At 46.5% G+C, this 72,089-nt stretch overlaps 1 protein-coding gene across 1 annotated transcript; it reads right to left on the bottom strand.

Moving 5' to 3' along the window:
• Positions 1 to 44,173: 44,173 nt before the first annotated feature.
• Positions 44,174 to 48,947, bottom strand: LOC109743083 (formin-like protein 4). The gene is made up of 4 exons (XM_020302164.4): positions 47,389 to 48,947; positions 47,114 to 47,298; positions 45,516 to 45,757; positions 44,174 to 45,136 (listed from the first exon to the last, which is right to left on the bottom strand). The coding sequence occupies exons 1-4, from the start codon at positions 48,678 to 48,680 to the stop codon at positions 44,351 to 44,353; spliced, it is 2,505 nt and encodes an 834-aa protein (XP_020157753.2). The 5' UTR covers positions 48,681 to 48,947; the 3' UTR covers positions 44,174 to 44,350.
• Positions 48,948 to 72,089: the final 23,142 nt, after the last annotated feature.

Here is a 72,089-nt window from a genome sequence, read left to right as displayed (position 1 = left end):
TAGAAATTGTTCCTAATCCTATGGAAACTCAGGTGTTATGGCAACCCCCTCCTTCGGAGTATATTAAGATCAATGTCGATGCAAGCTTTGCGGAGAGCATTAGCGCTGCAAGTGTAGTTGTGGTGGTCAAGGACTCTTCGGGGAAGGTCCTCGTCTCTTCCTAGGATTACATTGGGCTTTGTAAAAGCGTGGAGGAGGCGGAACTACGAGCATGCATTGCGGTCTATATATAGGTATTACCTTTCATAATCCTATAATTTTGGAGACTGGCTGTGCGTTTGTGGTTGCGTCCCTTGCAAATGAAATAGGAGACATGTCTTCAATGGGTGATTTGAAAAAGGAAGCGATGAGTTTATCAAAGCTTATAAATAGTTTTAAATACTCCAAGATTAATCGTTCGGCTAATGTTGTAGCCCATACGATTGCAAAGTTTAGTTTCGATAATAGATCAGATGGTATCCTTAACGATGTTCCGCCCTGCATGGTGAATTTTGTAATGAATGATTGTAATAACAATCTTGATTAATCAATATATGTGGTGGTTTCCAAAAAAAAACCAGATATCAAAGGACCACATCGGGTGGTTTTCAAAAAAAAGTATTGTTGCTAGCCACTTCGGTATACAATATTGTCCACTCTAACATTGAGACATGATGCATACTTCGATGATACAGCCAACCCCATGGGAGGACTTCCTCTTGTTCCCTTACACATAAATTCAATGTTTCCTCAAAACAACACCATACCTACCTATTATGAAATTTTCATAGCCATCCCAAGCACATCGCCATGCACTATCATCATTTATTCACATTACATAACTAGAGATGTGATCTTTATTGTCAATAGCTTTACATGACCATTATAGCTAGCTTCATAACACAAAATGACCATAGTTCATCATATTCAGGAGTTATGCTCGAGCTTGAATTACCTGGTACACTACCAGAGGCATTTATAAAGAGTTTATTTTTGTTCATATGATGAGCTATGTTTACATTGAGTTGAAGTTGAGAAAAGTGTATCGATCATCATGGTAAGTTGTTGCTTCTACAATGTGAGAAAAAAATGTGCCAATGAGAGAAAAGTATATTGATTTTACATGATGAACTTTTTTTAGATGCACGATGAACAGTTATTTTAATACTCGTTGAACACTTTCTTAATGCTCCGTGAACATTTTCTTAAACCCGTGAACACTCTTTTTAATTACATGAACATTTCAAATAATTATCCATGCATGAATATTTTTGAAATACACATTGAACATTTTTGTAATACATGATAAACATTTATAATTACACTATGAATGATTTTTAAATACATCATGAATTTTTTTAAATACATGAAAAATATTTTTTAATATGCGTTGAATATTTTCTTAATACTTGACAAACGTTTTAAATAGCCCTGTTAATTTTAGGAACACTTTTTTAATACAAGTCAATTATATTTTTAACTGCACTTTGATTTTCTAAATACATCATGATCATTTTTCTAAATACACAATGAATAGTTTTATTAATATGTGATGACCATTTTTAGGTAATATATGAGAGTTTTTAAAAAATATATTAAATTATTTTTTTCTCCACCGCAAAAAATTAAATGAAAATGTTGGTAGATTCTTGTGCAACTCAACTTTATCTATCCATATATGCTAGCATAGTGGTTGGTTCTCCTTGATCAAGAAAGCATATGACTATGTTCTTTGTCGTAGATATTGTTATATGATGTTGCCATTATTTAAATATAGAAAACTGTAGCTATTAATAATTATTTATGAACTAACCAACTCACAGTTCCGTCTAAGTTCCATTTTGGATGGAAGTCTTTTTAATTTAGAGGAGCCATAGCTATCAAGGAAAGCCACTGAGAGAGATTCAAGCTTGGAGATGCCCAACACCCCCAATTTGTTTGAAAGAAGGCTCAAAAGGCTAAGCTTTGGGAAACCTAAGGTATCCCCATTCTTCATTAACATTTCAGCATGACTTCGTTAAACCTTTTTATTCATCCTTGTATTATGTGTAGTTTGTTGGAGTGTCAATTTTGTTTTACCTTTTTGGAATAAATATAATTGTTGCATCTAAGAGTCACCTATGAGAAAGGGAGAGTTTTGCATGGCTTGATCATTTGCTCTATGTACTTCACCTATCTCCATCATAGTAAAAGTGACAAAATAAAACACTTAAAACTTCATGTGTTTCACTTATACTTACTGGAAAGTTGAAATCATGGTTGGCGCTTGAGTCTAATAATATTTACTGGGCATGTTTTATTCACTTGGTACTGAATAATTAGACTTGCGTGCTTGAGAAGAACAAGACTTGATAAAAACATCATTTGGAGTTTGAATAAATAGGATCGAATACTTGGCAATTGTCTTGAGACATACTGAAAGCCACTAAATTTGCATTAGTATAAAGCTCCTATTATTTAGAGATATGATAGTGCATTGATGCTCAATTGAACCATTGCCATTCTTTCATGTAAAGACAAAATATTGGAACTCTAGTAATTGACTAGATTGGCACAATCTTGTTTTGTTTGCAACCATTGATAGGCTAGCATCTTTGATGTAGCTAGGGCGGGGTGATGGTTAATTCCTACCAACCATTTTCCTCGGGATACTTGGCTTGTTATTCTTTGCAATATAATGCCATGATATTTTTGTTTAGTTTTTGAGCTCTTTATGATTAATGTAAGTTTTAGTGTTTTATGCTTCCACCAGAAAAGTATTACTGCTAGCCACTTTGGTATACAATATTTGTCCATTCTAACATTAAGACATGGTGGATACTTCGATGATACATCCAACCCCATGAGATGACTTCCTCTTGTTCCCTTACACATAAACTCAATGTTTCCTCAAAGCAACACCATACCTACCTATTATGAAATTTTCATAGCCATCCCAAGCATATCGCCATGCACTATCATCATTTATTCACATTACATAACTAGAGATATGATCTTTATTGTCATTAGCTTTACATGACCATTATAGCTAGCTTCGTAACACAAAATGACCATAGTTCATCATATTCAGGAGTTACGCTCGATCTTAAATTACCTGGTACACTGCCAGAGGCATTTATATAGAGTTTATTCATGTTCATATGATGAGCTGTGTTTACATCGAGTTGAAGTTGAGAAAAGTGCATCGATCATCATTGTAAGGTGTTGCTTCTACAATGTGAGAAAAAATGTGCCAATGAGAGAAAAGTCTGTTGATTTTACATGATGAAATTTTTTTAGATGCACGATGAACAATTATTTTAATACTCGTTGAACACTTTCTTAATACTCTGTGAACATTTTCTTAAACCCGTGAACACTCTTTTTAATTACATGAACATTTCAAATAATTATTTTTACATGAATATTTTTGAAATACACGTTGAATATTTTGTAATACGTGATAAACATTTATAATTACACTATGAATATTTTTAAATACATCATGATTTTTTAAAGTACATTACAAACATTTTTTTAATATGCGTTGAACATTTTCTTAATACTCGACGAAAGTTAAAAAACATGAAAACTTTTTTAATTTTAGGAACAGTTTTTATAATACAAGTCAATTATATTTTTAATTGCCCTGTGGTTTTCTAAATACATCATGAACATTTTTTAAAATACACAATGAACAATTTTTTTAATATGCGATGACCATTTTAAGTTAATATGCGATATTTTTAGAAGTATATTAAATGAATTTTTTCTCCCCCACAAAAAAATTAAATGAAAATTTTCTAATGCACTACGAGCATTTTGAAGTAGTTTCTTCAGTAGCCAGGCCCAACAGTGTGTCCTGTAGGCGAGGCAGGCGTCTAGCTCGCTATAAGCGAGACACACACGCACCCTGGACACACCTCCCATGCCTGCATGCACTTCGATCAACCTCCTGCGCGCGCTGCCTGCACCGCACCACGCGCCAAGCATGCCGAGAGCACGTGTACGTACTACGGTACCAGGCAGTACAAGCCGACCGATGGCGTCATGCTCACACACACTCTCCCCGTTTCTCCCATCATATCACTCGCGTGCACTCCTAGCTCGGTCGGTCTGCGTACGAAGTACGGCGACAGCACCACCGCTTAACCGAACCGACCGACGGGTCCTCATCCTCATCCTTGCTACCCACATACGCGTGCCAACGCACACGCCGATCCATCGATTATCCATCGAGGTCAGGTCACCATGAGAGTGGCCGTGCCCCTCGCCTCGCTCCTCGCCGTGCTCCTCCTGGTCGCCGCGGCGTGCGCGGGGAGGGAGGAGGAGGAGGACCCGGAGGTGACGGCGTGCAAGCAGCAGTGCGCGGGGCAGCGGCAGTTCGGCGCGGAGGAGCGGCGGTACTGCGTGGCGGCATGCGACGAGTACGGCCGGATGAAGAGGCGCCGGGAGGAGGATGAGGGTCGCCGCAGCACGGAGAAGGAGCGCGACCGGTGCCTGCACGAGTGCCGCGCCGGCCCGCGCAAACCGGGCTGCGAGCAGAGGTGCATCGACGAGTACGAGCGGGCCACCCACCAAGGCACCAAGACGGACGACGCCTGACAAGGAGGACGTCGACGTTGTTGTTGCTTACTGCGGAATATTACCGAGTCGAGCGAGTTGAAGCAATCAAGCTTGCTTCGGGTAGAAAAAAGATGTGCAAGTTCAAGTTCAGGTCAACAAATAAACCTTTGGCTTTGTGAAATGTACTATTTGGTTTGATGCCTAAACAATAATATAGAGATGAGGCCTTCGTGATTCTCCTTGCCTCATCACTTTATATCCGTTAATTTTATGTTAACCATAATTTTTTTATATTAACTATAATGATTGACATGTTAACTATACTTTTCTCGTGTTCAAGTAGATCTACTTTAAAAAAAGTTAGCAAGAGTACGCCTTTCAACAACTTTTAGTTCCGGGGTTAAAAGTTATCATGGTGTTTTCACGTAAGTTATCACGTCTGTGGTGCTTATATTACCATGCTATTTACACAGAAATTATCAGGTATGCAAAGGTTACCGTGATATTTGTATGAAAGTTATCGGGTATGTTGTTCATATATATCGTACTAATTTCACATAAGTTGACGGGGTGTATTTTTCAACAATCCTTTTCCCCTTAGTCAATGTTATCACGGTGTTTGTACATAAGTTAACAAATATGTGCTTCGTATATTACCGTGCTATTTCCACATAAGTTACCGTTTGTATGTTTTTCGACAACTTCTTTCCTCTTGGTCAAAGTTGTCGCCGTATTTGTACGTAAATTATCGGGTATGTGCTTCATATATTACCATGCTATTTTCACATAAGTTACCGGGTTATGTTTTTAACAACTTTTTCCCTCTTAGTCATAGTTAGCACGGTATTTGTACTTAACTTATTGGATATGTGGTTTGCATATTACCGGCTATTTTGACATAAGTTACAGGGGCATTGTTTTTCAACAACATTTTCCCCTCTTAGTCATAGTTACTGCGGTGTTTACACGTAAATTATCGGGTATGTTGTTCGTTTATTACTGTGCTATTTTCACATAAATTACCAGGATTGTTTTTCAACAAAAAATCCACTTGGTCAATGTTGTCGCGGTGTTTGTAAATAAGTTATCGGGTATGCAGTTCATATATTACCGTGCTATTTTCACATAAGTTATCGGGATATATTTTTCAACAACTTTTTCCCTCTTGGTTATAGTTACCGCGGTGTTTGTACGTAAGTTATCTGGTATGCGGTTTGTATATATTACCATGCTATTTTCACATAAGTTACCGGGGATTGTTTTTCAACAAAAAAATCCCCTTGATTAGAGTTGTCGCTGTGTTTGTACATAAGTTATCGGGTATACGGTTCGTATATTACTGTGCTATTTTCTCATAATTTACAGGGGTATGGGGTTTGTATATTACCATGCTATTTTTACATAAGTTATCAGGAGTATTTTTTTCACCAACTTTTTTCCGGTCTAAAAGTTACTATGGTGTTTGTATGTAAGTTATCGGTTATGTGGCACTTACAGTGTCATGTTATTTACACATAAATTCCCCGGGTATATTTGAACAAAAAAGAATCTACATCAAATGTTAACATGCCGTTTTGGATGTAAGTTATCAAGTCTGCCTTGCTTAAAAAACCATGCTATTTACACAAAAATTATCGGGTATGTTTAAACAACTTTTTTTCTAGATAAAAAATTTACCGTAGTGTTTTGAACGTAAGTTATCATGCCTACAATACATATTATCATGCTATTTGTGCAAAAATTACCATTGGGTATAATTGCAATAACATGTTTTCGAGTCAATTTTTGTGTGTGAAAATAACATAATTGTTGGACCTGCCACCTGAATGAACCTGCCAACTCATCGTCATCGTCATCAAAATCCAAAGAGTTTACACCTGGTTTGCACTGTGCACACATTAAGTGATGGCTTCTGACTTGTTGGATGTTCCCATGGAGCCCGCACGCCACTCAGAGGATTATCCAGCTAAAACTACCACACGCTTCAATTCCCGAAGAAATACAAAACAAGAAGTAAAAAATGTAGAGAAGCATGAGACCCGTAGGCAGCACCTGTAACAGCACACCAGCACGAGGCGAGCCCCCAGGATCCCGTCAAACATGGCGCTGGGCGACGAGGCCGGCTGGGCGCCACCGCCCCCGTCCTAGGCGGCCGCCTCGCCCCTCACGGCGTACTCCTCCAGAACGTTGGCGCCTCGTGGAGCAGGAGCTCGTGGGGCAGCGCGGGAGGCTGGAATCCGGCGGCACTGTTGCGGATCCCGTGCGGAAGGCGGACGGAGGCGCACGTCGACAGCAGCCGCTGCCATGCAGGGCCGGCGGAAACGGACGCACCTGCGATGAGAGGTGAGGAAAGGGAGGAACAGTCAACGCTGAGAAAAAGTAGAGGACGAGCGTTGCGATTCAATCAGGGTCGAAGGGCCAGGGAGTCGTTCGGTAGTTTTGCAAATAAATAGAGGATGAGCGCGTCGCGCGGGCGCGGAGCGGGTGCGGGAGAGAGATAACTGGGGGCTGCCAGACGGGATCGTGTCCGCTACATTCAAAACAGACGTTGATAAGATCGTGTGGCAGTTTTGCAATCTGCCACACGGTTGCCACATACATATTTTGATTTTTTTTATATTAACTATAATGATTGACATGTTAACTATACTTTTTATATTAAGTAACTATAAAGATTGACGAGAACCAATCTGTGAGGACACTAGTATCCTCGTCCATCGTCTTGGTGCTTATATTTTTCTGAATTTATTTCAGTATTCCTGACGATGCGCGTTCAGTGAGAGAATACGTTCCCGTTGAATCGAAGGCCTATTTTTATAGATTTATTTCAAGATTTCCGACAATGCGTGTTTAGTGGAAGGAGATGTTTCTTCGATTATGAGGCACATGTGATGAGTTCGTCAATCTCGACATGAGACAAAGGTGCTCATAGTGATATATGCGTGTATTCTTAGGATAAATGTATGCGCATATATATATATATATATATATATATATATATATATATATATATATATATATATATATATATATATATAAGCGCATGCATTTCTACATTATTTTAAAACAATCATAAAAATTGACGTCTGAGATTTGAAAGGACAATTATTTATGAGTAGTGCTAAGCGTCCGGTAGGTGGTAAAGCGATTAGATCGACCGCCTTGACAGCCGCTGGGCGCCAGGAGGAGGAGGAGGGTCGACGCAGCGCGGAGAAGGAGCGCGACCGGTGCCTGCACGAGTGCCGTGCCGGCCCGCGCAAGCCGGGCTGCGAGCAAAGGTGCGTCGACGAGTACGAGCGGAACACCCACCAAGGCACCAAGCCGGACGACGCCTGACGAGGAGGAAGTCGACGTTGTTGTTGCTTCCTGTGGAGTATTACTGAGTCGAGCGAGTTGAAGCTTGTTTCGGGGTCGAAAAAAGTTGTGCAAGCTCAAGTCATCAATAAATAAACAAAGGAGCAGTCGACTGAATTTCAAATTTGGGTCAATCGATTTTGAATAGTTCGTTGGAGTGAGCCGCAGGGAATGAAGGAGAAAGAAAGGGCTCGCCGGTGGGTGCGGTGGTGGGGCTTCGCCACAGAAGAAAAAAAAACTATACGCGGACGGGGCTAGAGGGATGGCGGGGGGCGGCGACAAGACCAGCGGTGGGGGGCGGTGAGAGGGGGCTCAGGGAAGGGCGGGGCGAAGAGGCAGATAATTACAAACACCTAGATGGGAGTATAACATTATCCCACATCAGCGGATAAATAAAGCCCCATCATTGTATTATTTGTTTTGTTTTGTTTTTGTTTTTTTGCTGTTTTTTTGTTTGTCGCCCACGACACCCAGCCTAGAACGAGGGGAGCTTCTCCGAGTGGGCCGGCCTAGGGTGAAGCTGATAACGAGCAGCCGCGTGCAAAAGTCCCCCAAAAAAGAATGTCCCATGAGTGCCAGGGTTTGAAGCGCGGACCTTCTGTTGGTGCACTCGTCTTGCAAGCCACGGAAACAAACTAGTTGTAGTGAGAAAAAAGTAGAGCGTAGTTTAAAGAACTAACGGTATTAACTAGACAATTACAAACAAATTTTCAAGTTTCATTTTTTTTTCAAAATTACGAACATTTTTTGTTAAACACGAGCAGCTTTAAAAAATTATAAACTTTTTTAAACTGTGAAGAAATTTAAAAAATTCCAGAACATTTTTTGAATTCATAACAACAAAACTTTAAAATGTGAACATCTTTTGAAATTCAGAGCAATATTTGAAAACACAAACATTCCTAAAAATTCCAGAATATTATTTTAAAATTTTGAACATTTTTTGAATTGGTGAATACAATTTTTGAAAACACAAACATTTTAAAAATTCCAATATTGTTTTAAAATGTGAACTTCTTTTGAATTGGTGGACAAAATTTTGAATAAACGAACATTTTTTAAAATTCCAAAATATTGTTAGAATTGGTGAACAAACTAGCCTTATATACAAAAGGATATGACTCAAAAGGTTGTGTCACATTTGTATGCAACTATGAGATTTCGAAGAAAGGTGGTGAACTAGTTCAATGCTTGGGAACTAAAAATCATATAAATGGTGGCTTTAAAAAAAATATGAAAACTCGGGTCCGTCCGACTCGGTTGCATATCTTTAAGAAAACAAAATGGGTTGAAGATGGGCTTGCAACTGGAACATTTGAAAAATGGGTTAGGCTAAAAAACAGAAAAAAAAACAATGTTGATCAGCTAAAAAGGGCAAAAATAAAAGGTGGACTAGTAACTGAGGGTTGGGTCTCACATTTTGCATATTTAAGATGGAATTGTACTTGGCATAAAAAGTAGTCACTCACCCTAGTTGGTTGATGTGAACTTGTAATTGCAACAAAAAACTTGAAGCCCAATTGCAAGTAAGTGGTGGACTTGTAGTTGGGACGAAGAAAAAAGGGGAGACCTTACTCGGAAAAATGAGGGTGGGCTTGTACTAAGCTAACAAAAAAAGGTCAAAAATGTCATGATTGCAAGTAGAGGGTGGGTTTGCAACTAGGAGCAGAGAACAAGAAAGGGGTGGTGCTAGTTGTAAGTCAAGGGTGGAGTTGCAAACTGAGGCGGCAACAAAAAATTGAGCCCATTTGCAAGCTGATGGTGGACTTGCAACTTGGGTGAAAACAAACTACGAACCCAGACTTAGAACTTGGAAAACTACACAAAACTACTATACCAGTTGCGAGTCGAGGTGGACTTGTAACTGGGATGAAAAACAAACTACAGGCTCAATTGCGAGTCAAGGGTGTACTTGCAACTCGGATGAGAAAGCCTAGTTGCAAGTCGAGGGTGGACTCACAACTAGTACATTCTACACAAAACTACGATACCAGATGCGAGTTGAGGGTGGGTTTGCATCTAGGACAAATACGAAACCACATGCTCAGTTACGAGTCAAGGGTGGGCTTGCAACTGGGATGATGCAAACTATGATCCTAGTTGCAAGTCATGGGCAGACTTGCAACTAGGACAACTACACACAATTATGATATCGTTTGGGAGTCAAGGTGGACTTGCAACTGGAACAATAATAAACTACGAGCTGAGTTGTGAGTCGAACATGAATCTGGAACTGGGATGAAAAACAAAACACAAGCTCAGTTACGAGTCGAGGTTGGACTTGCAACTATGAGAACTATGAAACTACGAGCCCAGTTGAGAGTCTAGGAACGACATGCAATTAGGATGAAACAAACTACAAGCCCAGTTGCAAGTCAAGGTGGACTTACAACTAAGATGAAAGACAAAACACAGGTCGACTTGCGAGTTAAAGGTGAAGTTGCTACTGGGATTAAACATACTACGGTCCTAATTGCGATTCAAGGGCGGACTTGCAACTCAGACAACTAGACAAAACTATGATATCATTTGTGAGTCGAGGATGGAGTTGCAACTGGGACACATGCCCAGTTGCTAGTCGAGGTTGGACTTGCAACTAGGACAACTACGAGCCTATTTGTTAGTCAAGGATGGGCATGCCATGCAACTGGGATAACTACAAAACTACAAGCCTAGTTGTGAGTCAAGGGTCGACTTGCAACTGGGATGAAATAAACTAGGAGCCTAAGTGTAACATCCCCAGCATCACACTACAGTAATATCCCCCTAATGAAGGTCATGTCATCATGATAATCATGCCAAAATGCCACTTATCCAAAATCTGCTTCAAATTCAAATTCAAATTGCATGTCAAATATTTGCTTCTTCTTCCATGCAAATAAAATAGTTCATCCTATGGCAAATAATCCCTAGATATTTGTCATGTTGAAGCCAACATTTTTGGAATTCCCAAATTGCCCCTGGGAATTTATTATCTGGTCCAGCAGTATTTAAGATGTCCTTTTCATTTTCTAAAAATGCTTGGACAACTCCTGAAGGCCCCAAACTCTTTGTGGCAGTGCACAATAATTCTTTGGAATTGTTTTAGCCAGTGGCATAATTTTGCAAAGTCATTAGTGGCTAAAAGAAAAGGCAAAATGCTGCTGGAACAGAAAAACAAATAAAAAAGGAAAACAACTCCCCCTCCTGGGCCAGACGGCCCAGTTGGCCGACCCACGTGGCCTAACTGGCCAGCCGGCCCAACCGCGGCCTACTTAGGCCTCCCCACCACCAAACCCTAGCCCAGATCCCCCTCACTCTCTCCCTCGTCTCTCCCCTCATCCCGATCCAGATCGGGGCAGCGCCCCTACGCTCGCCGCCGTTCGCCCCGCCCTCGACGCCGTCGGCACCCACCATCGCCGCCTCGTCCCACCACCTCCTCACCGGCGCCAGCTCCCCGCCAGACCGCCTCGTCACCTCTCCTACCCCGCGTCTAGCTCCAGCCACCGTCGCCGCTGATGCAGCGCCCGAGCGCCCTGACGCCGAAGTCGTTCGCCATCGCTGGAGCCACGCACGTCGTCCCCATCCTCCTCCTCGACACCCGCTGCCCTTGACCCTACGGCCACGCCGGTGAGGCCCCGTCCTCTCCTCCTCCCGCGCTCGCTCGACCCCCGTGCCGCGCAACGCGCGCCCCGCCGTCCGCCCACGCACGCGCCGTCCTCTCTCGCCCGTTGTCGTGGTTCTAAGTCTGACAGTAGAATGGGGGTAGGTATGTAGAGGCAAGATCCTAGCCATGGAGAAGTTGTACGCACGGGTTTTACGAGTTCAGACCCTTCTCTGAGGAAGTAACAGCACTACGTCTCGGTGCCCGGAGGCGGTCGACTGGATTATATGCGTGTGTGTTACAGGGGGTGCGAACCCTTGTGCTTGTGGAGGGGGGTGGCTTATATAGAGTGCGCCAGGACCCCAGCCAGCCCACGTTACAAGGGATTTACGGTACATCAAGATGGGGGCGTTACTGGTAACGCTAGTAATAAAGAGACATAATGACCATTAAAGCTATGACGTAATGACCGACCGTTGCAGTACGGAGTGACTTTAGATCTTCTGGCGGTCGAGTGACAGTCTTCATGGTCGAGGGACTTCAAGTCTTCCGAGTGGAACGCTTCATGGTCGAGTGGATGATGATTCTTCTTCGAATGCTTCTGGTTTTAGGGTGATGTCCTTGGGGAGGGTATCTTGGACAGGCCTATGACCCTATCGTAGGTACATAGCTTCATCATTAGCCCCCGAATGGATCAGGGTTTGAGTGGGGAAGGAGTTGAAAACACTGCCGACCCACTTTTCGCGCTTCAGGTGCGTTTTGTATGGACTGGCGAATCAATCATGGTGGCGCCAACTTCTTTTTCAGTCGCCTTGGTCCATTCTTGAGTTTCGTCGAGTGAACTTTCAGCTAAAAGAACTTCGAGTGCTGATACAGAGAAGATCTTCCGTCTGAGAAGTTGTTCTGGTGTCCGCGGATCTCGCGGGATTCGAATTTTGGGAAGCGCGCGGGGAGGAGGAGGCCGCAGTAATTGGGCTGGATATGGCAGGGACGCCTCGATTTCTGCGCCACCTTTTTTTCCACGTATTGCGCGCGCGACTGTTGCGGGATTTGATAAGATTGCCCGGGCCTACAGGTCAGTCACTCGGAAGAGACTCCATATAAGGCGCTGGGTCAGGGTTTTTTGAACAGTGCGTCTTCATTCTTTTCTTTTCCTCTCAGTTTTCTCCGCTGCATCCGCTCCTGAGCCAGCGCCGCCGCCGCCCCTTTCGAGCTCTGCTCGCCGCGATAGGGAAGGAGAAGACGGTGGCACTGGAGCGTGCGAAGAAGGCGACGGCGAAGGCGAAGGCGAAGGGGAAGAAGTCCAGCCGGGGCGGATCTTCCTCGAGGTCCGACCTACCGCCGGGATGGATCCAGGGGGACTAGATTCGCTCGGCGATCCGTCAGGACGACATCGACGACTTGGTCGAGGGGGGACTGATCCCCCATGAATCGGCGCGACTCCCGGGGAACGAGACCGAGCCGCAACCGCAGGAGGGTGAGTGCGTTCTCCTCGCTACTCACATCGACCGCGGGTTCTCCTTGCCTCCCCACCCTTTCTTTCGAGGTTTCTTGAACGTCTTTGGGGCGCAACTCTACCATTTTACCCCAAACACCATCGTGTATCTTGCTGCTTTCGTGTCTCTGTGCGAAAATTTCTTGGGTTGTCGACCCCACTGGGGCCTCTTCAAGCACATTTTCACGTGCCGCTCCCAGTCGGTCAAAAAGGCCAATCCAAGTGACGAGAAGACAAAAGTGATCCAGATGTGTGGGGGTCTCGGGATTCAGATGAGGGGTAAAAGTTCCTTCCCAGCCATGATCCTTCCCGAGTCGGTCCGAGGGTGGCAGTCGACCTGGTTCTACTGCAAAGATCAGCCGACTCCAGGTCAGTCGACTGGACTTCCCCCTTTCTCCATGGCCCGAGTGGGGAAGCCCTCCACCTTGAAGGTGATCCCGGAGGAGAAGGCACAAGCGAAGGTGCTGGTCGATCGAGTAGTTCAACTTGTCTGTGATGGGGTAACCGGTATGGATCTGCTGGAGGTCTTCCTCAGGCGACGCATTCAACCGCTTCAAGCTCGTGACCATCCGATGTGGATGTATTCGGGCACTGATGACACCACTCCGATCCATCTAGAAGAAGTCGACGAAGCTACGTTGGAGGGGTGGCTGAGGAGTATCACTGGCAACAAAGATAACCCCAGGGGAGCCAGGAGAATTCCTCCCCTCGACCAATCTTACGAAGCAGACAAGGTCCAACTCTGAATTGCCGAGTGCTATCTTGATTTATCATGCAACTATTTATAGTCAACCGACTGATTTTGTCTTGCTTGTTGTCTTCTAGGCCCTGACTGAGATGTACTCGATGCCCAACGGGGAGCAGGAGCAGGACCCAGAGGGAGAGGCGAGCGGAGGCGAAAGCGGCGAGTGGCATTCCGATGGTGAAGGGGACGAGGAGAGCGACGATCCGAGTGATGAAGAGGAGGTCGACTCACCTCCCCGCAGGGAAAGGTGATCCAAGCTCACTCACGATCCCGCAAGCGCCCGCGACAAGGTAACTGTTCCGACTGGGCAGTCGTTAAAGTGTCCTCGGACATCTTCTCCAGCGCCGACTGAAAAGGCTCTGAAACAATCCAAGGTCGTACCGCAGAAGATTCGAAAGGCGCTGCCCAGAATCAAAATTGACATCCCTGTCGCCTCTGCGTAAGTGACTTGTCTTTAGTTTTGCTCGAAATTCTGTGTTGTTTGTTTTTCCTTGGTTTGACCAATCGAATCTTGAAACTAGCAGTGCCGCTACCTCTGGGACCTCTACTTACAAAAACGAAGATGAGAACATGGAAGATGCGGTCACCTCCCGCCCAGGTATAATCTTTGCGATCTCATCTTTGCTTTGTCGTTTGAACTGCGATATAACCAATCAAAGATGATCTTTTGGTGACTGATCTTTTACAGCTCCTCTCAACGTCATAGACCTCCCCGACGATGACGAGGACGAGCCACAGAGGCCCTTGGTGAGGAGAAACAGGAAAACGTTCGCTGGCAAGACGCCTCAGTCGACGCCGGTGGTGGAACCGGTAATTCAAGACACTGGCGATTCCAATCGGACTTCTGTCTCCTTCGCCATAGCGTCGTCGAGTGCTCAGCCTTCAGCGTCAGCCGCACAGACTCCCGTCGACACACCATCCATTTTTGCTACGCATCATGTCCCAGAAGACTAGGTGGGTGCTGCAAAAGAGGCTATACGCCAGGCAGGCATTATGATGGAGAAGATGAAGATGGTGCGGGAAGCCAGCCAAGCTGCTTATGATGCCAGCTCCGCTCTCCAGAGCAACGTCCATGTTAGCAGATCATCGACTGACTCTTCTGGCTTGTTCTGTTAGGATATGGTACCTGAAAACTTTCTTTCAAAGAATCTTTGCCTCTGTCTGCGCCTCGCATCTGTACACCCACTAGGTGTTTTGATTTGTCACTGAACAGACTCGCACTTTGAGCTGATAATGTTGTTCTCAATTGATTCTTTTGACCAGTGGGGGCACGCTGAGTGCACCCACTGGGTGTAGTCCCCGAGACCATAATTGACTGCGGGCAGTCGACTGTGGTCTGAGCATCGAAATTTCTTCACTCGGCCTGGACGGACCATGACGAGTGGAACCTGAACCAGTGGGGGCACGCTGAGTGCACCACTGGGTGTAGTCCCCGAGACCGTGGTCGACTGTGGGCGGTCGACTATGGTCTGAGAGCAACCTTTTTTTTACACTCAACTTGGACGGACCACGTCGAGTGGAAACTGAAACGGTGGGGGCACGCTGAGTGCACCCACTCGGTGTAGTCCCCGAGACTACTGTTGGATGTTTGATTCGGCAGTAGTCTTAGAGCTTGTTGAATTTCGATCCTTTCACCCGCTGACTGACTATCCTTTGATTGCAGAAATCTTGTGACCTTGGAGCTCGTTTCGCCGACCTAGAGCAGAAGCAGATTCAGCTGAATCTCGATCTCGAGCTGGCCAAGAAGGACTTGCAGAAGGCCCAGGATGAAGCTGCTGGTAAAAGGAATTCGTCCGACTGTTTTGTTTCTGATCCAAGTGGCATTCATTTCTTTTTCTGAGCTTGTCGTCATTTCTTTCAGAAAAAATGAACCAAGCTCTGGCAAAGAAGGATCTGGACCTTGCAGCTGCGCAGAAAACAGCTGACGAGAAAACTGCACTCGCCGACCAGAAGCTGGCTTCAGTCGGCAAACTGGAGGAAGAGAATACCAAGCTGAAGACTGCTTTGAATGAAGCCAACAGGGAGGTGACTCGTCTGAAGAAGGACAAGGCATCCTTGAATGACAAGTTTCAAGAAACCGCCCGCACGAGGAACGACTTGGAAAATTATCTGGGAGATCTTGCCAAGAAGCTGTTCGTCATACTTGAAGGTATTTTCTTTCTTCCGACTGACTTGTTGCTGTCGACTCGATGTACAATCATTGACTTGTCTTTGAATTGTGCATGCATAATTTTGTTAGAACTTTGAAGAAGAGACTGGGCGTGTTGAGACAAGCTTGGACCCCATCAACTCTCCGATGAAGGATGAATCTGGTGTCGTCGACTATCTTGCTCGCTTGAAGGTTGTGGTGTCAAAGATCGACACAACACTCTGGCCAAGGGTGACTCTTCCGAATGACCTTGAGTCTTTGATGGCTCGACTTAACGAGATCCCTAGCTGTGTGCAAGATTGGAAGAAGTCTTCTGCGCGGTGTGGCGCTGACGTGGCTCTGTCCCTGGTACGCGTCCACTGCAAGGAGGCGCGAGAAGACAAGCTAGCAGCAATCAAGGTTGCCAACACCAAAAGGCACGACTTCCAATCCTTCATGGAGACCTTCATCGCTGCTACCACTCGGATTGCTGACGAAATTGACCTGGACGAGTTCGTTGATCCTGCTAGCCCACCTCCTGCAGAATGAACAAACTTTATGCCTCACTTTAAATTTGCCTCGGAATGCCGAGTGATTTTGTAATCGTTAAACTCCTTCGGGTTTGAAGCCCGAGTACTTTGATCCGAGGTCCGGAACTTTAGGATTTATCCGAACTTGTTTTATCTCTGAATATGCTCGTGTTTGCCGTCGAGTGAATCTTGTTCTTCATTTGGGATAATCTTTATGCTTGAAATGCAGCTTTGAGGAGAAGGCAGTCGACCTGCACCTCGTCGCCCTTACGGATGGGGATGGAGCGCACGTTGTACTTGTGGTGCAGCTCCGAAGGAGAAGGTTGTAGTCGACCTGCACCTCGTCGTCCTTGGGGATAGGGATGGGCTTCAATCTTCGGCGAGTACTGGACTGTAGCTAAGCCCCCGAGTGGTAGGGTTGCTCACCACTCGGTAGGATTTTTCAAACTTAGGCGAGTACTGGACTGCAGCTAAGCCCCCGAGTTGGAGGGTTACTCACCACTCAGTAGGATTTTCCAAACTTAGGCGAGTACTGGACTGCAACTAAGCCCCCGAGTGGGAGGGTTGCTCACCACTCGGTAGGATTTTTCAAACTTAGGCGAGTACTGGACTGCAGCTAAGCCCCCGAGTGGTAGGGTTGCTCACCACTCGATAGGATTTTTCAAACTTAGGCGAGTACTGGACTGCAGCTAAGCCCCCGAGTGGGAGGATTGCTCACCACTCGGTAGGATTTTTCAAACTTAGGCGAGTACTGGACTGCAGCTAAGCCCCCGAGTGGGAGGTTTGCTCACCACTCGGTAGGATTTTTCAAACTTAGGTGAGTACTGGACTGCAGCTAAGCCCCCGACTGGTAGGGTTGCTCACCACTCGGTAGGATTTTTCAAACTTAGGCGAGTACTGGACTGCAGCTAAGCCCCCGAGTGGGAGGGTTGCTGACCACTTGGTAGGATTTTTCAAACTTAGGCGAGTACTGGACTGCAGCTAAGCCCCCGAGTGGGAGGGTTGCTCACCACTCGGTAGGATTTTTCAAACTTAGGTGAGTACTGGATTGCAGCTAAGCCCCCGAGTGCTAGGGTTGCTCACCACTCGGTAGGATTTTTCAAACTTAGGTGAGTACTGGACTGCAGCTAAGCCCCGGAGTGGGAGGGTTGCTCACCACTCGGTAGGATTTTTCAAACTTAGGCGAGTACTGGACTGCAGCTAAGCCCCCGAGTGGGAGGGTTGCTCACCACTCGGTAGGATTTTTCAAACTTAGGCGAGTACTGGACTGCAGCTAAGCCCCCGAGTGGGAGGGTTGCTCACCACTCGGTAGGATTTTTCAAACTTAGGCGAAACGGATTCGCGGCTAAACCCCCGAGTGAGAGGCTTGCTCATCACTCGGTAGGATTTTTCAAACTTAGGCGAAACGGATTCGCAGCTAAGTCCCCGAGTGAGAGGCTTGCTCATCACTCGGTAAGATTTTTCAAACTTAGGCGAAACGGATTCGCGGCTAAGTCACCCACTGGGGGATTTGAGACGCAAACATAAGCAACAACAATCGTTTAAAAGACTGTAAAGCTCTTGTCTTTGATAAACAAACTACAAAGGTATTTCTTATTACATCTCATCAGAATGAGTACTTAAGTATAAAAGGGGCGGAGCAGCTCCGCATTCCAAGCCTGTGGCTCGTCTTTCTGATGCTCGACATTGTAAAGATGGTATGCCCCATTGTGGAGAACTCTGGTGACGATGAAGGGACCTTCCCAAGTAGGGGCGAGCTTGTGTGGTTTCTGCTGATCCACTTGAAGAACCAAATATCCCTCTTGAAAGGCTCGACCGCTCACATTTCTGGCGTGGAATTGGCGCAAGTCTTGTTGATAAATGGTCGACCGGATTAAGGCCATCTCTCTTTCGTCTTCTAGGAGATCAACTGCGTCCTGCCGGGCCTGTTCTGCTTCATCTTCAGAGAAAAGCTCGACTCGGGGGGCATTGTGAAGCAAGTCACTCGGTAGAACAGCTTCAGCTCCATAGACCAAGAAGAATGGAGTTCGGCCAGTCGACCGATTGGGAGTTGTCCTCAATCCCCAAAGAACTGATGGAAGTTCATCGACCTAGGCGCCTGCTGCGTGCTTGAGATCACGCATCAATCGGGGTTTCAGTCCGTTGAGAATCAAACCATTTGCTCTTTCCGCTTGTCCATTCGACAGGGGGTGGGCGACTAAATCATAGTCGACTCGTGTGCCTTGGGAAGCACAGAAGGCTCTGAACTCATCAGAATCGAAGTTCGACCCATTATCAGTGATGATGCTGTGCGGAACTCCATATCTGAATGTCAATTCTTTGATGAAGCTGACGGCAGTACTGGCTTCAAGATTCTTGATAGGCTTGGCTTCAATCCATTTGGTAAACTTGTCGACTGCTACAAGCACATGAGTGAAGCCGCTCCTACCAGTCCTCAGGGGTCCAACCATATCCAATCCCCAAACAGCAAAGGGCCAGATGAGTGGAATGGTCTTCAGGGCTGACGCAGGCTTGTGGGACATATTGGAGTAAAACTGGCAGCCTTCACATTTGTCGACTATATCTTTCGCCATTTCGTTTGCTCGTGGCCAATAAAATCCAGCTTGGTATGCTTTGGCCACAATGGTCCGAGAGGACGCATGGTGGCCACAGGTCCCCGAGTGGATGTCGTTGAGGATCACTCGACCTTCTTCCGGTGTTATGCATTTCTGGCTGACTCCGGTTACGCTTTATCTGAATAGCTGTCCTCTTATCACAGTAAAGGCTTTGGATCGACGGACGATCTGTCTAGCCTCTTCTTCATCCTCTGGGAGTTCCTTCCTAAGGATATACGCAATGTATGGCACTGTCCAGTCGGGAGTGATGACCAAAACCTCCATGATCAGGTCGACCACGGCTGGGACTTCGACTTCAGTCGGATCTGTGGCACTCTTAGGCTGCGGGGGCTCTTCAGTGAAAGGATCTTCTTGAACTAAAGGTGTATGAATGTGTTCCAAAAACACATTGCTGGGAATGGCTTCCCTCTTGGAACCTATCTTTGCCAAATCATCGGCTGCTTGATTTTTCAGTCGGGGTATATGATGGAGCTCTAACCCCTCAAACTTCTTTTCCAATTTCCTCACCGCATTGCAATAACCAGTCATAGCTGGGCTTCTGACGTCCCACTCCTTCATCACTTGATTGAATACCAAATCTGAGTCGCCGTAGACCATGAGGCGATGGACGCCGAGTGAGATGGCCATACGTAACCCATACAAGAGTGCTTCATATTCTGCTTTGTTATTGGAGGAATCAAAGTGAATCTGGAGAACATATCTGAGCTTGTCTCCTCGGGGGGACACCAGTACCACCCCAGCACCGGAACCATTCAGCATCTTGGAGCCATCAAAGAACATGGTCCAGTGCTCCGAGTGGACTTGAGTCGGCAGTTGCTGTTCGATCCACTCGGCGAGGAAATCTGCTATTGCTTGGGACTTGATAACTTTCTTTGCCTCAAACTTGATATCCAGGGGAAGGAGTTCAATCGCCCATTTTGCCACTCGACCAGTTGCATCTCTATTGTTCAGAATCTCTGATAATGGAGCGTCACTGATGACTGTAATGGAGTGGTCAGAGAAGTAGTGAGCAACCTTCTTCGTGGTCATATAAATCCCATAAACAAGTTTCTGATAATGGGGATATCTTTGCTTTGATGGAGTCAGAACGTCAGAAACATAATATACTGGGCGCTGAACCTTATAAGCTTTTCCTTCTTCTTCCCGCTCGACCGTAAGTACCGTACTGACAACTTGTCCAGTGGCTGCAATGTAAAGCAGTAAAGGCTCTTTGCTGATTGGGGCAGCAAGCACCGGCTGGGTGGAGAGCAGGGCTTTGAGCTCTACAAACGCTGCATCAGCTTCAGGAGTCCACTCGAACTTATCAGACTTTTTCATCAGTCGGTAAAGAGGCAATGCCTTTTCACCGAGGCGAGAAATGAATCGACTTAAGGCGGCCAAACAACCAGTAAGCTTCTGGACATCGTGCACACGCACAGGGCATTTCATCCAGAGTATGGCACCAACTTTCTCTGGGTTAGCGTCGATCCCTCGTTCGTAAACGAGGAAACCGAGTAATTTTCCACCCGGAACTCCGAATGTGCACTTTGATGGATTAAGCTTGATATCATATCTTCTGAGGTTGGCAAAAGTTTCAGCAAGGTCAGCCAACAGGTCGGAACCTTTACGTTACTTGACCACAATGTCATCCATGTATGCTTCCATATTCCGATTGATTTGAGTGAGTAAACACTTCTGAATCATCCTCATGAATGTGGCTCCAGTGTTCTTCAGGCTGAATGGCATGGTGACATAACAGAAGCACCCGAATGGAGTGATGAAAGCTGTTTTTATCTCATCATGTCCATACAGTCGGATCTGATGATACCCGGAATAGGTGTCCAAAAAGGACAAGCGCTCACACCCCACAGTCGAGTCGACTATTTGGTCGATGCGGGGGAGAGGAAAGTGATCTTTCGGGCAGGCCCGATTGATATGCTTGAAGTCAATGCACATGCGAAGTGAGTCGTCCTTCTTGGGGACCATGACAACATTGGCTAGCCACTCGGAGTGGTAAATCTCTCGGATAAACTCAGCTGCTAGGAGCCGAGCCACTTCTTCACCAATTGCTTTTCTCTTCTGTACGGCGGACCGTCGAAGATGATCTTTGACTGGTTTCACTTTTGGGTCGACTCGCAAACGGTGCTCAGCCAGCCCCTTGGGAACACCCGGCATGTCAGAAGGTTTCCATGCAAAGATGTCCCAGTTCTCACGGAGGAACTGGATGAGCGCTTCTTCCTATTTGAAGTCGAGTGTTGTCGAAATGTGAGTCGGAGCAGCATTTGGATCGGATGGGTGAATATGAATCGGCTTCGTTTCACCAGACGACTGAAATGCAGAATCTGTGGCAGGTTTCTTAAATCGTAACAAATCACTCGGATCTGCATTTTTTTGATACTCCTGCAATTCCACTACTGCCATTTGTGCATCGGCGATCTTTGAGCCCTTCTGGAAGCACTCTTCTGCCTTTTTCCGATTGCCAGTGATAGTGATTACTCCTTTAGGACCAGGCATCTTTAATTTGAGATACACGTAACATGGTCGAGCCATAAAACGTGCATAAGCCGGCCTGCCCAGAATAGCGTGGTAAGCACTCTAGAAATCCACGACTTCCAACGTCAACTTTTCTTTGCGGTAATTCTTGGAATCACCGAAAACCACATCGAGGGCGATCTGGCCGAGTGACTCAGCCTTCTTGCCAGGAATAACCCCATGGAAACTCATATTGCTTTCACTGAGTCTGGACATCGGAATGCCCATTCCCTTTAAGGTCTCCGCATACAGTATATTCAAGCCACTACCACCATCCATCAGAACCTTAGTCAACCGAGTGCCTTCGACAACTGGGTCGACCACCAACGCTTGCGTCCCAGGGGTGTCTATGTGCGTTGGGTGATCAGACTGGTCGAATGTAATGGCAGTCTGAGACCACTTCAAATAACTGGGTGTTGCCGGAGCGACCATGTTCACTTCTCTGTTGATGAGTTTCAAACGACTTTTGCTCTCAACATCAGCAAAAATCATCAGAGTGGAATTGACGTGGGGATAGCCATCATCATCTTCCTCTTTATCCTCAACTTTGTCTGACTCTCTTTCCTTCTCTTTGGGCTGTTTCTCTCGGAACTGCTGGATTAGGAGCCGACACTGTCGAGTGGTATGTTTCGGGTAAATGAGATTACCCTCTTCATCTTTTTTTGTGTGAATGTGGCATGGTAAATCCAACACATCATTTCCATCTTGATTTTTTACTTTCTTGGGGTTCCATGGCCCTTTGGGCTTCCCTTTGAACTTTCCTTGAGTCACGGCTAAGGCTTCTCCAGGAGCAGCTCGCTCGGCTTTGCGCTTCTGCTTCCGACTGGAGTTCCCTCCTCCGGTTTCGTGGGCGACTGTTTTGTGCTTGCCACTCCGGAGCCGATCCTCCTCTTCACCATTAGCATACTTGGTGGCAATTTCCATCATTCGACTCAGAGACATATCTCCGGTCCGACCGAACTTCAGATTCAATTCTTGATACTTGACACCTTCCTTGAAGGCACAAACTGCTTGGTGATCTGACTCATTCTCCACCGTGTGGTGCAACCTGATCCATCTCTGGATATAATCCCTCAAAGTTTCATTCGGCTTCTGCACACAAGATTGCAACTCTGTTAGCCCTGCTGGCCGTTTGCATGTACCTTCAAATGTTCTAACAAACACTCGGGCAAGCTCTTCCCAACTATAAATACTGCCAGGTGCTAACTGGTTCAACCACGCTCTAGCCGAGGCCTCCAACATCAGAGGAAGGTGCTTCATGGCCACTTCATCATTGCCACCACCAATCTGCACAGCCACTCGGTAGTCCTCAAGCCAAGTGTCAGGCTTGGACTCACTAGTGAATTTGCTGACTCCAGTCGCCAACCTGAAGTTGGGAAGAATCACTGCTGCTCTGATGGCTCTGCTGAAACACTCGGGACCTGAAACATGCACTCTGTTGCCGGTCGGATAATCTCTATCATGGCCATCTCTGTGTGCCCTGTTCCTGTCAACCAGACCTTGAACGAGAATAGATCTCGCGTCAAAGCCCGGCTCTCGGGGGTCGACTGGAATCCTTCGCCCACCACTGTGAGGGCGTCTGTCATCATGTTGCCGAGGCGCGAATGACCCACTCCTTGGGGGAGGCGTAGGCACTCGACGACGATCATCGCGGTCGAGTCGGTGATCATACTGCTCACGGTTTCTGTACTGATCCTGTCGATCCCCACGTCCCTCACGCCTTAGAGGCGATCTTGGGTTGTGAGCCGACTGAACTGTGTTTGCTCTTACAGATCTACTATGAATCCTATTCCGAGACTGTGACACTGCTGTGTTCTGCTCCCCCGCCGCCCGGAGCAAAGCCCGGATCTGCATCAAACCTCTACCAGCTTCCGACTAGGACGGCTGAATCGACTCTGCTATTCGGGCCGCAGCTATGAGATTCTGGATCGGAGTTCGATATACCTGGGTTGGAGGCAGAAAAAGTTGCCGTCGACTGGACTTAGGAACCCGCTGCCGAGCACGATCGTCGAGTGCGTGCTAGAGGTTCTCCAGTCGAGTGCACTCAGCCAAGTTGGCCAGGCGCACCTCCTCTAAGGCCCGGGCCTCGGGGGTTTCTCCAACGATAGGAGTGTGAAGTGCATCCATGTTACGGCGGCGAAGCTCTGTTGGGGAATGTAGCAATAATTCAAAATTTTCCTACGTATCACCAAGATCAATCTAGGAGATGCTAGCAATGAGAGAGAGGGAGTGCATCTTCATACCCTTGAAGATCGCTAAGCGGAAGCGTTACAAGAACGCGGTTGATGGAGTCGTACTCGCGGCGATTCAAATCGCGGAAGATCCGATCTAGCGCCGAACGGACGGCGCCTCCGCGTTCAACACACGTACAGTCCGGGGACGTCTCCTCCTTCTTGATCCAGCAAGGGGAGAGGAGAAGTTGAGGGAGAACTCCAGCAGCACGACGGCGTGGTGGCAATGGAGCTCGTGGTTCTCCGGCAGAGCTTCGCTAAGCACTACGGAGGAGGAGGAGGAGGTGTATGAGGAGGGAGGGCTGCGCCAGGGAAGAGGTGCGGCTGCCCTCCCACCCCTCCACTATATATAGGGGCAAGGGGAGAGGGGAAGGCGCCCTAGGGTTTCCCCTAGGGGGCGGCGGCCAAGCAGATTGGATCTCCCTAGGGAAAATCCTAGAGAGACTTGCCCCCCAAGCCAAGCAGGTGGAGGCTTGCCTCCCAAGCCAGGTGGAGGCGCCCCACCTCCCCAAGTAACGTGGGAAAGGGTGTGGGGGGCGCACCACCCCTTAGTGGGCTGGTTTGCCCCTTCCCCTTTGGCCCATGAGGCCCTCCAACACTTGCTGGGGCTCCCGAAACACCTTTCGGTCATGCTGGCCATAGCCTGGTACCCCCGGAACACTTCCGGACTCCAATACCCTTCATCCAATATATCGATCTTCACCACCGGACCATTCCGGAACTCCTCGTGACGTCCGGGATCACATCCGGGACTCCAAACTACCTTCGGTAACCACATACTATTTCCCATAACAACTCTAGCGTCACCGAACCTTAAGTGTGTAGACCCTACGGGTTCGGGAACCATGCAGACATGACCGAGACACCTCTCCGGCCAATAACCAATAGCGGGATCTGGATACCCATATCGGCTCCCACATGTTCCATGATGATCTCATCGGATGAACCACAATGTCGGGGATTCAATCAATCCCGTATACAATTCCCTTTGTCTATCGGTATGTTACTTGCCCGAGATTCGATCGTCGGTATCCCAATACCTCGTTCAATCTCGTTACCGGCAAGTCTCTTTACTCGTTCCGTAACGCATGATCCCGTGGCTAACTCCTTAGTCACATTGAGCTCATTATGATGATGCATTACCGAGTGGGCCCAGAGATACCTCTCCATCACACGGAGTGACAAATCCCAGTCTCGATTCGTGCCAACCCAACAGACACTTTCGGAGATACCTGTAGTGCACCTTTATAGCCACCCAGTTACGTTGTGACGTTTGGTACACCCAAAGCATTCCTACGGTATCCGGGAGTTGCACAATCTCATGGTCTAAGGAAACGATACTTGACATTAGAAAAACTCTTAGCAAACAAACTACACGATCTTGTGCTATGCTTAGGATTGGGTCTTGTCCATCACATCATTCTCCTAATGATGTGATCCCGTTATCAATGACATCCAATGTCCATGGTCAGGAAACCATAACCATCTATTGATCAACGAGCTAGTCAACTAGAGGCTTACTAGGGACATGTTGTGGTCTATGTATTCACACATGTATTACGGTTTCCAGTTAATACAATTATAGCATGAACAATAGACAATTATCTTGAACAAGGAAATACAATAATAACCATTTTATTAGTGCCTCTAGGGAATATTTCCAACAGCTCTTCCCTCTGCTGCGAAGAGAGGGGCTCGGGGCGGTACTCCTCGTGTAGACGCGATGGGTCGCCGCCGCCATCACCACCGTCGTCGCGGGGGAAGCCGGGTGGACTGCGTGGTCCGTTGACCATCAAGACTTCCGCCGCAGGGTCACTGCTGTCGCACTCAGATGCAGTCTCGACGGAGCCAGTCGACAGGTCGAACAGGCCGTAGAGAGTTTCGTCGGGCTCGATTGCCGCGAATTGTGGTGTGGCCGACTGGCGAGCCACCGCGTGCCTCACCCACCGCTGGAGCCGCGACCGACCAGAACGCTTACGCCGGCGAGCAGCAGGGGATGAAGACGCCACGGAAGCCGACCGATACTGGGTCGACGACTGCCGCAGAAGGACACCGCGGACACACACGCGAAAGTGCGTTGCCCCACTGACGGGGAGCGCCTTCACGTCGAGTGGAGCCTCCTGAAGCCAAGCGGAGTCGTCGGCGATGAACACGAGCGCGCCGAAATGGATCTCGCGGCCTTCGGCCAATCCTCCGCCTGAAACCATGCTGATGGGGATCGGAAAAATTGCAACTTCTCCAACAAGTCGCTAAGACACCGGCCCCACGGTGGGCGCCAACTGTCGTGGTTCTAAGTCTTACAGTAGAATGGGGGTAGGTATGTAGAGGCAAGATGCTAGCGATGGAGAAGTTGTATGCACGGGTTTTACGAGTTCAGGCCCTTCTCTGAGGAAGTAACAACCCTACGTCTCGGTGCCCGGAGGCGGTCGACTGGATTATATGCGTGTGTGTTACAGGGGGTGCGAACCCTTATGCATGTGGAGGGGGGTGGCTTATATAGAGTGCGCCAGGACCCCAGCCAACCCACGTTACAAGGGATTTAAGGTACATCAAGACGGGGGCGTTACTGGTAACGCTAGTAATAAAGAGACACAATGACCATTAAAGCTACGACGTAATGACCGACCGTTGCAGTACGGAGTGGCTTTAGATCTTCTGGCGGTCGAGTGACAGTCTTCATGGTCGAGTGACTTCAAGTCTTCCGAGTGGAACGCTTCATGGTCGAGTGGATGATGATTCTTCTTCGAATGCTTCTGGTTTTAGGGTGATGTCCTTGGGGAGGGTATCTTGGACAGGCCTATGACCCTACCGTAGGTACATAGCTTCATCACATGTCGTGCGCCCCAGGCCACAACCGCGCACGCCCCGACCTCCACTTGCTCGCCCCCGCGCGCGCCCCATGCCCCTTGCCGCTCGCAGCGCCTCCATCCACCTGCGCGTGTGCCCGCCGCCTCCTGTTCTACTGCTGCTACTGCGCTGACCACCCGCTGCCGCCTTGGAACCGCGGCCTCCTCACCGGAGCGCTCGCACCTGCCGTGGCTCGCGTCGCCGTAGCCTCCCCTGCTGCTCCACCCGTGCTGCCTCCCGCCGGGCGCCCCTGTCCTACCTCACGCTGCCGCCCCGCCTCGCTCCACCGCGGGCGCCTACCTCCACTGCCTCCGACGGCCGTGCCCCTGCTAGCCCCGCCACCGCCAAAGCCTCTGCTGGGGACCGCCCTCCCCAGCTCCTCGTCGAGGCCATGGCCTCCGCCGGCGCCCTCCATCACGCATGTGCGTGTTCGGGCGGACGCCCATGCCCAGGCGCCCGCATCCACCACCCGGTAGCTCGCTGGGCCAATGACTTGTGGGCCCAACGCCCTTTATTATTTTTTAAAAAATATATATTTTAAAAATAATAATAAATAAATAATTAGTCAAAAACAATTAACTTAATCAATCCTGTTAATTAACCTAATTAACTTTTTAACTAATTAAGCTGTTAATTAGTTAAGCCCAGTCAATGGCAGACGGGCCCCACTGCCCCATTGACTAGTCAACCTAGTCAGAGTTGACTGTTGACTCTGCTGACATCAGCATGACATCATGTTGGCGCAATAAGTCCATTTTTGAGTTAAAGATAATCCCAGAAATTGTTTAAATCTTTGAAAAATCATAGAAAAATATCCGCAACTCGATGAAAATGTTTTCTACATGAAAGTTGCTCAGAAAAATCCAATGATCCCGACGTTGTCCGTTCATCTGTCACATGCCCCTAGCATGCTGAACATGGAACTTTCCCCCTCTTTTCCTTTGTCCGGAAAACGCCAAACACCGGAAAACCCTCCGGATGTTTTCCCTCTCCGTCTGCAACACGTAGTACTGCGTTAGAACACCCCTAGTTCTGCTTTTCGTCATGTTATGCTTTGTGATGCTATGTTTGCTTTATATTTATTGTTTCTTCCCCCTCTTCTCTCCGGTAGACCCCGAGACTGATGCTGCCCGTGAGATCGGCTACGTCGACGACGACACTTCTTCCTTTTCAGCGGAGCTTCCAGGCAAGCCCCCCCTTTGATCATCCCGATATCGCCCATTCCATTCTCTCATGCTTGCATTAGATTTTTCTACGGTTATTGTTTGCTCCTATTCTCATGCATAGCCTGCTTTTCTAACCCGCTCATTGTTACCTACCTGCTTATCCTAAACTGCTTAGTATAGGTTGGTTAGTGATCCATCAGTGACCCCCCACCTTGTCCTTGTTGCCCCTGCTTCATCATTGAAGACCCGATCAACGGGATCGAAGACCAGGCCCCGGCACCGCACATCACTTTCCCCTTAGTTGCTCGACACTACTGGGTTACTATCGAGTGCCGAGGGTGAGACCTCTACATCACTTCTGATGTTAACCCTGTAGTGTAGCTATTCGGTCATGGTCATCGGGGGTGATTCCGCCTTAACCACTTCCGATACGACTCTGTCGTGCAACCCCTCAAGTGTGAACCTCGGGGGTGGTTCCTCTTACGTTCACCTTCATGATTACATCGAGTGGAATTCACCGGGGGTGATTCCTCGGGTTTTCCCCTTGATGTTTGGACACACGGTTACTATGGTTACTATGACTTTACACTGAACCCTGTTACTAAAGACGGGTCAGCCCTGAGGGGTACCCGCGCGAGCATATTTGCGAGTGATGAGGAGTCGGGTCGACCTGGAGGGTGCTCGCGAGATAATTACGAGGCGTGGCCGGGCATTCCTAGCCCTTGCCGCAAGTCCTCGAGACGGGGCAACGGGGTCACATCTTTCGTGAGTCTTTGCTTGTTACCACACGTTCCTAATCCACTACGGTTTGGATATTTGATCCGAGGGGCCTCTGGCCTGATAGCACTAACCATCACGTGGGCATAGTATGGGCGTTCTGCGTCGTATGCATCAACCGAAGCTAAATACACGTCAGCGACTGAGCGGCGCGCGTCGGGTTGGACTGCGTAAGCACCTGCCTTGTTGAAGGAGGTAGCTAGGTCTGCTCACCGGCGGCCCTCGCAACATGCAGGAGTTCCCGGGGCGATGGCCCATGACCCCTGGGGGCATAGGTTTAGTCTGGCATGCTGGCCTCTCTATTAAGCCTAGGTCGGGTTGCGGCGTATTGTTTGGCCGAGGCCGAGCATGACCCAGGAAAGTGTGTCCGGCCGGAGTTAATCGAGCGTGGTGGGTAAGTTGGTGCACCCTTGCAGGAAAGAAAACATCTATCGATAGCCTGTCCTACGGTAACGGACACTTGGAGTTGTATCCCGATCGATACAACTAGAACTGGATACCTGAGATGAGAAATGGATATGAGAAATGGAGATGAGAACTGGATAGTATGGCTCTGGGATTGCTTTCTCGCAGGGAGTCGAGAAAGGATCTCTGGCCGAGGTTGATAACACTACTACTACTTTACATTATGTTGATTTGTAATCTTCTAATGCTGCAAGACCGCGGTAGATGTTGAAGATGCTAGTCTTTGATAGGACTAGGCTCTCCCCCCTTATTCTGGCATTTCTGCAGCCCAGTCCACATATACAGCCTCTCTTTGATAATGTTGCATATGTAGTGTAGATCCTTGCTTGCTGAGTACTTTAGATGAGTACTCACGATTGCTTTGCTTCCCCTTTTCCCCCTTTCTCCTTATTTCTGGTTGATGCAACCAGATGTCGGAGCCCAGGAGCCAGATGCCACCGTCGATGCCTACTACTACGTGGAGACCGCCGATGACCAGGAGTAGTTAGGAGGCTCCCAGGCAGGAGGCCTTGCCTTTTCGATCGATGTTGCTTTTGTGCTAGCCTTCTTAAGGCAAACTTGTCTAACTCATATCTGTACTCATATATTGTTGCTTCCGTTGACTCTTGTGTATTCGAGCTTATGTATTCGAGCCCTCGAGGCCCCTGGCTTGTAATATAAAGCTTGTATTATTTTAATTTATGTCTAGAGTTGTGTTGTGATATCTCCCCGTGAGTCCTTGATCTTGATCGTACACATTTGCGTGTATGATTAGTGTACGACTGAATCGAGGGCGTCACAAGTTGGTATCAGAGCCGACTGCCTGTAGGTAGCCCCCTTTCCAACTCCTTGGCCGAAGTTGAGTCTAGTCACTGAAAAACTTTTACTAACATGGCCGCGTGTCTTACGGGCCCACGTCGCCATTGGGTGGTATTAGGATCTTTTACTCCTCATCTACACTCTGGGACTTTGATCTCTCTTCTATTCGGGTTAAATAATTTTGCTAACTCTAACACTAGGTTCTGGTAATGACTTTCCTCGGAGAGCCCCTTCATTCCGGATGGTTACCTGCTTCACCAGAAGACTTCGAAGATACTCTCCGATCTACTCCCGAGATCTTGTGTTCATTTCTTTTACAATCCCTTAACACCGTTGAATCCTCAGGGATAACTGCGTACCCTCGCCGTTCACACTTCCATCCCTAGTTGCTCCTGTTATTACAAGATGCCCCTAGTATTCTCCGTTGTTCCGAGAATCCTTTGTGCCTTCTGCTTTGTGGCTTCTTTTGGCACTGCGGATAATTCACTTAACCGAGATCCGTTCATCCCCAGTTGTTCATATGTCTCACACAATTCTTTGGAATACTATTCGATCTTCCAATAATCCTCAGTAGCCTATTGCTTCTGTTCTTCCTTATCGTCTTGCATTATGGTTAATTCCATATGTCTAACAATGTTTATTAAACTCCTTTGAGATTGTCATTCTTATCCTATTGATTCGACATGTGCGTGAATGCACACATTCATTAGTTATCCCCTAGTAATTATTTATCCTTCTGGCTCAGACTCCACTCCGGACATGAGCTGGTTCTCGGCAAATCAAACCTTGAATGATTATCGGTCTATGTCTATTCTACTTGCTTATCTTTTGATTAGAGCATATGCTTCTGATCCCCCAAATTGGAAATCATAATTCCTTTGCATTTAAGCTTTGGAATTATCAGATATTTCCAAAATCCGATGCCTCTGCATTATTTCTTCTTCTGGTTGGGTACCGATGCTCACATCAGATCCCTTGTGGACGACCATATCCTTTGGTGGATTATTATCCAACAGCTCCACATATTTAAAATCCTTGTGAGTTCTTCCCCTGATACATAATGCCTTTGGTAAAATGTATCCCCTGTTTTGTCAACCATGCTCTGCTTTCGAGATTGTGCTTTCCTACTCTTAAGGTTTGTGGTATATGTTCCTAAGATGCCCCACTGGGTTGAACCTATGCCTTCCCTAATCTTTGTGAACCCGAAGGATTTCACGGGTCATACCCATCTGGTATTTCACCAGGTAAAACTATCAACACTAATACTACTTTCGAAACGAGAAGTGAATGGAAGGTTATGCATTGAAGAAGTGGGAGTCGACCTTGAACCTTTGTGTTCATGCCCATGGACTTGATGTAGAACTTATCATGGAAGCTGCTCGTAAAAATAATTATTTCTTTGGTACAAGCTCATCTTGTATCCATGAATTGATCCTTTGCAATCGTGGTTCCGACCATATTTCTTCCTTGATTCCATTTACTAGATAAGTTAAAATACTTATCCTCTGCAAATCATTTCCCCCGTCCAATCTCTACTTCGATTTACCTTCTGGCATTACACCTAGTACTTGATACTGGGAAGTTTTATACCCCATCACATCATTCCTAGCCTGATCGGCTATATTTTTATCGTGTCAACTTTTAACTGTGCTACCTGGTCCTTATGCCCGGAGCAACTTCCGACGATGAGCTAAGCTTACGTCGATCTTCCTCATCTTATCATTTCACCTCGAACAACAAGCTTGACTTCGAGCTTGTGTCGAATCCGTGGTTATCATAGCCTTTCACTTTATCCTTCCCTTTCTGCTCGATGGCATCTTCATAGAGTCTCTCGACAAAATTTGTCATGATCACCATCAACACTTTGGCTGCTTCAGAGATGTCAATTGAATTCATGGCTAGAAATACCATCCCTGCCCCTCGATGATTTGTGATATCATCGATGACATCTTGACTTTCTGCCAACAAAGCCCTAGTTGTGCTTGGTTATTCCTTATGTTCTGAGGTATCTTGGAATTTGTTTCTCGGTATCTCTTGAGATCTTCGAACCCCATCCTTACTTGACACCATATCATTGCTGCATTGAAGCATGACTGTGGTATTCCGAATATCAACAAGAACATCGGAAGCATAATACAAAATGTTTCTCGTTCAATTACCCTCACACCGTTGTATGGGTAATATCATGATTCTTCCCTCTCCCCATTATCTAAATGCTTTTGAACTTGCTGTCCTATCATGTATGTCCTGCTCCGCTTTTCCTTGGGAAGGATATACTCCCAACTTTTATGTGTAAACACATCTTCCTTTCCATTGGGTTGTTTGATTTGATAATCATATTTTCCTTTCCATTGGTTTGTTTAACGTTTCTTGTGATCTAACTTATCCGAGCAGAGGTATTTCCCTGCTTATGTAAACACCTCGGTGTACAACACAGTCAGTAAGACTCTGTTACTGGTATTGATGACATTTCGGTAACCACCGATGGACGAGAACTTTGCCTATTGGTCCGCCTCGCCTTGCGAGCAGGAAAATGGTTCTCTTCGTCCCTCGCCCTTGGTACCAACGTTGATGCCAACATAACTGGCAGTCTATCATCTGGCATGCCTTGCTATCGGCCCCCTTCTACTTTTAACCCACATGGTGGGCTCATAACCCAATGTTCCACAGGATCGAAGCCTGACTCTCCTGTACAACCTTGGTGCCGAAGTATCTTATGCTCTTGGCTTTGTGTGTTATCGCGAGCCACCCTCCGAGAGATGGTCTATTCTCGATGCTCTGAACCCTTCTCACACTCTGTTCAGGTATCGATCGTTTGTCCATTCGCTTGAAACTTCTTATTGTACCTTCATATTTTGCTCTCGACGTTTTCTTAAATTTCAACTCGAGAGATACTTCTGTCACATTCCCTGCATTGTTCACCAGCTAATTCACCCTGTAAGGGTCAGTTCACCCGAAGTTACTCTTTACTTCCCCACTTAAATCTCGGGACAAGATTTCTTGTAGTGGAGGAGATTTGTAACATCCCCAGCATCACACTACAGTAATCTCCCCCTAATGAAGGTCATGTCATCATGATCATCATGCCAAAATGCCACTTGTCCAAAATCTGCTTCAAATTCAAATTCAAATTGCATGTCAAATATTTGCTTCTTCTTTCATGCAAATAAAATAGTTCATCCTATGGCAAATAATCCCTAGATATTTGTCATGTTGAAGCCAACATTTTTGGAATTCCCAAATTGCCCCTGGGAATTTATTATCTGGTCCAGCAGTATTTAAGACGTCCTTTTCATTTTCTAAAAATGCTTGGACAACTCCTGAAGGCCCCAAACTCTTTGTGGCAGTGCACAATAATTCTTTGGAATTGTTTTAGCCAGTGGCATAATTTTGCAAAGTCATTAGTGGCTAAAAGAAAAGGCAAAATGCTGCTGGAAAAGAAAAACAAATAAAAAAAGGAAAACAACTCCCCCTCCTGGGCCAGACGGCCTAGTTGGCCGACCCACGTGGCCTAACTGGCCAGCCGGCCCAATCGCGGCCTACTTAGGCCTCCCCACCACCAAACCCTAGCCCAGATCCCCCTCACTCCCTCCCTCGTCTCTCCCCTCATCCCGATCCAGATCAGGGCAGCGCCCCTACGCTCGCCGCCGTTCGCCCCGCCCTCGACGCCGTTGGCACCCACCATCGCTGCCTCGTCCCACCACCTCCTCACCGGCGCCAGCTCCCTGCCGGACCGCCTCGTCAACTCTCCTACCCCGCGTCTAGCTCTAGCCACCGTCGCCGCTGATGCAGCTCCCGAGCGCCCTCACGCCGAAGTCGTTCGCCATCGCAGGCGCCACGCACGTCGTCCCCATCCTCCTCCTCGACACCCGCTGCCCTTGACCCTACGGCCACGCCGGTGAGGCCCCGTCCTCTCCTCCTCCCGCGCTCGCTCGACCCCCGTGCCGCGCAACGCGCGCCCCGCCGTCCGCCTACGCACGCGCCGTCCTCGCTCGCCTGTCGTGCGCCCCAGGCCACAACCGCGCACACCCCGGCCTCCACTTGCTCGCCCCCGCGCGCGCCCCATGCCCCTTGCCGCTCGCAGCGCCTCCGGCCACCTGCGCGTGTGCCCGCCGCCTCCTGTTCTACTGCTGCTACTGCGCTGACCACCCGCTGCCGCCTTGGAACCGCGGCCTCCTCACCGGAGCGCTCGCACCTGCCGTGGCTCGCGTCGCCGTAGCCTCCCCTGCTGCTCCACCCGTGCTGCCTCCCGCCGGGCGCCCCTGTCCTACCTCACGCTGCCGCCCTGCCTCGCTCCACCGCGGGCGCCTACCTCCACCGCCTCCGACGGCTGTGCCCCTGCTAGCCCCGCCACCGCCAGAGCCCCCACCAGGGACCGCCCTCGCCAGCTCCTCGTCGAGGCCATGGCCTCCGCCGGCGCCCTCCATCACGCATGTGCGTGTTCGGGTGGACGCCCATGCCCAGGCACCCGCATCCACCACCCGGTAGCCCGCTGGGCCAATGACTTATGGGCCCAACGCCCTTTAATTTTTTTAAAAATATATATTTTAAAAATAATAATAATAATTAATTAATTAGTTAAAAACAATTACTTAATCAATCCTGTTAATTAACCTAATTAACTTTTTAACTAATTAAGCTGTTAATTAGTTAAGCCCAGTCAATGGCAGATGGGCCCCACTGCCCCATTGACCAGTCAACCTAGTCAGAGTTGACTGTTGACTCTGCTGACATCAGCATGACATCATGTTGGCGCAATAAGTCCATTTTTGAGTTAAAGATAATCCCAGAAATTGTTTAAATCTTTGAAAAATCATAGAAAAATATCCGTAACTCGGATGAAAATGTTTTCTACATGAAAGTTGCTCAGAAAAATCCAATGATCCCGAATACGCTTTCCGTCCATCTGTCACATGCCCCTAGCATGCTGAACATGGAACTTTCCCCCTCTTTTCCTTTGTCCGGAAAACGCCAAACACCGGAAAACCCTCCGGATGTTTTCCCTCTCCGTCTGCAACGCGTAGTACTGCGTTAGAACACCCCTAGTTCTGCTTTTCGTCATGTTATGCTTTGTGATGCTATGTTTGCTTTATATTTATTGTTTCTTCCCCCTCTTCTCTCCGGTAGACCCCGAGACTGATGCTGCCCGTGAGATCGGCTACGTCGACGACGACACTTCTTCCTTTTCAGCAGAGCTTCCAGGCAAGCCCCCCCCTTTGATCATCCCGATATCGCCCATTCCATTCTCTCATGCTTGCATTAGATTTTTCTACGGTTATTGTTTGCTCCTATTCTCATGCATAGCCTGCTTTTCTAACCTGCTCATTGTTACCTACCTGCTTATCCTAAACTGCTTAGTATAGGTTGGTTAGTGATCCATCAGTGACCCCCCACCTTGTCCTTGTTGCCCCTGCTTCATCATTGAAGACCCGATCAACGGGATCGAAGACCAGGCCCCGGCACCGCACATCACTTTCCCCTTAGTTGCTCGACACTACTGGGTTACTATCGAGTGCCGAGGGTGAGACCTCTACATCACTTCTGATGTTAACCCTGTAGTGTAGCTATTCGGTCGTGGTCATCGGGGGTGATTCCGCCTTAACCACTTCCGATACGACTCTGTCGTGCAACCCCTCAAGTGTGAACCTCGGGGGTGGTTCCTCTTACGTTCACCTTCATGATTACATCGAGTGGAATTCACCGGGGGTGATTCCTCGGGTTTTCCCCTTGATGTTTGGACACACGGTTACTATGGTTACTATGACTTTACACTGAACCCTGTTACTAAAGACGGGTCAGCCCTGAGGGGTACCCGCGCGAGCATATTTGCGAGTGATGAGGAGTCGGTTCGACCTGGAGGGTGCTCGCGAGATAATTACGAGGCGTGGCCGGGCATTCCTAGCCCTTGCCGCAAGTCCTCGAGACGGGGCAACGGGGTCACATCTTTCGTGAGTCTTTGCTTGTTACCACACGTTCCTAATCCACTACGGTTTGGATATTTGATCCGAGGGGCCTCTGGCCTGATAGCACTAACCATCACGTGGGCATAGTATGGGCGTTCTGCGTCGTATGCATCAGCCGAAGCTTAATAGACGTCAGCGACTGAGCGGCGCGCGCCGGGTTGGACTGCGTAAGCACCTGCCTTGTTGAAGGAGGTAGCTAGGTCTGCTCACCGGCGGCCCTCGCAACATGCAGGAGTTCCCGGGGCGATTGCCCATGACCCCTGGGGGCATAGGTTTAGTCCGGCGTGCTGGCCTCTCTATTAAGCCTAGGTCAGGTTGCGGCGTATTGTTTGGCCGAGGCCGGGCATGACCCAGGAAAGTGTGTCCGGCCATAGTTAATCGAGCGTGGTGGGTAAGTTGGTGCACCCCTGCAGGGAAGAAAACATCTATCGATAGCCTGTCCTACGGTAACGGACACTTGGAGTTGTATCCCGATCGATACAACTAGAACTGGATACCTGAGATGAGAAATGGATATGAGAAATGGAGATGAGAACTGGATAGTATGGCTCTGGGATTGCTTTCTCGCAGGGAGTCGAGAAAGGATCTCTGGCCGAGGTTGATAACACTACTACTACTTTACATTATGTTGATCTGTACTCTTCTAATGCTGCAAGACCGCGGAAGATGTTGAAGATGCTAGTCTTCGATAGGACTAGGCTCTCCCCCCTTATTCTGGCATTTCTGCAGCCCAGTCCACATATACAGCCTCTCTTTGATAATGTTGCATATGTAGTGTAGATCCTTGCTTGCTGAGTACTTTGGATGAGTACTCACGGTTGCTTTGCTTCCCCGATTCCCCCTTTCTCCTTCTTTCCGGTTGATGCAACCAGATGTCGGAGCCTAGGAGCCAGATGCCACCGTCGATGCCTACTACTACGTGGAGACCGCCGACGACCAGGAGTAGTTAGGAGGCTCCCAGGCAGGAGGCCTTGCCTTTTCGATCGATGTTGCTTTTGTGCTAGCCTTCTTAAGGCAAACTTGTCTAACTCATGCCTGTACTCAGATATTGTTGCTTCCGTTGAATCTTGTGTATTCGAGCTTATGTATTCGAGCCCTCGAGGCCCCTGGCTTGTAATATAAAGCTTGTATTATTTTAGTTTGTGTTTAGAGTTGTGTTGTGATATCTCCCCGTGAGTCCTTGATCTTGATCGTACACATTTGCGTGTATGATTAGTGTACGATTGAATCGAGGGCGTCACACTAAGTGCGTGTCAAGGGTGGACTTGTAACTGTGATGAAAAACAAAAACACCGGCTCCAGTTGTGAGTCAAGTGGTGGGCTTGCAACTCATACAACTACGAGCCCGTCCACTCTCAGCTAACAACTGTGAGCCCAGTTGTTAGTCGAGGGTGGACTTGCAAGTAGGATGACTACAAAACTACGAGCCCAATTGCAAGTCAATGGCCGACTTCCAAATGGGGTGAAATAAACTAAGGCCCAATTGCGATTCAAGAGTGGCCCCGCAACTTGGATGAAAAAAAAACACATACCGAGTTGCGAGTCATGGGTGGGCTTGCAACTAGAATAGAGAAACTACGGGCCTAGTTACAAGTCGAGGTCGAACTTGTAACTAGGATGAAAAAACCTATAGCCAAGTTGCAAGCGGATTGTGGACTTGCAATTGGGACAACTACACAAAACCACGATATCAGTTACAAGTCGAGGGTGGACTGGCAACAAGGATAACTACGAAACCGCATGCTAAGTTGCAAGTCAAGGATGGACTTGCAACTAGGATGAAACAAACTACGGTCCTAATTGCAAGTCAAGGGCAGGCTTGCAATTGGGATAACTACACCAAACTACGATTACCATTTGAAGTCGGGGTGGGCTGCATCTGGAACAATAACCTACTACGAGCCCAATTGCGAGAAGCATGGACTTGCAACTGGGATGAAAAACAAAACACATGCCCATTTTGGAGTCGAGGGTGGGCTTGCAACTGGACAACTATGAGCCCATTTTGCGAGTTGAGAGTAGACTTGCAACTCGGACAACTACAAAACTACGAGCTCGATTGCGAGTCAAGGGTCGACTTGCAACTAGGATGAAAAAAAATACAAACCGAGTTGTGAGTCAGGTGGGCTTGCAACTTGGATGAAATAAACTACGCATCTAGCTCCGAGTCGGAGGGGGGGGGCTTGCAACTGAGACAACTACGAAACTACGAGCCTAATTGCGAGGCAGGGGTGGACCTGCATCTAGGATGAAACAAACATACGATCCTAGTTACGAGTCAAGGGTGGACTTGCAACTCAACAATTACACAAAACTAGAATACCATTTGCGAAATGAATTGGAAAGCCAACTACTGCTATAGAGCTCCATTGTCACGTACCTTTCAATTGTATATCGAGGTCTAGAAACAACACACAAAACAGGCTGCCAACACGCCGTGATAATGGGCCGATAAAAATGAAGGCCAACAGGCCAACATAAGGATGCGCGACAACCAAACGACGACTAGCGAATCAGGGGTTCGAGCGCTTGCAAAAAAATATAGAAACTAAATGAACGGTGGCAAACTTACATGAGACATCGTTAAAAATCATCTAGATGTGATTTAGCAATCCCGTACAAAAAAATATGCACAAATATAGAAGGTATTCACAAAACTAAAAAAATATTTTCCAAAATTTATTAAAATATTCGCAAAAATTGTATTCACGAATTTGAAAAAAATAAAAAAATGAAAGACAAAATAAATAAGAAACAATCAGAAAGTCTGAAAGAAAAACAGGACAAAGTTGCGAGGCGGGTCGACATTTACAATTGTGTGTCTAATGATGGACATGCAACTGAACATCAACAAATACTTTGATCTGTTCATACAAAACTGTGGTCATGTTAAAGACGTGCAGTTGTAGTTGGGTAGCTTACAGTTGTGTGTCTACTAGAAGTCATGCATCAACCCTCCAAACAAATTATATCTGTTCATTAATTTGCAGTCGCATCAGAAATGTGCAGTTGTGGAGCAATGACAACACTTACAAGTGCGTGTTTGATGATGGACATACAACTCACAACTACAAAACAATTCATATCTTTTTTAATGCATGACTTCAAACATAAAAAGTAGAAAAGGAAAAAGAACAGGAAAATGAAATAAGAAATAAGAAAAACAAGAAAAAGAAGGAAATATAAAAAGAGACTAAGTAACTACTAGCAAACAAAAAAGCAGAGCAAACTCTAGGAAAAAATGTTGTCTAAAATATAGGAACACAAATTTTAGATTTCAATACACATACATGCCTGTTACTTTCAATTTGAAAGTGCAAAAATCAAGAATGTTTTACTCTTAAAAAAACCAAAAAGGACACGTTCGATGTAAAAAATGTTTGTAAGAGTGAAAAAGAAATGATAGAGACAAAAGAATTTCCACTGCCAATTTTGCGCTATGAAAAATAAACAACGCTCCAAAAAAACACAGGCAATCAAGCCAATATAAAATTATTTTATGTGCAGCCCAATAAAACACAAATAACCAGGCCTGCAGCAGGAAAATCGAATAAACAATTTTAGCTATTGGAAAAATTCATAATGGTACAACCCAACCGGCCAGACCGACGTGAATCAAAACAAGAAGGGGTACTAGATCGCGTGAAAGGCAAAGCAAGAGAGGCGCGCTTGCGGACGGACTCATGGACCTGGACACTACATAATTGTTTTATTTGCAGCCTAATAAAGAACAGACAACCAGGCCAGCGACAGGAAAAACAAAAAATGTCCTGGAGAATAAATGTGGGCGTACATGGGCTACTGTTTCTCAGTATGAATCTTCTAGCACTTGATCATATGGTTGAGAGGTTAGATGTGAGGTAAGTATATTACACGTAGATATAAAGATAGCAATTTCGTACTAAAATATCATAGATTGAAAATGAAAAAGAAGTGAAGAGAAGAAGAGTAGCAAAAAAGAAAAATGAAAAAAAAAAGACAAAATTGTTTGTATACACACTCAGGACGGACCACAACAAAAAAGAAAGAAAATGAAAAAGGAAAAAAGGAGAAAAGAGAAAAAAAAAGCAAACAGCCCATAAAAAATGCACAAGAAAGCGGACAAAAAAAAGATAAATGGGCCACATTCTACAAACAACGACATATACAGGCCATGCAAAAACGAAACGTGAGAATGGGCTGACATAAACAAACGGGACATCGGACACGTGACAAAGAAAAGATAGGGCTGACACGAGGGTGCAACAAAATTGGGACATGATCAATTTTGCGCGAGATTTAAAGCACATACAATTTGATGGTTGAAGACAAAGATGTGAGCTAAGTATTTCACATCTAGATGTGAAATAGCAATTGGTTTTGGAAAATATATTTGAGTTGAGCGAGTTGAAGCTTGTTACGGGGTAGAAAAAAGTTGTGCAATCCCCGCAAAAAAGAAGAAGAAAAAAGTTGTGCAAATTCAAGTCAATTAATAAACCTTTGGTTTTGGAAAATATATTTGATTTTGATGGCTAAACAAAGGAGCTTTAACAACACAGTATTTTTTGTTCTAAACGGAGGCAATTTTTTTGCCTCATTAATTAATTAAGGAGAGAAATAGAGTTTAGTTTGTGTTAAAACACCCCAAAAACAGTAGGTCATTACTCTCTCGGCATCATGTTTCCCAATCTTTTAGCCTTCTAGGTGACCCAAAGCTTAACTTCCTTCTTGATGTTGGCCAGTAGAACCGTCGAAGGAGGCATATACATATGCATTTCAAATGATACATGTCTTTCGCTTTTGAGGTGACCCAAAGCTTAACTTCCTTCTTGTGGCGAATGACATGTGCATTTCTTTCATTTCAAATGGTACAAATGGTGAGCATGGTGAGGTGGGCCATCGTTTTCTATTTGAAATTGATTTGTCTGAAAGTCCCATCCACCAATCTTTCAAGTGGAAGTAGCAATGCTCCTAAATTGGAGCTAATCTTTGTGCATGCCCCATAGGCGGAGAGAGAACCGGCGTTTGTAGAAAGGTGGTCCATGGGTCTAGTTGCCGCTTGCATAAAGGACAAAGGCCACAATTTGGCCAACGTTGCTTCTTCAATCTATCCGTTTGGATGGTCAAGCAAGCAAAGAACTTGACTTTGGGCGACGATCAAGCCTTCCACACCGTGTGCCCCGTAATGCTACATCAACGGGGACTTAATACTGAGTTTAACGGACTGGTCGACGTGGACGAGTAGAATTGCAGATCAGGGGAAGGAAGGGCCCGCACCCACTGAAAATCAAGGGGGGGGGGGGGGGGGGGGGGGCAGAGAGATTAGTTAGAAGGATGGCCTGTAAAACGCCCGTAATCGTCTGTGCGTCTAGCATTTTCATCGTGTGCCCCATAGACGATTAAATGGTATTGAAGAATTCCCTCGCAAAAAAAAGGTATTGAAGAATTACGCTTTGTAAGCCAACTCGACCATATAATACCCACGGACGGTGTGCTTCCATACATTCTCATCGATCTCTGAAATTATTGTCAAGATGGAAGCCACGGAAAGTTATCCAAAGGGCCACAGACAACACGGATTATGATCCTATAGCATGCCTAGCTTTGTCATGATACTTGACATCATAATTCAGACACTTTATGGGACGTGGGAACCGTAACAGAAAATGCAGCACATTCTTAATTTGTTCCACAACTGTCGTCCACACCCATGCATGATTATCCGTGCATCAAGTCTCCATTATAAGCCGAGGTTTCGCGATGGAATTGTGCATGTTCATGTCCATCCCTTCGAATGATTATTGCTCAGCAAAATGCAAAGAAAAGGCTGAGCTTCTGTGCAACTCCCTTGTAATCATGTTTCACTTTTCTTTCCTTGTACGCAAAGAAGGAAAGCGAAGCCAGGTTGGTTGAGCAAAACGAAAAGAGGCCCGCACAAAGGAGTAGAAGGTTATGATGACTGCTTTTTTTTTACGGTGCTACGGCGGGCTTACGCCAGCCTGAACCATTTTCATTATATATAAGAGAAAGATATAAGACATCAGGTACAACAGGAAGCAACCAACACACACAAGAAGGCACAAGAAAGAACAGAAGAAGAACCAGAAAAGAGCTACGACAAGCAGCCAACACCAAGAACTTAGCACCCAACACCACTAGTTGAAACGAGAAGAGCGGAAGCAAGCTTTGTTGAATCAATCGGAAGGAGATCCGTCACCGAGAAGACGTAGAGAAGAAGTTGCCGGCTGCCCTGCGATCACTCTGCACCTTGAAGAGCTAGGAAGTCGCAACCACTGTCGAAGGGCATCCCACTGCCTAGCCACGTCGCGGCAAAGAGAGCTACGGACCGTGCCGAAGGGCAATGTTCCACCGAGACAGACCCTGCACCTCCTCTAGGCCACACCACGGCCACCATCAAAAATAGAGAGAACCAAAGCACTATGCCAGGCAACAAAGCCTCAGACGCCGTCGAAGGGCACCGAACACCGAGACCTCATCGTCGCCACGAGCCCCCAAGAGATAAGGTCAACCATCAGCACCGAGGTGACCAAGGGATTGGTCGCCGCCACAGATCACTTCCACCGCCACCACCCTGTACACCAACAACCCAACAAACACTCCAATCCAGACATCAAGCTGCCAACCGCGGATCAGTGGCCCCCAAAAACAACGCCCTCAAGGGGGAGAAACGACATCGAGACGCCGTCGTCGTCCGATCCAGAGATGGATCTGAGGCTTTCGCCTGGGGCACACGATTAAGAGGGTAACATTAGCTTCCCGATGACGCCTTCAAGAAGGGAAACGGCGCTCGAAGGCGTCGCCGTCATCGTTGCCGACAAGATCGACACAAGGCTTTCGCCTGAAGCATCCCGTCCCCGTCATCTCCGTTGAAGCTGACCGATGTGCCCTGCAGCCCGAGACCTCCCCGCCCTCCTGCCAGTCCACGGCGAGCGTCCCCACTAGGACTAGCATGAGGCTCCATTGACACAGAAGCTCACCTCGAGCACCTGCACAGCCGGAGTCAGGTTGTTGTCGGCTGCCACCAGCATTCAAGCCCTTGCCTCCAACCACACCCCACCACCACCGTAGTCAAACTCTGTCGACGGCATCCACCGCCGACCCCCTGGTCGTGGCCACGAACGCCGGTTGGCCGGGTGAGTTCAGGAAAAGCAGATATGGGCGCCAAGTAGCATCCCACACCGGCTAGACTGCACCCCCGCACGACCATGCAGCCCGTGCGCGCACACCGCGCCGCCCAACTCCTTTGCCCTTCGCCACCTGCAAGCTGACGCCGCGCCTGACCGGCTCGCTGGATCCAGATCCAAGTCACCAGGTCCACCGGCCGCCACACCGCCGCAGCACAGCCGCCCGCCACCGCCTCGCAACCACCACCGTGAGGCAGCTCGCGCCGGATGAGACCGCCACCGACCACGGCCAGATGCGCCGCCGGCAGAGGGCCTCGCGTCGCCGAGCCCTGCTACCTGGATTGAGAGAGACGCCCCGCCGCCGCCGTCCCTGGGTCCAGCGCGAGCTTTGCCGGCGGAAGCCTCTGGCGGCGGCGAGATGGGAGGGGGTGGGGGGAGGGGTGGTGGCGGTGCTAGGTTTTTGCCCCCGAGTCGCCAGAGCCAGGCGACGCGGGGGGGGGGGGGGGGAGGTGATCCCTTATGATGACTGCTTCGCTGGGTGTTATTCGTATGTATAATCCCTTTTTAAGTTTGCTACCTTTTCTTGACACGTACAATTGTATATGCTCACGTACACGCACATACACTCACCCCTATGACGCAATCCTATGAACACCTTCGAAATATCGAGTCAACACAAAATCTTCAGATTGATGAAGTCACCACATGCACCTCATAATCGACAGGAACATCTCCTCTCACTGAATGAACATCGTCGACGATTGAAATAAATCCAAAAAAAATATGTACACCAATATCAAGTCTAGGACTTGAGCCCTGGTGAACTGGTTCCACCACAAGGAACCTCATCTGAATTACCCTCAGTTCGCTTTTGTTTTTGCGGGATTACCCTCGGTTCGCTTTAGGTGTGCTGCTAGTTGTAACGTTTGAAACACAAATCAAACACGTTTGGGAGTCCATGGTTACTGGACGCACCCAATTGCAGACAGTCATACGTCATTTGTTCCCTCAAAAGGAAACATGCAATTTGTTCTACTGGTTTGGATGACGGTGTAATAGAATATGTGTATGAGTTATGTACTCTTTGTTGGCCAGTTTATTGACCGACTGAGTTTTTACCTGGTTAGGCCTTCATGGAACTACTTGAATATTTGATTTGATACTTTGATAATGATGGTTGTGGCATCGGCTGATACAGAGGCCAGGGTTTAACCTCCTCAGAAAAGGAGAAAACATTAAGCTGTCACAAGGATGAAATATAAGCAAGCAAGTAATACGCCGATGTTTTTCCACAGGCTGTGAAAAACTGCCACAGTGTACTAACAATTCTACTGCTCGGTAATTATGTATTTTGTACAGAAGATTTCCAACGATCCACAAATATACTACAGGACTTGCACTGAACTTTAAACTTATCAAAAAGAGGAAATTACATATGTGCTTCATCTATCATGGGCAGTATATATGTCCGTCTATTGGTGCGACATTGTTCCTTCAAAAATGAGCATCCAGTACACCGAGGAGGGTAGCTTCGTCGGAGTTGCCATCTCCTCCGTGCTGGCCATGCATACTCAGCAATGGCGATGGGGTGGTTGCCGATGCACGGAAAGACCTCGCGGACCCGACGAACGCCCGGTCCTGCTGGCTGACCTCCCTGCAGACACGGTCCAGAATGGCGACGAAGTCCCTCGCCACCATGAATATCCTCAGAGGATGCGCCTCCTCTTTCGCCGCGTTGCCGTGGAAGTAACCGGTGATCTCGTTCACTCTCTCCATGGCCTTCCTCTCATCACCCCTGACCTGTCTGATCCCCTGCTCAGCTTCCTTGAGAAAACCGCGCATCACGGCGAAAAACCTCTCCCCCTTCCTGCATTGATTCTGGAGCAGAATCACCGATGTTATCTTCCCAACGCCGGTCTCAAGCTTGGAGACATAGCCATGCAGCACGTCGAAATCCATTGTTGCTGCTTTTTTTACGCTTCCCAGCTCGCTGCTCAGCCCGGACACGACCTTCAGGCCATGCTTACGGAACTGTATGTGGTTTTCTGCGATTTCATCGGATTTTTCGTCTTCGGACCGGGCGATTTCTTGCACGGCAGAGTGTAGCAGGGTGGTTTTGCCATCGGCGCCTTTGACGTCTGCTAGTTTAAGGAGCGTGTCGAGTTTGGAAGCTTTGGGCTCGCTCCAATTTGTGTTGATATTCATTCGGTTCCCGGCTCTCAGCACTGCCTCAAGTATTCTGAGGAACAATCTGCTGCCTTTCAAATCATCACAAGCTGCCTGAAAAACAAATGAATAGTCAGCCACTAAAAAGTGACATTGCAGGCCTTGGTAGTACTATATGATACTGCAAAAAAAATGGTAATCTCCAAATTAGAAATAATCTTGTCATGCACCATTGGGAAAATTTCAAGATGGGTGGAAAGGTCAAGGGTGATCAAAATTCAAACTTGTTGTGTTTTACCAACGAAAATGAATTAAAAGGGGCAAGGATGATCAGACTTGCTTGGCTCGGTAAGCCAGGAACACCGTGGAAGACATAGTTCAGTTTCATATTGGAGCCGGAGGCAAGACATATTGGTTTCAGGCAGAAAGACAATATGAAACTTGAGTGCGGCGATTCACAATTAGAATACTAGTACAAAATGAACTGGAATACCTCAATTGTTTGAAAACATTTTCTGAGGTACGTTATTTCATTCTCAAAATTTGCTCGGTATAGCATTGCGTCAATTCGTTTGAAGGCGAAAGGTATATCAAGAACTGCTTTAAGGAAGCACTCCACCGAACCAAGTTTAGATGATTCCCCAGTAAAATCCCTCAGTTTAAGTTCTTCCTCTTTGGTAGGAGCCATCTTTACTAAAGTCTCCAAAATTTCTGCCCCCAAACATTCACCATTACCTACTTAAAATGATGGTAGGAACACAATATTGTTAGTAGAATTTTAACACTGCATAACTTTACATGGCAGTGTCAGCTCTCAGAGTAACGAGGCAATTAAAAGAATTCTTATTGAAAGGGAGTGGAATGCCATTATAAATTTGAATGCGACCTTTTTCTAAGAATTCCTAAATGGTGTGCCTACTTAGTGAGATTTATCTGTTGAATATTAACTCCGTAGCAATATAAAGAAAAGAAAGATAGAAGACTAGCATAGGAAAAAACATGAGCTCTTTAAGATGGACTAGCTTACCTCTGGAGAGGTAAGTGTTGTTTTGAACCCTCACCATTGATTTAGGCTATTTGTTTTGGACATCAATAATATAACCGGCACATTCACGTTAATACATCATAAAGAAATTCGCTCGATGCAGAGGCCGGTGGTTATCCTCCTTTGCAAAAAACATCATAACGAAAAAAAGGAGAGGTGATTATAAATATTTATTATCCTTGCAAACCGTAATCATGCATGCCATCTTGGACACCACTGGAAGCATGATTGAAGGCCAATTTACAGCCACACTGGGCTTGAGTACATCTAAAGAAAGAAGCCCCACCTTTGTTGATTATTACTACTTGAAATTAGATAGTGACCCGCAAAAGAATATAGACAGTGAAATGTAGGTGAAATTTAGATGATATACAGTCATAGGTTTTCTTATATTTTATCATGTCGGGTTTAGATTGTAAATGAAAATTTATGGGGATCTTAAATCATCAAATTCTTAAATGTGATATAGCAGCATATAATGTGAGAGAATACTTGTCAAAGTTTTAACCAAATGTTACTGTTTTCAAGTTGTACCCAATACTATTTTGTCAAGGTAATATTTTCAAGGATAGAATTTAAACTCATGCGATCAAATTATGTTCTATTTTTATCCCACAAAAAAAATATTCTATTTCTAAAAGTTCTATCTGTATATATGAAATCAGGCACAAATATTTCGTTATAAATAACCTAGGTGACCAATTACCCCCTAGGCCTAGGAGGTAACACAACACCATGAGATCACCGCAAAGGAAACGGTCCATAATCAACTGGACCACCTTGAAAATTTTCAAGACAAATGCAAAAGTAAAGCATTTGTGCAACTTTTTCTAGACTAAAAAACCGTGCAGCTTCTCCGAATTGCACAGATTTCTTTATGCAACTTTAATCCAAGCCGCATGCAACTATGTCGAAAACAAAAATGGAATTGAAATTCATACCCAGACATAAACCAAAAATCCCATGCACAAATCGCAGAGCTCTTTTCAAGATATTTGCTGGTGACCAATTTCATCAAGCAACAGAAGAAGCAAACAGTTGCTCACCATGTAAGAGTGCATCCGAGACCTCATCAGGCGTGACATTCAGCGCACGCATCAGGATGGCAATGCTCTGTTCCTTCTCCGGGTCGAGGACCCTCTCCTCCGGCCTAACCTTCGTCGACATGCCACCTTTCCTCGATGTGTCCCTACTGTTCATGGCCAGCACCTCGATCATGTCCTCATCCGACCTGCAAGAAGACTGTTGTGAGATTCAGAGATCCAACAAAACGACACGAAAATCCTGCATCTGGTCTGCCATTATAATCTGCATCCTTAACTGGAAGGAGCTGGACTTGAGCCGGTCCCAGGCCATGTCGGGGGCATCGGAGCTCCCGCCGCGGACTCCCTTTTCCCGGTGCAGCGGCTTCAGCCTCGGCCGGGCTCCATCATTGCCGTGCGTCCGCATGCTGCCCCCGTCGTCAGTTTCTTTCATCATCGCCATGGCGGGCGCCGCACGCACGGCGATGCTGGGATCCTCTGCTCGGACCGGGTTGAGTGACCGGCGCATGGATATTGGGTTGCTGAATGCTTGGGGCTGCGGTGGCGGAGGGTTGGCAGTCCCCGCCGAGAAGCGGGTGCCCGGCGGCGTGCGGCGGGACCGTTGCGGCGGAGGAGCGGGAGGGGGCGCGGTGGTGGAAGCAGAGGCGGCGGCGGCGGACGGGGTCGCGGGGAAGAAGTCGCTGGTGAGACTGGGGAGGCTGCGGCGCGAGGGCGTGGTGGTGCGTGCGCTGGAGCTGGACGCGCTTGCCTCGGTCCATGTCCCGCGGGCCTCGGCGCCGCCGGAGCCGGACCCCGCGGAGTGCTGGCCCGGCGTGTAATACGGCGCCTCCTCCTCGGACGAGCCCGCCGCCGCGGCGGACTCCCGCCGCAGCGGCGGGAGCGGGCGGAGCTCCGGGCTCGGGACGGTGTCGACGTCGTGGCAAATGCCCCGCCGCGCGCGCTCGTGCCGGGCCTTGCGGTAGTGGGAGGCCGTGGAGGGGCCGGCCACAGCGGCGTTGGGCTCCGACGACTCGAAGACGTGGGCATGGCCGCCGGGGTGCTCGGGGACGCGTGGCTGGACCGGGTGGCGCGGAACGCGGCCGGTGAGGAGGAACGCGGCGGCGAAGGCGAAAAGGGCGAGAAAAGCCGCGGCGGCGGCGGACGCGACGACTATGGCGGCCTTGGGGGTGCCTCCGCCGCCGCGGACGCGCGGGGCGGGGCCTCCAGGGGACGACACCACGGCGGGGACGGTGCTGGGCTGCGGCGGCGCCGGGGTGACGACCGTGTCGGGCGGGGCTGGCGTGGAGGGGTCGGAGCTGAAGCCCGGCGAGGGCGGAGCCGAAGCGGGCGGCGACGGGGGCGGGGTCCACTCGATGGGGAAGAGCGGCTCGTGGAGCAGCCGCCGGACGTTGCCGCCGGCGGCCACTGCGGCCGGGAGGAGGAGGGTGGTGAGAGTGAGGAGCAGTGCCAGGGAGAGCGGCATTGGCGAGTAGGGAGAGACGACAGAGCTGCGTGCCGCGCCGGCCAGCGAGGAGGAGCTTCGTTTGTGGAGACGGCCGGGGAGAGGTGGTGAAGAGTGGGAGTGAAGCATGGAGGTGCGAGCTAGGAAGGAAGGAACAAAAGGAGCGTTCGAGAGAAACTTCTCTCTCACGTCACGTGTAGCATAATTCTTTCCTGTACATGCAAGAAGAACATATTTGGGATTGATATTTTCAACCGAATTTGTGGTGCCTTTCTTTTCAACACAATACAATCACAAATGTTCACATACACGCAGAAACACTCATTCTACGAACACACGCACAATCATCTTATTCCTATAAGCACCCCTCAAAAAAAGAATATCCCTATAAGCACCTTTGAGATACTGAGCCGGCATAACATGTCCTGTCGAGACAGAATAGAAAGGCCCTTTATCGGATCTGAACTGACATTAACAGAGTCATCACAGGCGTCTCGTAGTCATCGGGAACGTCTCTTCCGGTCTTCCCACTGAGAGAACATCGTCAAAAAGTCTAAAATAAATTCGAAAATTCTAAAATAAATACTGAAAAATGCAAGCACCGGTGTCAAGTCTATGTGGAACTTGAACCCTAGTGGGCTGGTTTCATCACAAGAAATCTTACCATCTGAGGGTTCGTCGAATGTTATCATGTTGAAAATATAAGATAACTTAGTCTTTTGAAACATGCCATCTTTCCGCCTGATGCTGAAGATATTTGCCAAATCCATGTGGGTGGGTTGGGTCGAGACGACTACCACGCATGGAATTACACCAAGAATGGGTGCTTCATCGTTCGGTCGGCATATCACCTTGAAATGCAGCTTTGAGAGCAAAAGCGGGACAACCCATCTTGCTCCTCTACGGTGGTTGCTAGACAGGTTTGGAATGAGTTATGGAATACGGAGGTTACGGGCAAAGCAAAAAAATTCATGTATGGAGACTCATGAGAATGGTTTGGCTGTAGGATCTGAACTTCATCGACGGAAAATTAAGGAGGGTATCTTCTGCGCCATTTGTAACTGAGAGGAGACGACTCTTCATCGGTTTTGGAAGTGCCCATTTGCTAGGCAATGTTGGGAGCTGGTTCAGGAAGATAGGGGTGGTAACAGCGAGTTCATTCCCCCAAAGTTTGTTGGTGACCATGTTAAGCTCACCAACTAGTTGCTCGAGTGGTTCGGATGGCAGAAGGAAGCTGACAAAGCAGTGATGATCATGTGTCTATATCATATGTGGCTATCTCGAAACGTTACCAGAGAGGGTAGACAGGTGGAACCAGCATGGGCTATAGTTAACAGAATTCGGGCGCTGCTTGAGTAATGGGTCAGGATCCATGCTCCGTGTACAAGATCAGTAGGATCATCTCTGAAAAACACCTTGGAGCCCTCCCGAGATAAACTGACTGAAGGTGAATGTTGATGATGTTTTGCAGAAGGAAGGAGGAGCTGCGAGTGGAGGAGGGGTCATTCGTCATCACCATGGAATGTTCCGAGCAGGAGCTTGCCATTTTTTCTCTAACATCTCGGTTCCTGAACATGCAGAATTATTGGCATGTAAAAGAGGGGTCCAGCTAGCTTTGGATTTGGGTGCGAAGAAGCTATTCCTAGAGACCGATAATCAAGGAGTGGCGCAAGTGTTGCAGTCAAGCAGCCAGGACAGACTGTGATTCACCCCCCCTTGTCGAGGAGATCAAGGGGTTGCTTCATGGTGTGGATGAGCACCGGGTGATCTGATCTAGACGATCGGCGAACAGAGCGGCTCATAATCTTGCGAGGGAAGGATGCGCGAAAAAGTTATGTAAAACTTGGTTTAATGTTTCTCCTGTTTCTATTAGTGATGTTGTTAGGGATGAACTTGTTATCATTGAAGTGACATAAGCAGCGATTTACCCTTAAAAAAGAAACATGACATCTTGTAAGATAGCGCTCCCTCAGTTGCTTGAAAAAATATTAAATTATTTTGTGATCTGTTGTGAATTTACTTATAAGGTTTTTTACTTATAGAAATGATATTTCACATTGCTTATGTAAGTTCAATCATTACTGGAAATGAGTAAATAGTACTCCACTACAGGAATAATATACTACACCAAGTATCAAAAATAGGTGAAGGGGAAAAAACCTCGGCAAAAAGTTTGCCGAGTGTTACATCCAGCGAAGCCGGCTCAACTTACACCATGTCGGCAAAGTGACGTAAGCCAAGAACCTTTTCTCGGAGACTCGGCAAATGGCAAAATGTTTGTCGCGTATAAATTAGTGGTTCTCAGCAACATAAAGGTGACTGGCGGCCGACCGACGGAAACGGAGATGACACATGGTATAAGTAAGTGTTGGGGAACGTAGTAATAATTCAAAATTTTCCTACGTATCACCAAGATCAATCTAGGAGATACTAGCAATGAGAGAGAGGGAGTGCATCTTCATACCGTTGAAGATCGCTAAGCGGAAGCGTTACAAGAACGCGGTTGATGGAGTCGTACTCGCGGCGATTCAAATCGCGGAAGATCCGATCCATGCGCCGAACGGACGGGGCCTCCGCGTTCAACACAAGTACATCCCAGGGACGTATCCTCCTTCTTGATCCAGCAAGGGGAGAGGAGAAGTTGAGGGAGAGCTCCGGCAACACGGCGGTGTGGTGGTGGAGCTTGCGGTTCTCCGGCAGGGCTTCGCCAAGCACTACGGAGGAGCAGGAGGTGTAGGAGGAGGGAGGGCTGCGCCAGGGGAAGGGGTGCGGCTGCCCTCCCACCCCCCACTATTTATAGGGGGAAGGGAAGAGGGGGCCGTCCCCCCTAGATGCATCTAGAGGGGGGCGGCGGCCAGGAGGGGGAAACTTGTCCCCCAAGCAGGTGGGAGGCGCCCCCTTCCCCTAGGGTTTCCAACCCTAGGCGCCTTGTGCCCTTGGGGGAGCACCAGCCCACTAGGGGGCTGGTTCCCTCCCATATTCAGCCCATTAAGTCCTCCGGGGTAGGTGGTCCCACACGGTGGACCCCCGGACACCTTTCGGTGGTCTCGGTACAATAGTGGTAACCCCCGAAACCATTCCAACGACTGAAACTAGATTTCTCATATATAAATCTTCACCTCCGGACCATTCCAGAACTCTTCGTGACGTTCAGGATCTCATCCGGGACTCCGAACAACCTTCGGTAACCACGTACAATTTCCCATAACAACTCTAGCGTCACCAAACCTTAAGTGTGTAGACCCTACGGGTTCGGGAACCATGCAGACATGACCGAGACATCTCTCCGGCCAATAACCAACAGCGGGATCTGGATACCCATATTGGCTCCCACATGTTCCACGATGATCTCATCAGATGAACCACGATGTCGGGGATTCAATCAATCTCGTATACAATTCCCTTTGTCCATCGGTATGTTACTTGCCCGAGATTCGATCGTCGGTATCCTCATACCTCGTTCAATCTCATTACCGGCAAGTCTCTTTACTCGTTCCGTAACGCATGACCCCGTGGCTAACTCCTTAGTCACATTGAGCTCATTATGATGATGCATTACCGAGTGGGCCCAGAGATACCTCTCCATCATACGGAGTGACTGATACGTCTCCAACGTATCTATAATTTTTTATTGTTACATGCTGTTATTTTATAATTCTTGGATGTTTTATAATCATTTTATAGTCATTTTATATCATTTTTTGGGACTAACCTATTGACATAGTGCCAAGTGCTAGTTGTTGTTTTTTGCACGTTTTTTACATCGCAGAAAATCAGTATCAAACGGAGTCCAAACACCGCGAAACTTTTTGGAGAATTTTTATGAACCAGAACACCCAGGATGGGCCAAAGTAGCACCTGGGGGTGCCCCGAGGGGGCCACAACCCACCAGGGAGCGCCTGGGGTCCCAGGCGCACCCAGGTGGGTTCTGCCCACCTCGGTGGCCTCCCGCACCCCCTCTTTACCCTATAAATTCAAAAATATTTCGAAAACCCTCGGGGTTAACCTAGATCAAAAGTTCCGCCGCCACAAGGCTTTGTAGCCACCAAAAAACAATCTAGACCCTTTCTGGCACCCTGCCCGAGGGGGGAATCATCTCCGGTGGCCATCTTCATCATCCCGGCGGCCACCACGACAAGGAGGGAGTAGTCCACCCTCGGGGCTGAGGGTTTGTACGAGTAGCTATGTGTTTAATCTCTCTCTCTCTCTCTCGTGTTCTTGAGATGTCACGATCTTGATGTATCGCGGGCTTTGTTAATATAGTCGGATCATATGGTGTTTTCCCCTCTCTATATTGTTGTGATGAATTGAGTTTTTCCCTTTGAGATTTCGTTGTTATCGGATTGAATACTTTTATGGATTTGAGAACACTTGATATATGTCTTGCAATTGAATACTCATGGTGACAATCGGGTATCGTATTGATTCACTTGATATATGTTTTGGCACTCAACTCGTGGATTCCCTAGGTGACATTGGGGTAATCTATGCATAGGGGTTGATGCACGTTCTTGTCTTTGTTTCTCCGGTAGAAATCTTGGGGCACTCTTTGAAGTTCTTTGTGTTGGATTGAGTATTATGAATATGAATTTGCTTTGGTGTTATTTTAGTATGAACTCTAGGATAGATCGAACGAAAAGAATAGCTTTGTGTTATTTTAGTATGAACTCTTGAATAGATTGAACGGAAAGAATAGCTTTGAGGTGGTTTCTGATATGTCTCCAATGTATCTATAATTTTTTATTGTTCCATGCTATTATATTATCCACCTTGGATGTTTTATATGCATTTATATGCTATTTAATATGATTTTTGGGACTAACCTATTAACCTAGAGCCCAGTGCCAGTTTTTGATTTTTTGTTGTTTTTGAGTATCGCAGAAAAGGAAAACCAAACGGAGTCCAATTGACGTGAAACTTCACGGAACTTATTTTTGGACCAGAAGAAGGCCAGGAAGTAAAAGAATTGGGCTAGAAGAGTCTCGGGCTGCCCATGAGGGTGGGGGGCGCGCCCCCTGCCTCGTGGACAGCCCGGAGATCCCCCTGCCTTGTTCCCGACTCCAACACCTCTTATATAACCAAAACTTTCAGAAAGAAACCTAGATCGGGAGTTCCGCCGCCAGAAACCTCCATAGCCACCGAAAACCAATCTAGACCCGTTCTGGCACCCTGCCGGAGGGGGGAATCCCTCTCCAGTGGCCATCTTCATCATCCCGGCGCTCTCCATGACGAGGAGGGAGTAGTTCTCCCTCGGGCTGAGGGTATGTACCAGTAGCTATGTGTTTGATCTCTCTCTCTCTCTCTCTCTCTCTCTCGTGTTCTTGAGTCGGCACAATCTTGATGTATCGCGAGCTTTGCTATTATATTTGGATCTTATGATGTTTCTCCCCCTCTACTCTCTTGTGATGAATTGAGTTTTCCCTTTGAAGTTATCTCATCGGATTGAGTCTTTAAGGATTTGAGAACACTTGATGTATGTCTTGCATGTGCTTATCTGTGGTGACAATGGGATATCACGTGATCCACTTGATGTATGTTTTCGTGATCAACTTGCGAGTTCCGTGACCTCGTGAACTTATGCATAGGGGTTGGCACACGTTTTCGTCTTAACTCTCCGGTAGAAACTTTGGGGCACTCTTTGAAGTTCTTTGTGTTTGTTGAATAGATGAATCTGAGATTGTGTGATGCATATTGTATAATCATACCCACGGATACTTGAGGTGACATTGGAGTACCTAGGTGACATTAGGGTTTTGGTTGATTTGTGTCTTAAGGTGTTATTCTAGTACGAACTCTATGATAGATTGAACAGAAAGAATAACTTTGAGATGGTTTCGTACCCTACCATAATCTCTTCGTTTGTTCTCCGCTATTAGTGACTTTGGAGTGACTCTTTGTTGCATGTTGAGGGATAGTTATATGATCCAGTTATGTTATTATTGTTGACATAACTTGCACTTGTGAAAGTATGAACCCTAGGCCTTGTTTCAACACATTGCAATACCGTTTGTGCTCACTTTTATCATTAGTTACCTTGCTATTTTTATATTTTCAGATTACAAAAACATTTATCTACCATCCATATTGCACTTGTATCACTATCTCTTCGCCGAACTAGTGACCTATACAATTTACCATTGTATTGGGTGTGTTGGGGACACTAGAGACTCTTTGTTATTTGGTTGCAGGGTTGCTTGAGAGAGACCATCTTCATCCTACGCCTCCCACGGATTGATAAACCTTAGGTCATCCACTTGAGGGAAATTTGCTACTGTCCTACAAACCTCTGCACTTGGAGGCCCAACAACGTCTACAAGAAGAAGGTTGTGTAGTAGACATCAGTTTCGTACCCTACAAACAATTTATTCTTATGTTCTCCGCTAGATAGGAACTTTGGAGTGATTCTTCATCGCACTTTGAGGGGTGGTTATATGATCCAATTATATTAGCACTGTTGAGAGATTGCACTAGCAAAAGTACGGACCCTAGGACTCATTTTCAAGCATTGCAATACCGTTTTTGTGCCCGTTTACTATTTGCTACCTTGCTGTTTTTATTTATTCAGATTATAAAAATATATTTTCTACCATCCATATTACACTTTTTGTTGGGGAATGCAGTATTTAAAAAATTTCCTACGATCACGGAAGATCTATCTAGGAGATGCATAGCAACGAGAGGGGAGAGTGTGTCCACGTACCCTCATAGAACGAAAGCGGAAGCGTTGAGTAACGCGGTTGATGTAGTCGAATGTCTTCACGATCCAACCGATCCTAGCACTGAACGTACGGCACCTCCGTGTTCAGCACACGTTCAACACGATGATGTCCCTCGAGCTCTTGATCCATTTGAGGACGAGGGAGAGTTTCGTCAGCACGACGGCGTGTTGACGGTGATGATGAAGTTACCGACACAGGGCTTCGCCTAAGCACTACGACGATATGACCGAGGTGTGTAACTGTGGAGGGGGCACCGCACACGGCTAAGACAAATCTTGGTGTCCATGGGGTGCCCCCTCCCCCATATATAAAGGAGGGGAGGAGGAGGAGGGCTGGCCACAAGGGGCGCGCCCAAGAGGGGTTATTCCTACTCCTAGTAGGAGTAGGTTCCTCCTTTCCTAGTCCTAGTGGGAGAAGAAGGAAGGAGAGGAATAAGAGAAGGAAAGGGGGGGCGGCCCCCCTAGCCCTAGTCCAATTCGGTTTGGGCTAGGGGGCACGCGCCATACCTTGGCCTGCCTCCTCTCTTCCATCATTAGGCCCATGAGGCCCAATAACTTCCCGGGGGGGTTCCGGTAACCCCCGGTACTCTGAAACTTATCTAAAACGACCCGAACCATTCCGGTGTCCGAATGTAGCCTTCCAATATATGAATCTTTATGTCTCGACCATTTCGAGACTCCTCGTCATGTCCGTGATCTCATACGGGACTCTAAACAACCTTCGGTACATCAAATCACATAACTCATAATACATATCGTCATCGAACGTTAAGCGTGCGGACCCTACTGGTTCGATAACTATGTAGACATGACCGAGACACATCTCTGGTCAATAACCAATAGCGGAACCTGGATGCTCATATTTGTTCCTACATATTCTACGAAGATCTTTATCGGTCAGACCGCATAACAACATGCGTTATTCCCTTTGTCATCGGTATGTTACTTGCCTGAGATTCGATCGTCGGTATCATCATACCTAGTTCAAGATCGTTACCAGCAAGTCTCTTTACTCGTTCCGTAATGCATCATCCCGTAACTAACTCATTAGTCACATTGCTTGCAAGGCTTATAGTGATGTGTGATACGTCTCCAACGTATCTATAATTTTTGATTGTTCCATGCTATTATATTATCCATCTAGGATGTTTTATATGCATTTATATGCTACTTTATATGAATTTTGGGACTAACCTATTAACCTAGAGCCCAGTGCCAGTTTCTGTTTTTTCCTTGTTTTTGAGTATCGCAGAAAAGGAAAACCAAACAAAGTCCAATTGACCTGAAATTTCACGGAGATTGTTTTTGGACCAGAAGAAGCCCACGGAGTACCGGAGATGGACCAGAGGAGTCCCGAGGCCACCACGAGGGTGGGGGCACGCCCCCTATCTCGTGGCCGCCTCGGGGACCCCCCTGACTTGTTCCTGACTCCAACACCTCTTATATATACCCAAACTTCTAGAAAGAAACCTAGATCGGGAGTTCCGCCACCGCAAGCCTCTGTAGCCACCGAAAACCAATCTAAACCCGTTCCGGCACCCTGCCGGAGGGGGGAATCCCTCTCCGGTGGCCATCTTCATCATCCCGGCGCTCTCCATGATGAGGAGGGAGTAGTTCACCCTCGGGGCTGAGGGTATGTACCAGTAGCTATGTGTTTGATATATATATCTCTCTCTCGTGTTCTTGATTCGGCACGATCTTGATGTATCGCGAGCTTTGCTATTATAGCTAGATCTTATGATGTTTCTCCCCCTCTACTCTCTTGTGATGAATTGAGTTTTCCCTTTGAAGTTATCTTATCAGATTGAGTCTTTAAGGATTTGAGAACACTTGATGTATGTCTTGCATGTGCTTATCTGTGGTGACAATGGGATATCACGTGATCCACTTGATGTATGTTTTGGTGATCAACTTGCGAGTTCCGTGACCTCCTGAACTTATGCATAGGGGTTGGCACACGTTTTCGTCTTGACTCTCCGGTAGAAACTTTGGGGCACTCTTTGAAGTTATTTGTGTTGGTTGAATAGATGAATCTGAGATTGTGTGATGCATATCATATAATCATACCCACGGATACTTGAGGTGACATTGGAGTATCTAGGTGACATTAGGGTTTTGGTTGATTTGTGTCTTAAGGTGTTATTCTAGTACGAACTCTAGGATAGATTGAACGGAAAGAATAGCTTCGTGTTATTTTACTACGGACTCTTGAATAGATCGATCAGAAAGGATAACTTTGAGGTGGTTTCGTACCCTAAAATAATCTCTCCGTTTGTTCTCCGCTATTAGTGACTTTGGAGTGACTCTTTGTTGCATGTTGAGGGATAGTTATATGATCCAATTATGTTATTATTGTTGAGAGAACTTGCACTAGTGAAAGTATGAACCCTATGCCTTATTTCCTGGCATTGCAATACCATTTACGCTCACTTTTACCACTTGCTACCTTGCTGTTTTTATATTTTCAGATTACAAAAACCTTTATCTACCATCCATATTGCACTTGTATCACCATCTCTTCGCCGAATTAGTGCACCTATACAATTTACCATTGTATTGGGTGTGTTGGGGACACAAGAGACTCTTTGCTATTTGGTTGCAGTGTTGTTTGAGAGAGACCATCTTCACCCTACGCCTCCCACGGATTGATAAACCTTAGGTCATCCACTTGAGGGAAATTTGCTACTGTCCTACAACCTCTGCACTTGGAGGCCCAACAACGTCTACAAGAAGAAGGTTGTGTAGTAGACATCAATGTGCATTACCGGGAGGGACCGAAGATACCTCTCTGATACTCGGAGTGACAAATCCTAATCTCGATCTATGCCAATTGAACAAACACCATCGGAGACACCTGTAGAGCATCTTTATAATCACCAAGTTACATTGTGACGTTTGATAGCACACAAGGTGTTCCTCCGGTATTCAGGAGTTGCATAATCTCATAGTCATAGGAACATGTATAAGTCATGAAGAAAGCAATAGCAATAAAACTTAACGATCATTATGCTAAGCTACTGGATGGGTCTTGTCCATCACATCATTCTCCTAATGATGTGATCCTGTTCATCAAATGACAACATATGTCTATGGTCAGGAAACTTAACCATCTTCGATGAACGAGCTAGTCAAGTAGAGGCATACTAGGGACACTTTGTTTTGTCTATGTATTCGCACATGTATCAAGTTTCTGGTTAATACAATTCTAGCATGAATAATAAACATTTATCATGATATAAGGAAATATAAATAACATATTTATTATTGCCTCTAGGGCATATTTCCTTCAGTCTCCCACTTGCACTAGAGTCAATAATCTAGTTCACATCACCATGTGATTTAACACCAATAATTCACATCGCCTTGTGACCAACACCCAAAGGGTTTACTAGAGTCAATAATCTAGTTCACATCGCCATGTGATTTAACACCCAAAGAATACTAAGGTTTGATCAGTTTTGCTTGTGAGAGAAGTTTAGTCAACGGGTCTGACACATTCAGATCCGTATGTATTTTGCAAATTTCTATGTCTACAATGCTCTGCACGGAGCTACTCTAGCTAATTTCTCCCACTTTCAATATGTATCCAGATTGGAACTTAGAGTTATCCGGATCAGTGTCAAAGCTTGCATCGACGTAAACCTTTACGACGAACTTTTTGTCACCTCCATAACCGAGAAACATATCCTTATTCTACTAAGGATAACTTTGACCATTGTCCAGTGATCCACTCCTGGATCACTATTGTACCCTCTTGCCAAACTCATGGTGAGGTACACAATAGGTCTGGCACACAGCATAGCATACTTTATAGAACCTATCACCAAGGCATAGGGAATGACTATTCATTCTCTTTCTATTTTCTGTCGTGGTCGGGTTTTGAGTCTTTACTCAACTTCACACCTTACAACACAGGCAAGAACTCCTTCTTTGACTGTTCCATTTTGAACTACTTCAAAATCTTGTCAAGGTATGTACTCATTGAAAAAACTTATCAAGCGTCTTGATCTATCTCTATAGATCTTGATGCTCAATATGTAAGCAGCTTCACCGAGGTTTTTCTTTGAAAAACTCCTTTCAAACACTCCTTTATGCTTTCTAGAAAATTCTACATCATTTCCGATCAACAATATGCCATTCACATATACTTATCAGAAAGGCTGTAGTGCTCCCACTCACTTTCTTGTAAATACAAGCTTCACAATAAGTCTGTATAAAAGCATATGCTTTGATCACCTTATCAAAGCGTATATTCCAACTCCGAGATGCTTGCACCAGTCCATAGATGGATCGTTGGAGTTTGCACACTTTGTTAGCACTTTTAGGATCGACAAAACCTTATGGTTGCATCATATACAACTATTCTGTAAGAAATCCATTAAGGAATGCATTTTGACATCTATTTGCTAGATTTCATAAAATGTGGCAATTGCTAACATGATTCGGACAGACTTTAAGCATCGATACGAGTGAGAAAATCTCATCGTAGTCTACACCTTGAACTTGTCAAAAACCTTTTGCGACAATTCGAACTTTGTAGATAGTAACACTACCATCAGCGTCCATCTTCCTCTTGAATATCCATTTATTCTCAATGGCTCACCGATCATCGGGCAAGTCAATCAAAGTCCTTACTTTGTTCTCATACATGGATCCCATCTTAGATTTCATGGCCTCAAGCCATTTCACGGAATCTGGGCTCATCATCGCTTCCTCATTGGTCGTAGGTTCGTCATGGTCAAGTAACATGACCTCCAGAACAGGATTATCGTACCACTCTGGTGCGGATCTTACTCCGCTTGACCTACGAGGTTCGGTAGTAACTTGATCTAAAGTTTCATGATTATCATCATTAGCTTCCTCACTAATTGGTGTAGGAATCACTGGAACTGATTTCTGTGATGAACTACTTTCCAATAAGGGAGAAGGTACAATTACCTCATCAAGTTCTACTTTCCTCCCACTCACTTCTTTCGAGAGAAACTCCTTCTCTAGAAAGGATCCATTCTTAGCAATGAATATCTTGCCTTCGGATATGTGATAGAAGGTGTACCCAATAGTTTTCTTTGAGTATCCTGTGAAGACACATTTCTCCGATTTGGGTTCGAGCTTATCAGGTTGAAGCTTTTTCACATAAGCATCGCAGCCCCAAACTTTAAGAAATGACAATTTGGGCTTCTTGCCAAACCACAGTTCATATGGTGTCGTCTCAACGGATTTAGATGGTGCCCTATTTAACGTGAATGCAGCTGTCTCTAATGCATAACCCCAAAACGATAGTGGTAAATCGGTAAGAGACATCATAGATCGCACGGCGTTTGGACACACCATTACTCCGTGGTGTTCTAGGTGGCATGAGTTGTGAAACTATTCCACATTGTTTTTAAATGAAGGCCAAACTCGTAACTCAAATATTTACCTCCGTGATCAGATCGTAGAAACTTTATTTTCTTGTTACGATGATTCTTAACTTCACTCTAAATTTCTTTGAACTTTTCAAATGTTTCAGACTTGTGTTTCATTAAGTAAATATACCCATATCTGCTTAAATCATCTGTGAAGGTCAAAAAATAACGATACCCGTCGCAAGCCTCAACACTCATTGGACCGCATACATCAGTATGTATTATTTCCAATAAGTCAGTGGCTCGCTCCATTGTTCCAGAGAACGGAGTTTTAGTCATCTTGCCCATGAGGCATGGTTCGCAAGCATCAAGTGATTCCAAAAGCCCATTAGCATGGAGTTTCTTCATGCGCTTGACACCAATATGGCCTAAACGGCAGTGCCACAAATAAGTTGCACTATCATTATTAACTTTGCATCTTTTGGCATCAATATTATGTGTATCACTGTGATCGTGATTCAGTAAACCATTTACATTGGATGTAAGACCATAGAATGTTTTATTTATGTAAACAGAACAACAGTTATTCTCTGACTTAAATGAATTACCGTATCGCAATAAACATGATCCAATCATATTTATGCTCAATGCAAACACCAAATAACATTTATTTAGTTCCAATACTAATCCCGAAGGTAGAGGGAGTATGTGATGGTGATCTTATCAACCTTGGAATCATTTCCAACACACATCGTCACCTCGCCCTGAACTAGTCTTTGTTCATTTTATAACTCCTGTTTTGAGTTACTAATCATAGCAACTGAACCGGTATCAAATACCCAGGGGCTACTATGAACACTAGTAATGTACACATCAATAACATGTATATCATATATACTTTTGTTCACTTTGCCATCCTTCTTATCCGCCAAGTATTTGGGGCAGTTCCGCTTCTAGTGACCATTTCCTTTGCAGTAGAAGCACTCAGTTTCAGGCGTGGGTCTAGCCTTGGGCTTCTTCGTGGGAGTGGCAACTTGCTTTCCATTCTTCTTGAAGTTCCCTTTCTTTCCCTTGCCCCATTACTTGAAACTAGTGATCTTGTCAACCATCAACATTTGATGCTTTTCTTGATTTCTACCTTCACCAATTTCAGCATCACGAAGAGCTCGGCAATCGTTTTCGTCATCCCTTGCATATTATAGTTCATCACCAAGTTCCAGTAACTTGGTGATAGTGACTAGAGAACTCTGTCAATCACTATCTTATCTGGAAGATTAACTCCCACTTGATTCAAGCGATAGTAGTACTTAGACATTCTGAGCACATGCTCACTGGTTGAGCTTATTCTCCTCCATCTTGTAGGCAAAATACTTGTCAAAGGTGTCATACCTCTCGACTCGGGCATGAGTCTGAAATACCAATTTCAGCTCTTGGAACATCTTATATGCTCCTGGTGTTCAAAATGTTTTAGAAGTCCCGGTTCTAAGCCGTAAATCATGGTGCACTAAACTATCAAGTAGTCATCATACCTAGCTTGCCAAACGTTCATAACGTCTGCATCTGCTCCTGCAATAGGTCCGTCACCTAACGGTGCATCAAGGACATAATTCTTCTGTGCAGCAACGAGGATAATCCTCAGATCACGGACCCAGTCCGCATCATTGCTACTATCATCTTTCAACTTATTTTTCTCTAGGAACATATCAAAAATAAACGTGGAGCTATAACGTGAGCTATTGATCTACAACATAATTTGCAAATACTATCAGGACTAAGTTCATGATAAATTAAAGTTCAATTAATCATATTACTTAAGAACTCCCACTTAGATAGACATCCCTCTAGTCATCTAAATGATCACGTGATCCATATCAACTAAACCATGTCCGATCATCACATGAGATGGAGTAGTTTTCAATGGTGAACATCTCTATGGTGATCATATCTACTATATGATTCACGTTCGACCTTTCGGTCTTAGTGTTCCGAGGCCATATCTGCATATGCTAGGCTCGTCAAGTTTAACCCGAGTATTCCGCGTGTGCAAAACTGGCTTGCACCCGTTGTATGTGAACGTAGATCTTATCACACCTGATCATCACGTGGTGTTTCGGCACGACGAACTGTAGCAACAGTGCATACTCGGGGAGAACACTTATACCTTGAAATTAAGTGAGAGATCATCTTATAATGCTACCGCTGTACTAAGAAAAATAAGATGCATAAAGGATAAACATCACATGCAATCAAAATATGTGACATGATATGGCCATCATCATCTTGTGCCTTTGATCTCCATCTCCAAGGTACCATCATGATCTCCATCGTCACCGGCATGACACCATGATCTCCATCATATTGATCTCTATCAACATGTCGTCACATGGTCGTCTCGCCAACTATTGCTATCGCATAGCGATAAATTAAAGCAATTATATGGCGCTTGCATCTTATGCAATAAAGAGACAACCATAACGCTTCTGCCAGTTGCCGATAACTTTAACAAAACATGATCATCTCATACAACAATTTATATCTCATCACGTCTTGACCATATTACATCACAACATGCCCTGCAAAAACAAGTTAGACGTCCTCTACTTTGTTGTTGCAAGTTTTATGTGGCTGCTACGGGCTTCTAGCAAGAACCGTTCTTACCTACGCATCAAAACCACAATGACTTTTCGTTAAGTGTGTTGTTTTAACCTTCAACAAGGATCGGGCGTAGTCAAACTCGATTCAACTAAAGTTGGAGAAACAGACACCCGCCAGCCACCTGTGTGCGAAGCACGTCGGTAGAACCAGTCTCATGAACGCGGTCATGTAATGTCGGTCCGGGCCGCTTCATCCAACAATACCGCCGAATCAAAGTAAGACGTTACTGGTAAGCAGTATGACTATTATCGCCCACGACTCTTTGTGTTCTACTCGTGCATATAACATCTACGCGTAGACCTGGCTCTGATGCCACTGTTGGGGAACGCGGTATTTCAAAAAAAATCCTACGACCACGCAAGATCTATCTAGGAGATGCATAGCAATGAGAGGGGAGAGTGTGTCCACGTACCCTCGTAGACCGAAAGCAGAAGTGTTTAGTAACGCGGTTGATGTAGTCGAACGTCTTCGCGATCCAACCGATCCTAGCACCGAACGTACGGCACCTCCGTGTTCAGCACACGTTCAGCACGATGACATCCCTCGAGCTCTTGATCCAGTTGAGGACGAGGGGGAGTTTCGTCAGCACGACGATGTGCTGATGGTGATGATGAAGTTACCGGCGCAAGGCTTCGCCTAAGCACTACGATGATATGACCGAGGTGTGTAACTATGGAGGGGGGCACCGCACACGGCTAAGACAAATCTTGGTGTCCATGGGGTGCCCCCTCCCCCGTATATAAAGGAGGGGAGGAGGAGGACCGGACACAAGGGGCGCGCCCAAGGGGGGGATTCCTACTCCTAGGAGTAGGTTTCCCCCTTTCCTGGTCCTAGTAGGAGAAGAAGGAAGGAGAGGAAGAAGAGAAGGAAAGGGGGGCCTGGCCCCCCTAGCCCTAGTCCAATTCGGTTTGGGCTAGGGGGGCACGCGCCACACCTTGGCCTGCCTCCTCTCTTCCACCATTAGGCCCAAGAGGCACAATAACTTCCCGGGGGGTTCCGGTAACCCCCGGTACTCCGGAACTTATCCGAAACGACCCGAACCATTCCGGTGTCCGAATTTAGCCTTCCAATATATGAATCTTTATGTCTCGACCATTTTGATACTCCTTGTCATGTCCGTGATCTCATCCAGGACTTTGAACAACCTTCGGTACATCAAATCACATAACTCATAATACATATTGTCATCGAACATTAAGCGTGCGGACCCTACGGGTTCGAGAACTATGTAGACATGACCGAGACACATCTCCGGTCAATAAACAATAGCGAAACTTGGATGCTCATGTTGGTTCCTACATATTATACGAAGATCTTTATCGGTCAAACCGCATAACAACATACGTTATTCCCTTTGTCATCGGTATGTTACTTGCCCGAGATTCGATCGTCGGTATCATCATACCTAGTTCAATCTCGTTACCGGCAAGCCTCTTTACTCGTTCTGTAATGCATCATCCTGTAACTAACTCATTAGCCACATTGCTTGCAAGGCTTATAGTGATGTGCATTACCGAGAGGGCCCGGAGATACCTCTCCGATACTCGGAGTGACAAATCCTAATCTCGATCTATGCCAACTCAACGAACACCATCGGAGACACCTGTAGAGCATCTTTATAATCACCCAGTTACGTTGTGACGTTTGATAGCACACAAGGTGTTCCTCCAGTATTCGGGAGTTGCCTAATCTCATAGTCATAGAAACATGTATAAGTCATGAAGAAAGTAATAGCAATAAAACTTAACGATCATTATGCTAAGCTAACGGATGGGTCTTGTCCATCACATCATTCTCCTAATGATGTGATCCTGTTCATCAAATGACAACACATGTCTATGGTCAAGAAACTAAACCACTTTGATGAACGAGCTAGTCAAGTAGAGGCATACTAGGGACACTTTGTTTTGTCTATGTATTCGCACATGTATCAAGTTTCCGGATAATACAATTCTAGCATGAATAATAAACATTTATCATGATATAAGGAAATATAAATAACATCTTTATTATTGCCTCCAGGGCATATTTCCTTCACTTTTATCACCATCTCTTCGCCGAACTAGTGCACCTATACAATTTTCCATTGTATTGGGTGTGTTGGGGATACAAGAGATTTCTTGTATTTGGTTGCAGGGTCGTTTGAGAGAGACCATCTTCATCCTACACCTCTCACGGATTGATAAACCTTAGGTCATCCACTTGAGGGAAAATTGCTACTGTCCTACAGAACTCTGCGCTTGGAGGCCCAACACGTGTCTACAAGAATAAAGTTGCGTAGTAGACATCAGTGACAAATCCCAGTCTCGATTTGTGCCAACCCAACAGACACTTTCGGAGATACCTGTAGTGCACCTTTATAGTCACCCGGTTACGTTGTGACGTTTGATACACCCAAAGCATTCCTACGGTATTCGGGAGTTGCACAATCTCATGGTCTAAGGAAATGTACTTGACATTAGAAAAGCTCTAGCAAACGAACTACACGATCTTGTGCTATGCTTAGGATTGGGTCTTGTCCATCACATCATTCTCCTAATGATGTGATCCCGTTATCAACGACATCCAATGTCCATGGTCAGGAAACCACAACCATCTATTGATCAACGAGCTAGTCAACTAGAGGCTCACTAGGGGCATGTTGTGGTCTATGTATTCACACATGTATTACGGTTTCCGGTTAATACAATTATAGCATGAACAATAGACAATTATCATGAACAAGGAAATATAATAATAACAATTTTATTATTGCCTCTAGGGCATATTTCCAACAGTCTCCCACTTGCACTAGAGTCAATAATCTAGTTACATTGTGATGAATCGAACACCCATAGAGTTCTGGTGCTGATCATGTTTTGCTCGTGGAAGAGGTTTAGTCAATGGGTCTGCAACATTCAGATCCGTATGTACTTCGCAAATCTCTATATCATATTGTAGATGCTGCTTCCACGCTCCACTTGGAGCTATTCCAAATGGTTGCTCCACTATACATATCTGGTTTGCTACTCAGAGTCATCTGGATAGGTGTTAAAGCTTGCATCAACGTAACCCTTTACGCCGAACTCTTTATCACCTCCAAAACCGAGAAACATTTCCTTATTCCTCTAAGGACAATTTTGACCGTTGTCCAATGATCCATTCCTGGATTACTCTTGTACCCCATTGCCAGACACATGGCAAGGCACATATCAGGTGCGGTACACAGCATGGCATATCGTATAGAACCTATGGCTAAGGCATAGGGGACGACCTTTGTCCTTTCTCTTTCTTCTGCCATGGTCGAGCTTGAAGTCTTAACTTCACACCTTACAACTCAGGCAAGAACTCCTTTTTTGACTGATCCATTTTGAACTCCTTCAAGATCATGTCAAGGTATGTGCTTTGTGAAAGTCTTATCACGCATCTTGATCTATCTCTATAGATCTTGATACCCAATATGTAAGCAGTTTTACCCAGGTCTTCCTTTGAAAAACTCCATTCAAACAACCCTTTATGCTTTCCACAAATTCTACATTATTTTCGATCAACAATATGTCGTCCGCATATACTTATCAAAAATGTTGTAGTGCTCCCACTCACTTTCTTGCAAATACAAGTTTCTTGCAAACTTTGTATAAATCCAAAAGCTTTGATCACCTCATCAAAGCGTATGTACCAAATTTCGACAAAACCTTCTGGTTGTGTCACATACAGCCTTTCCTCACGGAAACCGTCAAGGAAACTTTGTTTTGACATCCATGTGCCAGATTTCGTAAATGAAAATGCAGCAACTGCTAACATAATTCTAACAGACTTTAGCATCGCTATGATTGAGAAAGTCTCATCACAGTCAACTCCTTGAACTTGTCGGAAACTTCTTTGAGACAAGTCAAGCTTCATAAATGGTGACATTACCATCAGCGTCTGTCTCCTTCTTAAAGATCCATTATTCTCAATGGCTTGCCGATCATCGGGCAAGTCCACCAAAGTCCATACTTTGTTCTCATACATGGATCCTATCTCAGATTTCATGGCTCCTAGCCATTTGTTGGAATCCGGGCCCACCATCGCTTCTCGATAGCTCGGAGGTTCACCGTTGTCCAACAACATGACCTTTAAGACATGGTTACTACTCAGAAGTTGTACGCACCCTTGTCGACCTACGAGGTTTGATAGTAACTTGATCTGAAACTCCATGATCATCATCATTAGCTTTCTCTTCAACTGACGTAGGTGCCACAGAAACATCTTTCTGTGCTGCGCTACTCTTTGGTTGAAGTGAAGGTTCAACAACCTCATCAAGTTCTATCTTCCTCCCACTCAATTCTTTCGAGAGAAACTCTTTCTCGAGAAAGGACCTATTCTTAGCGACAAACACTTTGCCCTCAGATCTGAGATAGAAGGTATACCCAATCGTCTTCTTTGGGTATTCTATGAAGACACAATTGTCCGCTTTGGGTTCGAGCTTTTCTGGCAGAAGCCTATCGACATAGGCATCGCACACCCAAACCTTAAGAAACAACAACTTAGGTTTCTTGCCAAACCATAGTTCATACGGTGTCGTCTCCATGGACTTAGATGGTGCCCTATTTAAAGTGAATCTAGTTGTCTCTAATGCATAACCCCAAAATGATAGCGGTAGATCAGTAAGAGACATCATAGATCACACCATATCCAAAAGGGTGCGATTACGATGTTCAGACACACCATTACGCTATGGTGTTCCAGGTGGCGTCAACTGTGAAACTATTCCACCCTGTCTTAAGTGATTGCCAAACTCATAACTTAGATACTCTCCCCTTGATCAGATCGTAGGAACCTGATCTTCTTGTTACGATGATTCTCAACTTCACTCTGAAATTGCGTGAACCTTTTTCAATCATTCCAGACTCATGCTTCATTAAGTAAATATACCAATATCTACTCAATTCATTGGTGAAGGTGAGAAAATAACGATATCCACCGCACGCGTGAACACTCATCGGACCGCACACATCAACATGTATGATTTCCAACAAGTCACTTGCCCATTCCATTATTCCAGAAAACGGGGTTTTAGTCATCTTGCCAATGAGGCATGGTTCGCATGTGTCAGGTGATTCACAATCAAGTGACTCCAAAAGTCCATCGGTATGGAGGTTCTTCATGCGCTTTACACCAATATGACCTAAGCGGCAGTGCCACAATAAAGTGGTACTATCATTATCAACTCTACATCTTTCGGTATCAATGTTATGAACATGTGTAACACTACGACCGAGATTCAATAAACCATTCACATTTTGTTCACGACCATAGACGGTATTATTCATGTAAACAGAATAACCATTATTCTCTGACTTAAATGAATAATCGTATTGCAATAAACATGATCTAATCATGTTCATGCTCAACGCAGACACCAATGCAAACAACATTTATCTAGGTTCAACACTAATCCCGAAGGTAGAGAGAGCGTGCGATGGTGATCACATCAACCTTGGAAACACTTCCAACACACATCATCACCTCGCCCTTAGCTAGTCTCCGTTTATTCCGTAGCTTTTGTTTCGAGTTACCAATCTTCGCAACTGAACCGGTATCTAATACCCAGGTGCTACTAGGAGTACTAGTAAGGTACACATCAATAACACATATATCAAATATACTTCTGTTGAAGTTGCCAGCCTTCTTATCTACCAAGTATTTGAGGCAGTTCCTCTACCAGTGACCGTTCCCCTAATAGAAGCACTTCGTCTCAAGTTTGGGTTCTTGGGTTTCTTCACTAGAGCGGCAACTGGCTTGTCATTCATGAAGTTTCCCTTCTTGCCCTTGCCCTTCTTTGAAACCAGTGATCTTGTTAACCATCAACACTTTATGCTCCTTGATTTCTACCTTTACGGCCTTAAGCACGACGAACAGCTCTGGGATCATCTTCCCTTGCATGTTATGGTTCATCACGAAACTCTAGCAGCTTGGTGATAGTGACTGGAGAACTTTTGTCAATCACTCTCTTATTTGGAAGATTAACTCCCACTTGATTCAAGTGATTGAAGTAACCAGACATTCTGAGCACATGCTCACTGGCTGAGCTATTCTCCTCCATCTTGTAGGCAAAGATCTTGTCAGAGGTCTCAAACCTCTCAACACGGGCATGAGCCTGAAATATTAATTTCAGCTCTTGGAACATCTCATATGTTCCATGGCGTTCAAAACGCCTTTGGAGCCCCGATTCTAAGTCGTAAAGCGTGGCGCACTAAACTATCAAGTAGTCATCAGAACTTGTCTGCCAGATGTTCACAACATCCACAAACAACGCTAGAGGGGTTGGCACACCGACCGGTGCATCAAGGACATAAGCCTTCTGTGTAGTAGTGAGGACAATCCTCATACTACGGCCCTAGTCCGCACAATTGGTCACAATATCTTTCAACTTAGTCTTTCTCTAGGAACATATTAAAACAGGGAGCTGAAACGTGAGCTATTGATCTATAACATAATTTGCAAAGACAATTTAGACTCATGATAATGAGTTCAATTAATCAAATTATTTAATGAACTCTCACTCAGATAGACATCCCTCTAGTCATCTAAGTGATACATGATCCGAATCGACTAGGCCGTGTTCGATCATCACGTGAGACGGACTAATCATCAACAGTGAACATCTCCATGTTGATCGCATCTACTATACGACTCATGTTCGACCTTTCGGTCTCTCGTGTTCCGAGGCCATGTCTGTACATGATAGGCTCGTCAAGTCAACCTAAGTGTTTTGCATGTGTAAATCTCGCTTACACCCATTGTATGCGAACATTAGAATCTATCACACCCGATCATCACGTGGTGCTTCGAAACAATGAACCTTCGCAACGGTGCACAGTTAGGGGGAACACATCTCTTGAAATTTTAGTGAGGGGTCATCTTATTTATGCTACCGTCGTTCTAAGCAAATAAGATGTAAACATGACAAACATCACATGCAAATCATAAAGTGACATGATATGGCCAATATCATCTTGCGCCTTTGAACTCCATCTTTGAGGCGCGGCATGATCACCTTCGTCACCGGCATGACACCATGATCTCCATCATCATGATCTCCATCATCGCGTCGTCATGAAGTTATCTCGCCAACTATTACTTCTACTACTATGGCTAATGGTTAGCAATAAAGTAAAGTAATTACATGGCGTTTACATTGACTCGCAGGTCATACAATAAATTAAGACAACTCCTATGGCTCCTGCCGGTTGTCATACTCATCGACATACAAGTCGTGATTCCTATTACAAGAACATGATCAATCTCATACATCACATATATAATTCATCACATCCCTTTGGCCATATCACATCACATAGCATACCCTGCAAAAACAAGTTAGATGTCCTCTAATTGTTGTTGCATGTTTTACGTGGCTGCTATGGGTTCCTAGCAAGAACGTTTCTTACCTACGCAAAATCCACAACGGTGATCTGCCAATTGCTATTTACCCTTCATAAGGACCCTCTTCATCGAATCCGATCCGACTAAAGTGGGAGAGACAGACACCCGCTAGCCACCTTATGCATCAAGTGCATGTCGGTCGGTGGAACCAGTCTCACGTAAGCGTATGTGTAAGGTCGGTCCGGGACGCTTCATCCCACAATGCCGCTGAATCAAGATAAGACTAGTAACATTAAGCAAAATTAACCAAATCATCGCCCACAACTACTTTGTGTTCTACTCGTGCATAGAATCTACGCATAGACCTAGCTCATGATGCCACTATTGGGGAACGTAGTAATAATTCAAAATTTTCCTACGTGTCACCAAGATCAATCTAGGAGATACTAGCAACGAGAGAGAGAGGGAGTGCATCTTCATACCCTTGAAGATCGCTAAGCGGAAGAGTTACAAGAACGCGGTTGATGGAGTCGTACTCGCGGCGATTCAAATCGCGGAAGATCCGATCCAAGCGACGAACGGACGACGCCTCCGCGTTCAACACGTACAGCCTGGGGACGTCTCCTCCTTATTGATCTAGCAAGGGGAGAGGAGAAGTTGAGGGAGAGCTCTGGCAGCACGACGGCGCGGTGGTGGAGCTTGCGATTCTCCGGCAGGGCTTCGCCAAGCACTACGGAGGAGGAGGAGGTGTAGGAGGAGGGAGGGCTGCACCAGGGGAAGGGGTGCGGCAGCCCTCCCCCCCCCCCCCCCCCCACTATTTTTAGGGGGAAGGGAAGAGGGGGCCGACCCCCCTAGATGCATCTAGAGGGGGGCGGCCAGGAGGGGGAAACTTGCCCCCCCAAGCAGGTGGGAGGCACCCCTCCCCCTAGGGTTTCCAACCCTAGGCGCCTTGGGCCCTTGGGGGGCGAACCAGCCCACTAGGGGCTGGTTCCCTCCCATATTCAGCCCATTAAGTCCTCCGGGGCAGGTGGCCCCACCCGGTGGACCCCCGGACACCTTTCGGTGGTCCCGGTACAATACCGATAACCCCCGAAACCATTCCGGCGACTGAAACTGGACTTCCCATATATAAATCTTCACCTCCGGACCATTCCGGAACTCCTCGTGACGTCCGGGATCTCATCCGGGACTCCGAACAACCTTCGGTAACCACATACAATTTCCCATAACAACTCTAGCGTCACCGAACCTTAAGTGTGTAGACCCTACTGGTTCGGGAACCATGCAGATATGACCGAGACATCTTTTCGGCCAATAACCAACAACGGGATCTGGATACCCATGTTGGCTCCCACATGTTCCACGATGATCTCATCGGATGAACCACGATGTCGGGGATTCAATCAACCCCGTATACAATTCCCTTTGTCCATCAGTATGTTACTTGCCCGAGATTCGATCGTCGGTATC

This window comes from Aegilops tauschii, chromosome 1 (genome assembly GCF_002575655.3).
Source record: "Aegilops tauschii subsp. strangulata cultivar AL8/78 chromosome 1, Aet v6.0, whole genome shotgun sequence".
Classification (NCBI taxonomy): domain Eukaryota; kingdom Viridiplantae; phylum Streptophyta; class Magnoliopsida; order Poales; family Poaceae; genus Aegilops; species Aegilops tauschii.
This window is presented reverse-complemented; position numbering and strand designations above follow the sequence as displayed.

Excerpts from the sequence above, each read along its gene's own strand:
- LOC109743083 (XM_020302164.4), bottom strand. The coding sequence starts at position 48,680 with ATGCTTCACTCCCACTCTTCACCACCTCTCCCCGGCCGTCTCCACAAA. Across the intron at positions 47,299-47,388 it reads CTCAAGTCCAGCTCCTTCCA|GTCGGATGAGGACATGATCG; the intron begins GTTAAGGATGCA and ends GTCTTCTTGCAG. Across the intron at positions 45,137-45,515 it reads AATGTTTTCAAACAATTGAG|GCAGCTTGTGATGATTTGAA; the intron begins GTATTCCAGTTC and ends TTTGTTTTTCAG.